The sequence below is a fragment of the Gobio gobio genome (assembly GCF_949357685.1).
Source record: "Gobio gobio genome assembly, chromosome: 7".
Taxonomy (NCBI): domain Eukaryota; kingdom Metazoa; phylum Chordata; class Actinopteri; order Cypriniformes; family Gobionidae; genus Gobio; species Gobio gobio.
The window spans coordinates 30674956-30747044 of NC_137103.1; the positions used below are offsets into that span (position 1 = coordinate 30674956).

Below are 72089 nucleotides of genomic sequence, written 5' to 3' on the forward strand. Positions count from 1 at the left end.
TCTGTTTTATAAGTTCAGCACTGCTTTGTTTACAGAGGTTACCGGGGAAACGGCTCTATTTCTCTTGTTCTATAAGCGCCACCTACTGACAGAGGGTGGATTTATATTTTCATTCAGCCTGTCTTGTTTGTGAAACTCAGATCACATTTTTATTCGCTGTTGTAAATTTTAGCCAGCTAATGCTAATAAGCTAATGTTCAAACCATAGACTGTACCACAACTACACCCTTGAATAATTAGCTTTTATATTGCCACTAATGCCAAAGCAAAGTTTAGAAAATATTATCTGAAAATATATATATTTCATATTCATTTTTTGTGCAGTTTTTGCTGTGGCGGTATGTGATGAAAAGAGTACTTTATTGTGTCGTAACCAATAACCAATTCAGAGAAGAAATGAGGAGGCTGCGCGCTGTGGCGCAAGTAGTCTGTTCATGAATGATTCGTCACTCAGTCTGCATTTGCTCAAATAGTTGTAAAATGCAGGCTATAATGGTTGCTACGCGCTTGATTATAGATAAAATAAGCTCTCTTTATACACGTGTTGTAACTACTGTAGATTAATTTTACTGACTTGACAACTTTTAATTCCATTCAGTCATTTCGTTCATTTACTGGTAGTTAAAATATATTTTTTCAAAGGCTAATTTCTCCGAACACGTCCACATATGTAATATTTGATCATGTTCCGAATTAGGAAGATGCAGCCAAAGATAAATTATGACCAACGCAATGAAAGAACCGTCCATCTGTGACTATGACAGACGTGTTTCACCACAGAAATAGGCATACCCGAGACAACATACAGAAAATAATACAATTTCAGTCTTGTTCACATATAGCGAGAAATAATATTATTTTATCCAATTGTCCAGTGTTGCTTATAGAGTATTATTTGTTTTTATGCCTATGCTAACTTTGCGAAGAGTCTGCTAACAGAGAGCAGGTAGGCTACAAAACATGTAAAATAAATGGTTTAGTTTTACTTTTATAAATTGAGCATGATCATATTACAGATACATTACTTTTCAAATAAATAAATGAACTTGAAATTGTTTTACTTCATGTGTAGAGACCGCAGAAAGATACAGTTGGCTACATGGCCAAATAAAAAAGACTTTCAATAATCCGGAAAATAAATTAAAGGGTTAGTTCCCCCAAAAAGAAAATAAATACACCTAAGGTAACTCACCCTTGTGTTGTTCCAAAAACCTGTATTAGTTAGAATGTCGTTAACCAAACCATTTCAGTGCTTCTTGGAAACCAAACCATTTCAGTGCTTCTTAGTTAGAATGTCCATAAAATTCAAGATATGCGGCAAAAATGCCCCTGTTTGAATTTTAGTCTCAGAGTGTTTTTACACTGGGTTTGTTGTGGTCCGCGTCAGAGCGCGTTCTACGCCGTGAATACACCGCAGGCTCCCTCTCGCTCGTATCCCAACACTATCATCCCTCTATTGAACTAAATACATCGTCGTCTGATAAAATGCAAGCGCAGATTACTTTTCTTGCGCACCCGAGTCCTTGTTGCTTTCACATTCACATGAATCGCGGCACAGCTTGAGCGCAATCTGCGCAACCAAACTCAGACCACCTCCTTCAGGCAGTCTCGAATTCAGTTCCCCTGAGCTCAGCTCACAGGGTCTGCATGACATCTTTCACATTACCAATTATTCGAACTAAACTGCCAGTGTGAAAATGCCCTCACATTTACATCATGATACAGACTACAGTTTAAGCAATATAACATGAGTAACGAGAGCATCACACGAGTTCTGTTTTTCTAGCATGAGTGCAAATGCGATAGCCTACTGATCTTATACAACAGTTTAATAAAATAAATAAGTTAATATTGTGTTCAACAAAGTCATATTTGGAACGATATGGGGGTGAGTAAATGGTGATAGAATTTTAATTTTTAGGTGAACTACCTATTTAACTACTGGTTAAGATAAATGTTAACGTGTGCCCCCTAAAAGCACAAGTGGCCTTTTTTCACAAAAACCGAGCGTATAGTAAAGAAAAGTTATGACTGCTGCGTAGGCTAACACTTGTCTGAACATTGGTCACACCCGCTCTACGCTGTCTTGCGCAGCTTCACCACACATATTTAGCCTACTTCACACAGCTAAATAAATCAGGCTGGGTGCAGATTAATATTTAATATTTCTGATATAACTTTTTCTGTGAAACGCGTCAAGTTGCACAGAAGAAAGCCCATGCCCTGTACAGTTTAAGAAGACTATTATTTTGTTACACAGAACTGGGGAAGGGCTGATGACGTCACATGCTCAGATTTGCTTGACCAATCAGCGTAAAGGGGCGTCTCATGACCGCCCACATGTGGAAATCGAATTTTGAAGTCATTTTTCCATTTTTTACCCGTGAAACAAAAAATGAAAAATCAAGCCGAAATCTCGCTTTTCTCTGGGGTTTTTTTAAACGAAAAAAACGAATAAAGGAGCCGTTTTCTAGTTTCTGCTTATTTCATTTCAAATAGGAAATCAAACTATCAAAACGTACACGGACCACTTTGGATGCAACGCACTTCTAAGATCAGCTGTTAACGAGATGAGTCCAAAGGCTGTTCCTTTTCATCCTGGAGCCTGATGAGGTCCCTCTAAACTCTCCATTCACGCCAAATTGTTTGGCGAGAAGGTGGAGGTACGAATCTGCCAATGCGGACTTTCAGTGTAATGTGTCCAGTATCAGCGGGGATTTCAGGATTTCACCTTTAAAGTCCCAGTGAACCGGAAGTTGCAACCGACTTTATTTCAGTGATTTGACGTATTTCCAAGAGAAACGGAATACTAAATGAGCAGAACAGAGGGCGTGGTTTGTTTTTTCCTCCCTGTGACCTGATTGGATATAGAAACGTAGGCGTTTCATTCAGAAAACGCACCTCCTCACCATCGCTGTTTATTAGCTCGCGGGCAGCAGACTGTCAGTTGGATGGGTGTGTTTAATGATGGCATGTCGGCGTCGAAGCCCAAGCCGTCAAACAGACGTCATCAAAAAAGGCCTACCAATGTAGAGGGGAGGAGCATTTTCAGATTTTGATTAAAGATTACGAAACCAAATAATTTTTTTGATGCGGATTGACTTGCACGGATGGATTGTTCACCACAAAACTAGCAATTTGCGCTAACAAAGTAAATATGGTCAATTTTGATTTCACAAGGACTTTAAAGTTTCTGATAATGTGAATAACACGGACTGCTGACCTGTCACCTTGATATTTTGTTTTGTTTTTCTTTGTTTTGTGTTTTCTTACCTGAAACAAGGATTTCCATGTGAAGTAATGTGGTGAATGTGAGTTATATCAGGAATAAAAATTCCTCTGTGAAAATGAAATGCATGATTTTTCTGTCTTTATGTAAATGGTGGGTTTTAAAATTGCTATCCTGGGTTATTTGAATTTTGGCAGTTTTAGTAAACTGTCTGGCGCCCAAAGTTTTGTTAATTTGTTAGTTGAGTTAAGGGCCTGCTACCACCGTTACAAACACATGTAAAGTGTCGTGTGCCACAGTGCCACATACAGTAGACCAATCTTTGGCCTTTTGATGTTCCACCTTTATGACGTTCTTTATGACCAATGTTCATGTATCTCATGAAATTATTAGTTAGTAATTGGCATTACTCAAGCAAATATTTGTGGCATAATGATTTTCAAGACAATATTTAGTTTTCTTGTGAAATTGTTTTATTTTTCGTTACACTGGAATGCTAGTACCAGGAGTCCATGATACGCCTCATGCTCATGAATCTCATGCCACCCATATTGCTGAAGTTCCTGTACTCTCCAGGCCTGAAGTACGACATCTTGCCTCTGTAGTGGGCCTGCTCATACATAAGCCAGTGGCCATCCATCACATGACAGGACTGGCAGTGAGACATGCGGTAACGGTCCATGGTGCTGTCACAGTCATCCATCATCTCGTACATCTGGCCCATAAAGTTATCTCTCTCGTAAATCCTCATTCTGTAGGATCCTTTGTACTGTAGTGGAAAAGAAGTCCATTATTTACAAGATTATCAGGCAGAATTACCATAAAATGTAAATGTCTATCAAGAATTAGTTCTGTCTCAAATCACCATTTTTTTTCTAACCCCTAAAAAACCAGAATGAATTCTCTGCTTCATGTTTCTATATAAATATAAATTAAATATTTAATTTATTACAAATACTTACCATGGGGATCATACGGCAGGACCTGATGCAGTTGCTCATTCCAAACATAGACATGTAATCAGCGTACTCGCCCCTTTTAAAGAAATACTGATTTCCCATGTAGTTGGGATTATCATACATCATCCAACATCCACTGTGCACTCTGCAAGAGTGACAACGGCTCATGTAGGAGGAGAAGTCACCACAGTCACTCATACACTCATAAGAGCGACCCTGGAAGTTCCTGTCCTCGTAGAAAGTGACCTGAAAACACAATGTTCATCTTTTATGAGTTTTCACTTTATATAACTTTACATCAAAGTAATTTTAGTCAAACTGTATGGAATGGGTGCTGGAATGAAGTTTACCTTGCCCATCATGGTTGCGGTGGCTGATCCTCAGTAGTTCCACAAAGGAGAAGCTGAAGCTGGAGCTGATTCTGCTTGTTGGCTGACTGCTGTCACCTGTGCTTTTATACTAGACCAAGACTAATGACTACACAGCACCTATTGTTAGTCTATTCCTGACTGTGCAAGTTGGCATAGAGGCTGCTAGTAAGCGTTGTATCTAGATCTTAGTTCTTAGTCATGATTTTCTTCTGAAGTTAATATTTGTTCAAATGAAATGAAATGAAGACTTAAGCCTCACGATTGTGGATAAAATAAGAATAAATTAATGTATTAATTAAGTAATAAATATAATAATTAATATAATTAACAAATAATTATTTTTTTTACTAAAATAGAGATATTAAAAGTCTTTAATAAAGAGTTTTCATCTTTCAACCTTTTAGTTTTCCATATTCCTTTCCCACATAGATTTGTTTTGTTTTTGTTTTTTGATGGGTATGCATTTTTGAAGCCTCCTCATTTACATAACTCTTTCTTTTTGTCTCCTTCTCTTGCCCTGTCTTTTCCCCTCCTAAAGCTGAGCTCTGGTTGATAGTGTTTTCATTGTTTGTTTAACATTTGATATATTAAAACAGCTGTCAAATATGAAATGTTTAGTTTGGCTACTTGCATCTCGCACCGTTTACTGAAGCGTGTTACTCGCACAGCAGCTTCTACGTATAAAGCCTGCATACTTTAATTTGATTGGTCATCTCAAATATTTTGATATTGATGAGCGGTGACAGTGAACGACCGCAGGCAGGGCAGCTCAGACAAGAAGATATCCTTGCAGCCTTAAAGTAGTGTTAATACTCTATTAGGCAATTATTTCACAACATTCATTACATTTAACACATATTAACACTTTGTTGCCCTTGACTGTTCTAGTTGCTTCTATTGCTCCCATTTGTAAGTCACTTTGGATAAAAGTGTCTACTAAATGACTAAATATATTATGTACACCTTGTAAAAATACAGAGGTCCAGACCTCATAGCTGGCTACGGCCATCGTGTAGGCAGCCTTGTTTACCTCAACACTTCAGTTTACATGGTCGGAGCTATTCAGTCTTGTTCAGCTAGTTTCTCCACAGAGCCTTTACTGTACACAATATGTTGCGCTTGTATCAAATTCAAATGGATAAAGCTACTGCCTGGTGCTCGTAACTCGTTATCACTTCAATAGAGCGGCAAAATCGCTAAATGAGTTCGTCAGCGCTGTGCGTGAGACGATCCAGCTGCTCTCGCGCTTCGAGTCTGTTGGATGCACTCGCGGTTTAATCAGGTAATGCCGTTTCTTCACCTGGCTTTTGATGCTTGTTCCCAATCCCATGCATTTGCAGCACTCGAGTAACAGCGCCTAATATGTGGGGGCGTGGTGGGGTTTGGCGAGCGGCACTCCAGGAAAAGGTTAGGTTCTCCCGATCGACTGTCAATCATTTCCTCGGCCAATCACGGGCCCCCTCTGTGCCCTTATGTTAATCCAGCCCTGTACATATATACATCCGAGTCCTGGGGCCGGTTGCATAAATCGTTAAGACTAGTCTTACAAGTTAGACATACATTTTTTTCTTTAAGACTGTTCATATTTTTTTTAAATCAGTTACATAAAAACAGACTGGCCTAATTTGATAAGAAAAGTAAGACTGAATGCCACTTGCCTAACTGCTAGTGGCTCATACTAGATCTTAAGACACTGTCTTAACATAATGGCTTAGTTTATGCAACTGGCCCCTGATCGGGAGGTAATGTCCGATTCCGATCGAGTCTCAAACCACGTGATCGGGCCCGATTTCCGATCACATGATCGGATCGGGACATCCCTAGTGAATATATTGTGTACTTTCTGATTTCCCAAGTGTTTTCTATGATTAGAAAAGGTCTAGGTTATGACTGTACCCATGGTTCCCTGAAAAGGAAACGAGATGCTACGTCAGCTGACGCTATGGGGATGCGTCCTGTGGAACCCAATGTCTGAGGCACGTGTACCAACACGCCATTCATGCCAAGCATGCCAACGTGATGTGACGTGACGTGGCGTACATACATTCCACTACATACCTTGCACAACATTGCTCCCAGTAATCTAAGTGATGTGAGGAAAGGCCCTGAAGCTTCGATTACCAATTTGGAGGGCCAACTAGTCCGAGCCTAGTCCTTCACTCATGAAGAGCGGCAGCTGAGAGCGGAGCTTTCTCAGCGAGAAACCATCGCAATGAATGCATCCAGCTACCTCGAGGGCTGAACGTACGTGCTCCACTCCCAGACAGATAAAACGCAGTTCCTGGCCATCTCCAGACGTTATAAAATGAGGGCTTGGAGGGGACACACTGTTGGAACTGTCTGCTTGCCATTATTCTGCTCTTACCTTCTCTTCCTTTAATAATACACATTGCTATCTTTACACAGCACACAGACAAGTGGCTTCCTGATGACAATGTTAATTACAATTTGTGGAACAACATGGACCAGAGCTAAACTATGAAAATGATAATCTCAGGTACTGATTATTTAGTGCTTTATTAGGGGCTTTATTTAGTGTTAAAATAACTCATTATAAGTTTTAATATCATTTTGCATGAATGTTACAGCCAAACTGAGAGTGACAATGTATAATTCACCTCAGATCTTGGAAATTAATTGAAGGAAGAAAGCATGTTCAAACTGTGAACTCAATGTGAATTTTGTGACAAAGATTGTTTCAGTCACTCATTAGGTATTTTAAAAAAAAAAAATTAAAATGGTGTAATGCTTATGAATTTGATTATGTACTTATCCATTTCACTTCAAGAGCAGTGCGCTTGCAGAGAGAGCTCCGCCCACTCCGGACGAGTCTGGTTTTGGCGATTGCCAGGAGAACGCCTTTGCCTGACTGCATTGTGCCAAGTGTAAAGTTTGGTGGAGGGGTGATTATGGTGTGGGGTTGTTTTTCAGCGGTTGGACTTGGCCCTTTAGTTCCAGTGAAAGGAACTCTTAATGCTTCAGTATACCAGTATAAGACATTTTGGACAATTTCATGCTCCCAACTTTGTGGGAACTGTTTGGGGATGGCCCCTTCCTGTTCCAACTTGACTGTGCACCAGTGCACAAAGCAAGATCCATAAAAACATGGATAAGCGAGTTTGGTGTGGAGGAACTTGACTGGCCTGCACAAAAGTCCTGACCTCAACCCGATAGAACACCTTTGGGATAATTAGAGCGGAGACTGCAAGCCAGCCCTTCTCGTCCAACATCAGTGCCTGACCTCACAAATGTGCTTTCAAAAAATTCCCATAAACACACTCCTAAACCTTGTGGAAAGCCTTTCCAGAAGAGTTGAAGCTGTTATAGCTGCAAAGGGTGGGCTAACTCCATATTAAACCCTATGCATTAAGAAAGGTCAGTACAGTTCATGTGCATGGAAAGGCAGACGTCCCAAAACTTTTGGCAATATAGTGTAAACAATGTTGGGGAGTAACTAGTTACATTTAACTAGATTACGTAATCTAATTACAAAATAAAAGTAATTGTAATCAGTTACAGTTACTGTGAAAAAAATGTGTAATTAAATTAGTTACTTATGAAAATGTTAACGATTACAAAGGGGGTTACATCTGAATTTTTTCTGTAAAAAGCTGGGATATGTTGAATTATATTAATTTGCTTTGCCAAGTGAAAAAGACGTACTATTAAATGTATTAAACATGCATTATCATATATTTGTATTATACTAAAAACATCCTCAAATACATTTTTAATGCATTTAATAGTACGTATTTTTCACCTGGGTGTTTTTGATATGCACGATGCCTCCTGCCATTTAAAGGCTGTTTAGTAAACGATGCTATTCTGATGCTTTTGGTTGGTACATCTGCTAATTACATCAATCCACATTGCCTCTGAAAGATTTTGGCTACAACCTGTCAGTGAGTTGCTAACATGACGAGTGATAAAAATGTGTTCCAGTGCTGGAAAATAGAAAAGTAATCAAAAAGAAACCGCATGTAATCAGTTACATTACTTTAATAAAGTAATTGAAATAGTCACACTACTTATTACATTTTAAATAGGGTAACTTGTAATCTGTAACCTATTACATTTCCAAAGTAACGTTCCCAACACTGAGTGTAAATAAAGGTGACTTGACTTGACTACATCTGTTTACTAGTCAAGTATTTGATGCAGTAATCGATTATGTGTACTTTTACTCTTTTTTCCACTACACTGCACATTATTGCACATCTACAGGAGTAAAAGTTAGAGTGAAATGACTTGCAGCTTGGTACAACAGCCAAACTCAGTAGAGCCTGGTTGCACATATGCACTTGTGGTTTACTTGTACTTGTACTTTACTTGTTTTCTGTGATGTAATTTACATTCTGCACAAGAACTGGAAATAAATTTGCCAGATATACATTTAATACTGAATAGTATTCCTAAAGTATATTCCCACCTAGCATAATAGAAAGGTCACATTGTTTGTGCTTAAAAAGAAAAACAGCTTAATGTACACAATCTAATTTCACACCTTTGTTTCTCCTTGCGTGTCACAGAGTGAACATACATCTTTCTCACAACTTATTTCTGGTTTCTCTGCAGAGAGTGCAAATGACATCACTGACCTGAGATAACATACCATAACACAAGTGTAAAACTAGGTGCTGCTAGGAATATGGAGCAAAAAATGGTGGGGATGGAGGGGTGCATTATAGGAAGTCAAGGCAAGCCCCAAAACGGCAAAATCAGCATAGTGCATAAAATCTTAAACAAAACAATGTTTAAAAGATATTATATTATATTTATATAGATATTATATTATATATTATATTTTCTTCTGAGTTGTGCCTGTAAAAAAAATGTATACATGGTAAATGCAGATTTTTCAATCACAGAATCTATGCACGTTTTATGTTTTTCACTATGGTGAACTTATGTAGGCCTACAACCATTCACAAAGACTGTTGCATTATTGTTTACTTTATATTTTGTTCCGTCATATCTATAATTGGGGTAATACATTTTAGATATCATCTGACACAAAGTTGTATAACTCAAGTAGTTTTACTAGAACTTAGAGCTGAATTTGACACTGTAGATCATAAAATTTCTTTGGACAAGCTTGACAATCTTGTGGATGTTTGTGGGTAATATCTGTCGGATTACAACCATATTGTATAAAAATTAGCTATTTGACTTAAAACATGGAAAGTGTGGTGTGCCACAGTGCCACCTACAGCAGATCAATTTGGCCTTTTTGTGTTCCCTGAACATTCTCTTTTTTTAGATGATTATTAGGAAACAATGCATTAGCTTCTTTTGTTGTTGAGGATACACTGCTCTGTATTCCAGACCATTTCAGTTTTTCTCTGGACTACATTCAGTTCTAACAAAGGGCACTACTAGTCATTTGACCAGGAGCTTTAATATGTGTGCTATCCAAGTACAGTATCTGTATGGTTCCACCTTTATGACATGTTCTTCAGAGAAATAACTGAGTAGCTTGTCTTTTGAAGAATATAACCACAGGATGTATTACAAAAATGTCTTAATTTGTTTGGCATGTATCTCATGAGACATTTTTTTTGTGCATTACCGCAAATATTTGTGGCATAATGATTTTCAAGACACAATATTTAGTGTTCTTGTGAAATTGTTTTATTACTCGATACACTAGTACCAGGAGTCCATGATACGCCTCATGCTCATGAATCTCATGCCACCCATATTGCTGAAGCTCCTGTACTCTCCAGGCCTGAAGTACCACATCCTGCCTCTGTAGTTGGGCTGCTCATACATGAGCCAGTGGCCGTCCATCACATGACAGGACTGGCAGTGAGACATGCGATAACGGTCCATGATGTTGTCACAGTCTTCCATCATCTCGTACATCTGACCCATGAAGTTCTCCCTCTCGTAGATCCTCATTCTGTAGGATCCCCTGTGCTGTAGTGGAAGAGAAGTCCATTATTTACATGTTTGTCAGGCAGAATTAACATAAAATGTAAATGTCTGTCAAGAATTAGTTCTGTCTCAAATCACCATTCTGATAGGATCCTCTCTTCTTTTCAAACATTTTTCTCTTACCCCCAAAAACCAGAATGAGTTCTCTGCTTCATGTTTCTAAATAAATATAAATTAAATATTTAATTTATTACAAATACTTACCATGGGGATCATACGGCAGGACCTGATGCAGTTGCTCATGCCAAACATAGACATGTAATCAGCGTACTCGCCCCTTTTAAAGAAATACTGATTTCCCATGTAGTTGGGATTATCATACATCATCCAGCATCCGCTCTCCACTCTGCAAGAGTGACAGCGGCTCATGTAGGAGTGCATGTCAGCACAGTCGCCCATACAGTCGTAAGAGCGACCCTGGAAGTTTCTGTCCTCAAAAAAGGTGACCTGAAAATTCAAAGTTAATAATTTCGTGATTTAAAGTGAAATATACCAAATAAAATGTATAAGTCAAAATATGTGGAAATGGCAGCTGGAACAAGGTTTACCTTCATGATTGCGCTGGCTGATCCCCAGTAGTTCCACAAAGGAGAAGCTGCAGCTGATTCTGCTTGTTGGCTGACTGCTGTCACCTGTGCTTTTATACTAGACCAAGACTAATGACTACACAGCACCTATTGTTAGGCAATTCCTGACTGTGCAAGTTGGAATAGAGGCCATTCTAGCTAAAGCTTGGTATGTAGATCTTAGTGTTCACATTTGTTAGGACAAATGATCATATTTTTCTGACATTTAAGTTAGTCAAAAAGAATGTGAATCTTTAAAACACTTATTCTGGTAATACTTTACAATAATGTTTAGTTTGTTAAGTTATGCTTTAGGTATCATTAACTAGCAGTGAACTATTTTTATGGTATTTAATATAGGTTACTGTTAATTTGCATATATTAATACATATATTTTAACTAAGTTGAATAAATCAAGTTATATAAATGAATGTATTATCAACAAACATTAACAATAGTTCATTGAATGAACAATAGTACTGTATATTCATAAATTAGCATTAATATAGATTAGTGTTGAAAAAATAATATTTTTATTAAAATATATTAAAAAAAAAATTTTGAGGTTTGTGATACCTCATATTTTTCTTAACAAACTGAATCTAATTTTAATGTTACCATAGCTCTTAAAATAAACATGTAAAGTGTTTCTGAAATACTGAGATCCAATGATTGTCACATTCTTTATACTGAAATACGATTGAGTGAGTTGTGATTGGTCTTCTGTTTGTGTAAACAGAAAATGTATGTTTTCAACATTTGATTTAGGGTAAACGTACCTATTAAGCTCACCAAAATCTACATTGAGACATTTTAGTGCACAGGGTATGGGTTATGAAGTTATGTTAAAGTAAAAGATTAATCTCTCACACAATAATATTTTATTTTATTTTAAATGACAAAAGCATTTAAATTAAGATATACATTATTAAATGCAAAAAGTCTGCTGTGCTTAATGGGTACATGTTTGTACCCTTTAAGCACACCACTGTTCCTATTAAGCTCACAACATGTTTTTTTTTTGGGAAAATTCTTGTTTATTTTAAAAAACATTTTTAAAGAATCATTTTATAAAGATTAACTTGAAGTGACAGCCATCAGTTAATATTTAAAGCGGTCATGAATTGAGAAATCAACTTTCCCTTGAGCTTTTGATATATAAAAGGTCATGTTAAGAATATCCTGTAAGTTTCAGAGCTGAAAACTTCCTTGTTAGTCAAAGAAAAGCTTTTATAGACACCAGGCCCAGCAAACGGTCGATTTCAGATTATGCCTCGCCTTGATATCATAGTGTGGTGAAAAACCACCTCAACAGAAGAAGATCAACGCCTACTTCATCACTGCCTGTTTAGCCTCGCCCACCGATTCACGCATGTAACATAGGCCAAGTATTAAACCATCGAGCTACAAAGCAATAAACATGCCGTTGAGGATTACAATTATTGTGCAGTGCCTGGACTCGATAGTAATGCAACATGTAAGTAACTGTGTTAATACTAATGCCTGATCTGAAATGTAATGATTAATGTAGTCAGATGTTCTTTGTGTGTCAGTAAGTGATCTGTGCATCAGACCAGTGACTAAACATCATCTTGCGTTGTTTCTCTTGGTAGGATGAAAATAATCTGTTATTTAATGGTGATTAAATTCTTTAAAGAAAGCGATCAAAGAAAGCTCCCTTTGCAATCGTTGGAGCAGCGCGCGCTGCAGCTGTCAATCAAAAATCGAGAGTTTATCAGTGACGTGTTTATCAGTGACTCCCGTTTCATTCAATGAATCTCTTAACTATATCACGTTTGCACTGTACAGAAACTGAGTTGCAATGACGAGATTGCTGCTTTCATGTGCTCAGCATGTGTGTGATTGGCTACAATGATCCTCTGCAACCTTTCATGCCACAATCTAAATATGATGCCATAGATCTAAAGGCAAGGCAAGTTTATATTTCTTTTATTTGTAATGCCATAGATCTAAATGTAATGCAACACTTTCACGATTAGTTAATCATGAGAACTGTAATTGTAAAAATGAGCTAAAAGATGGAGTTGTGGAGTGGGATAAGTGAGGAGACAGGTGCGTTGAGTCAGCTTTACTCTCCACTTCAATATAACACAACTGTACAGGGTGCGATGTCAACAACAGTTCACAACATAAACCTGGAAACTCTTTCCCTTAAAGGTACAGTCCCTAGGTGAATGTCTCTTTCAGTTTTTACTTGTGGGTCACCACACAGGCCCCCCCAGAATTCACCCAATATAACAAGCCCAGGCCAAACAAGGACACTATACACTAGTGCAAAACAGAACAGTCCCTAAGAGTCACCGTACAGGCTGTACTTAACAGGAGAGGGGCAAAGGGCAAGGCAGGGACAGTGTCAGGAGCAGGGGCCGGGGCTACCACAGGGGGGCGCCCTCTCCGTGGGGGCTGGGCCAGCTGAAATGGTTCACCAATATTCAGCGGGGATATGGCTGCAGCGGGGTACGATGGCCATCGTGGCGGATGAACACATACTTGGCTGATGGTAAATCCTTGGGCATGTAGGACCGGGGGAGGCCATGGTGAGACGTTGGAATGGGAACAAAAGCATCAGCAATGTTCTGGGACACAGCATGATGGAAGGCAACCGACCATGGGGTTGTGGCATCTGGCAGAAACTCCCCCGGGACGCGCAGAGGCTGGCCGTACACCAGCTCGGCCCATGAGGCTTGAAGATCTTCTTTAGCCGCCAAGCATAACCCACGGGAGGCGGTCAGCCCAGTTGTTCCCCGTAAGGCTGGCTCTGAGCGCAGCCTTCATGTCCAGATGGAACCGCTCGCAAAGTGCGTTGCTATGTGGGTTGTAGGCTGTGGTACGGTGGACCTTCACCCCCAGGTCCTCAGCGACTTCCATCCAAAGCTCTGATGTGAACTGCGGACCTCTGTCCGAGGAGAGGTCGGATGGTGTGTCGAAATGGGCCACCCAAGCCATAATGAATGCCCGGGCCACTTAAGCTGATGTATTGGAGGACAGGGGAACCACTTCTGGCCACCTGGTGGTCCTGTCCACCATGGTGAGGAGGTAAGTAAAACCACGGGAGGGGGGAAGTGGGCCCACCAGGTCCACATTCACATGATCAAAACGTCTCTCTGGCACTTTGAAGGGTGCCAAAGGGGCCTTGGTATGGCGAGTCACCTTTGCGCGCTGGCACGCCACACAGGCAGCAGCCCAGGCCCTAACGTCCCTCCGCAGGCCTGGCCTGACGAACTTAGCCCCCACCAGCTTGGTAGAGGCCTTCACCCCCAGGTGGGAAAGGCCAAGGATGGCGTCAAAAACCCTTTGGCTCCAGCCAGCAGGTACCATAGGGCGCGGTTGGCCAGTGGAGACATCGCAGAGGAGTGTAGCATTGGCCGTGTCAAACACCACATCTTCCATGAGCAGCGCCATGGGGGCCGTCCTGTAGTCTTGTACCTCAGAGTCTGCGGTCTGATCCTCAGCCATGGCTGCGTAGTCGAGGCCCAAGTGGACGGACCCAGTGACCGCCCGGTAGAGGCAGTCAGCGACGAAATTATCTTTGCCGGCCACGTGCTGTATGTCAGTGGTGTACTCTGAGATGGCAGAAAGCTGGCGCTGTTGTCGACCAGACCATGGCTCTGAAAACTTGGCCATGGCAAACGTCAGCGGTTTGTGGTCAACGAAGGCCGTGAACCACCGGCCCTCCAACAGAAAACAGAAATGATGGGTAGCGATGAAAGACCCAGGAGCTCCCTGTCAAAGGTGTTGTATTTCCTCTCGTTGTCACGGAGTTTCCTGCTAAAAAAGGCCAGCGGCTGCCAGGCTCCGCCCATCCACTATACGCACACAGCCCTTACGGCATAATCAGAGGCGTCCGTGGTAAGAGCAACTGGGGCGGTCGGAGATGGGTTTACCAGCAGAGCAGCGTTGGCCAGCGCGGTTTTGGCAGCATCAAAGGCATCAGTCATCCCTGGGGACCAATCCAACACGTCCGTCGGTTTTCCACCCCGCAAGGCGTCGTACAAGGGTCGCATGAGTTGGGCCGCATGGGGGAGGAAACGGTTGTAGAAGTTCACCATGCCCAGAAACTCCTGCAGGGACTTCACAGGGCGTGGGAAATTGGCTACGGCGTCCACCTTGGCAGGGAGGGGGACGGCCCCCTGCGGGGTGACGTGATGGCCAAGGAAAGTGATGGACGAACGGCCAAACTCGCACTTGGCCGGGTTGATGATTAGACCGTCCTCACTGAGCCGGCCAAACAACTGCTGGAGATGCATCAGGTGGTCGTCTGTGGACGCGTTGGCCACGAGAATATCGTCCAAATAAACAAACAGGAAAGGCATGTCCCGCAGCACAGTCCATGAGTCCATGAGGCGCTGAAATGTCTGTGCTGCCCCCTTGAGGCCGAAAGGCATCCTTAAGAGCTCGAAAAGGCCAAAGGGTGTGATGACTGCTGTCTTGGGGACATCCTGCGGGTGGACAGGCACCTGGTGGTAACCGCACACCAGAAAAAATTCAATTCAATTCAAATTTATTTGTATAGCGCTTTTCACAATACACATTGTTTCAAAGCAGCTTCACAGAAAGTGCATTTCATAAATTTACATTGAAAAATGTTAGAAAGAGAATGTTAAAGAAAAATGTTAGGATAAGTTAATCAATCATGTATTATTTTAGGCCATAACAACGCTGGCGTTGAGTCGTCTCTTCACAGGCGTCGAGTCGTCTCATCACAAGTGTTGGGGCATCTGAAGTCTCCATCTGAGGCTGATACAAACTGGAGCTGACAAACTAGTTACCTCAGGACTAGTGTCCCGAGATAACAACAGAAAAGCAGATGGGAAATAATTAGCATAGCTGCTGTTCAGAATATTAATGCTGTTGGTGCGATTTAACTGTAGTATAAAACGTATTTATAATGTGAATGCTTGGCTAAAGAGATGCGTCTTTAATCTAGTTTTAAACTGGGACAGCGAGTCTGAACCTCGAACAATATCAGGAAGACTATTCCAGAGTTTAGGAGCTAAATGTGAAAATGCCCTCCCTCCTTTAGTGGACTTAGATATCCTAGGAATGACCAGAAGCCTCGAGTTTAGTGATCTTAAAGAGCGCGATGGATTTTAGGGCGATAAAAGATCCGTTAAATACACTGGAGCTAAACCATTTAGGGCTTTATAGGTCAGTAGCAATACTTTGTAATTGATACGGAACTTAATAGGTAACCAGTGTAGAGATGATAAAATTGGTGTTATATGATCATATTTTCTTGACCTAGTAAGAACTCTAGCAGCTGCGTTTTGGACTAACTGTAGCTTGTTTATTGATGATGCAGGACAACCAGCTAATAAAGCATTACAGTAATCTAGTCTCGAGGTCATGAATGCATGAACTAACTTTTCTGCATCAGAGATAGATACCATGTTACGTAGCTTAGCAATGTTTCTAAGGTGGAAAAATGCCGTTCTTGTAACATATGAAATATGATTTTCGAAAGACAAGTTGCGGTCTAATATAACACCCAGGTCTTTTACTGTAGTGGATAAAGTTACAGGATATCCTTCCAAGTTAAAGTTGTGTTGTGAGAGGTTTTGTGGGCAGTTTTTTGGACCAATAAGTAATACCTCCGTTTTATCTGAATTCAATAGCAGAAAATTACACGTCATCCAGTGTTTAATATCATCAACACACGCTGTCAGTTTAGATAATTTTGCGTTTTCATCTGGTCGTGATGAAATATATAATTGAGTGTCATCAGCATAACAGTGGAAATTAATTCCATGTTTTCTTATAATATTACCAAGTGGCAGCATATATATTGAGAATAGCAGAGGGCCTAGCACGGATCCTTGCGGCACCCCATAGTCTACTGATGTTATCTTTGATTTTTCCCCATTTAGACAGACAAAATGGTAGCGGTCTGATAAATACGATCTAAACCAGTTTAATGCCTGTCCCTGAACACCAGTGTAATTTTGAAGTCGATCTAATAGTATTTTATGATCTATAGTATCGAACGCAGCACTAAGATCGAGTAGAACTAGTATTGAGATACAGCCTTGGTCAGAAGCTAGAAGTAAATCATTTGTGATTTTAACGAGCGCGGTTTCTGTGCTGTGATGCGGCCTGAATCCTGATTGAAATTTTTCATAGATATCATTTTCTTGCAAGAAAGAGCACAATTGAGTGGACACAACTTTTTCTAGTATTTTAGACATGAATGGAAGATTTGAAATTGGTCTGTAATTTGCTAGGTTATTATGATCTAATTGTGGCTTCTTAATGAGAGGTTTTATGACTGCCAACTTGAATATTCTTGGAACATGACCTAAAGATAAAGACGAGTTAATAATATTGAGAAGAGGCTCTTCCACTACAGGTAACAACTCTTTCAGTAGTTTAGTGGGTATTGGATCTAATAAACATGTTGTTGGTTTAGATGCAATGATAAGTTTATTTAGCTCTTCCTGTCCTATAGTTGTAAAGCGGTGTAGTAGTTCTTGAGGGGCGATAATTGCGGTTGAATCATAAGACATCATTAATGATTGTACATTTACAATTTTGTTTCTGATGCTTTCTATTTTGTCAGCGAAGAAGTTCATAAAATCATTACTACTAAACTGTAACGGAATATTTTGTTCAGGCGATGCTTGTTTATTTGTTAGTCTAGCCACAGTGTTAAATAAAAACCTTAGATTATTTTGGTTATTTTCTATTAGTTTGCGGAGATGCTCAGCCCTGGCTGCTTTTAGGGCCTTTTTATAACGTGATAAAAGTGGCGCCGGCTAGATAGGCAGAGAAGTCCTGTATGTGTGGCACTGGGTACCGATCGGGGGTGGTGCTGTTGTTCAGGCGACGGAAGTCAACACAGGGATGCCAACCGCCATCAGCTTTGGTCACCATGTGCAGGGGGGAAGCCCACGGGCTGTTGGAGCGTCGCACAATGCCGAGGTGCTCCATGGTGGCGAACTCCTCCTTGGCGATCGCGGCTTGGCAGAGTCAAGGCGCCGGGCCCGCGCATAGACTGGGGGGCCCACTGTAGTGATGTAGTGCTCCACGCCATGCTTAGCCACCGCAGATGAGAATGTGGGCATGGTGATGTCAGGGAACCCAGCCAGCAGGCGTTGATATAGGTCTCTGGTGGCAAGCGTGTTCGCCAGACAAAGCGCCCCCGCCCCTCCTAGCATGCAGGGGTACGAAGCAAAAGAGATGGCGTCGATCAGGTGGCAGTTCGTAACATCCACCAGCAGTCTGTAAGCGCAGAGGAAATCCGCCCCCATGGGAGACGTAGACACGGCGGCCATGACGAAATCCCAGCCAAAACGCCGCCCACCAAAACACACTTCCACATACCTTGTGCCATAAGTACGAATGGGTGTGCCGTTAGCGGCATCCATCGGGTGGCCATGCCCACCAGCCGTGGTGTCCACAAGCTTCGCCAGCAGGATGCTGCGCTGAGCCCCAGAATCGACCAGCAGCCGCCGGCCGGACAAGGTATCAGTGATGAATAACAGCTTGCAGTCCCGAATAACACCACCCGTCCTCACGCTGTAGACGGGCTGTCACAGCAGCTGCAGTGCCCGGGTCGTCCACCGGGGGTGGAAGCGGGGCAGTCGTGTGCTGGGGGGTAACAGCGCATGGACAAACTGCTGCCGGTTAGCAAGGAAAATCCTGTCTGCCTCCACAGCCAGTGCCTGGTAGACTCTGGAGGAAGGGAGGGGGGAACTAACCAGTGCGGTGCGCACGGGTGCTGGAAGCTGCCGCAGGAAAATGTGGGCGAAGAGGAATAAGGGATCTGCCGCGCCCAGCACAGCCAGTATCCTCTCCATTAACTCGGATGGCTTGCTATCGCCAAGGCCATTCAGAGACATTAGGTGATCTGCTTTCTCCAGCTCCGACAGTTCAAAGAGGTTCAACAGGAATGTTTTGAGTGCATTGTACTTGCCGTCAGCCGGAGGACCCTCTAATAGCGCTATAGCCCTGGCTGTCGTCGAGGCATCTAAGGCCGCTACCACATGGAAATACTTTGTAACGTCCTGTGTTATTCCTCTCAGCTGGAACTGTGCCTCGATGTGTTGAAACCACAGCCGTGGATTGTGCTGCCAAAAGTCCGGTACCTTGATGGTGGCAGCACTGATCGCGCCAACATTAGCTGCGGCCGCATCATTTTCACCACCATCGTTGTGTGACATAATTCAGCCTTATCCAACTTGCGTCGGGGTCACCAATGTGGAGTGCGATAAGTGAGGAGACAGAGTCAGAGGTGCGTCGAGTCAGCTTTACTCTCCACTTCAATATAACACAACTGTACAGCGTGCGATGTCAACAACAGTTCACAACATAAACCCGGAACCGCTAAACCGGAAACTCTTTCCCTTAAAGGTACAGTCCCTAGGTGAATGTCTCTTTCAGTTTTTACTTGTGGGTCACCACAGAGCAATACTATTTCAAATGCAAAGACGTTAGCCAATCACAGCAGTGGGTGTTTACATTGAACTCTCACAGCAGACATGCCCCTTAAAACGGAGCGTTCAGGGTAGGAAAAAGGCCTTTTATTTATAAATTATGACAATTTGATGTAAAAAGCATTCTAACATAAGTGCACCCCTGGAAACATAAAACAATTTAAAAACGCAGTTCATGACCCCTTTAAAGTCTGTTTATGAAGTATTTACATAGACGTTCAATGTGGATGAGCTTAAAGGGAGCACACTGAGCTTTATTGGAACAGCAACCCTTTTTTTATTAATAAATATTATTCAATTAAATTTAAAAGGACAATTTTGCTAAATAAATAATCTAGGTCATGTATTAAATTCATACATATTTTAATATAAACAGCTATTACTGAAAATATCTATGAAATTATACTTTCTCTTATTGATATCACACTGAAGCTGTGTGATTTTCATAGTAGTGCACCCTTTAAAGGGATAGTTCACCCAAAAATGAAAATTTGACATTTATCTGCTTACCCCCAGGCCATCCAAGGTGTAGGTGTCTTTGTTTCTTCAGTAGAACACAAATGGAGATTTTTAACTTCAACCATTGCTGTGTGTCAGTCATAGAATGCATGTCAATGGGGTCTAATTCTATTAGGGTAAAAAAAAACATGCACAGACAACTTCAAATTAATCCATGCGGCTTGTGACGACACATTAATGTCTTAAGACACGAAACGATCGGTTTGTGCGATAAACTGAACAGTATTTATATCATTTTTTACCTCAAATACAACACCATGTCCAACAGCTCTGAAAGCGCAGCACTTCCGGAAAGGAAAGTCAATGTACACGATCTAGTGTAGAGACATCACTTCCTTGGATGGCCTGGGGGTAAGCAGATAAATGTAAAATTTTCCTTATTGGGTGAACTATCCCTTTAAACTCACCTTACAATAATATGAATCTTTAAAAAATACAGCAGTGTAAAACAACAGAACATCAATAAACTGTAAATTTATAATATAATGGATTTAAAAATACGAGCCAGTAATGCCTGTGAAGTAATATATTAGTGTAGCAAACAATCTTATACAGCTAGTAAGCTAACAATGTTCTGTAGCACCTGCGCCATGTTGCTAAAACTATCTTTTGTATCAAACTGTAATTATTTCCCACATCCAGGTTCCAGTTTATAATATGCAAAAGTTTAAATATTTATCTATTAATTTTGCAGTAAGAAGTTATATAAAAAATAAGGGCTTAAGCATCTAAAAAATGCACATTTAAGGGGCTACACTTTTGGTGAAAGTTTTCAGACAGCTTTCAAAATGGCCAACAAACAGTGTGAACACATGGATACCCATATCTCAGTGTGCAATGGTCTGATTAGCTTGGAATTACAGGAGGTATATAGTAACAAACACATCAATTGGTTAAGACATCAAGTAGGATGATAAATAATTTTTTCTTTTATTAATCTGAGCTCAAAGATAGTAGTGTGCTTAATGGGTACATGAGCTTAATAGGTACGTTTACCCTAAATTCTAGCAAGAAATAAGTATTGAAGAAATTAAATATTCAAGTTATCTCCAAAGCTCTCTCTGTTGTAGATTATTATTAGACCATTATGCTGCCTGTATGAAATCAGCTTTAGCTGTGTGTGCAAACGCAGCCTGCAAAGTTATTACCTGATAGGGCTACTAGGCAGTAGGGATGAGAATCACCAGAGGCCTCACAATACGATATTATCACGATTCTTAAGCCACAATAATATATTATTCAAATGTTTTAATATTTTGCGATATGCTGAGTATTGCAATATAGCATAGTGGTAAAAGACTTTAAGGAACACGCCAACTTTTTGGGACTTTAGCTTATTCACCGAATCCCCCAGAGTTAGATAAGTCCATACATACTATTCTCATCTCCGTGCGCGCCATAACTCTGTCTGACGCATCCACCGCTAGCCTAGCTTAGCACAAAGACTGGAGGCAAATGGCTCCAGCTAGCCTACTGCTCATTAAGTAACAAAATAACGCCATCATTTTCCTATTTACATGTTGTGATGTGTATAGTTACATTGTGTACTAAGACAGACGGAAAATGAACAGTTGCGATTTTCTAGGCCGATATGGATAGGAACTATACTCTCATTCCTTCGTAATAATCAAGGAACTTTTGTGCTGTACCATGGGTGCAGCGGTGCAATGATATTACACTATATCAGCTGAATGACTGTGAGAGAACTAGAACAAAGAATGTGAAGAGATTAAAATAATGGCTTTTTGAATTATTTGCATTTATTTACAACACAACATAACAAAGGACAAAAAGTGGGAAAAAAATAATGGATAATCGTGGTTATTTATAAGGGACACTCAAAGTGTTTGTACTGTGGCTACCACACTGTGTATGTAATTTCAATGTCTGCAGTTAAGTGTGTGTATAAAAGGTTCTCAGATATAAACGCATTTGTTTTACTCAACCTATTAATGCACAATTTAATCCTAAAAATAATTTTAACATCATAGAAATGAATGTCAATTGTTACACTCAAACCAACTAAAGCTTTTGTAGCATTATACACTACCGTTCAAAAGTTTGGGGTCAGTAAGAATTTGTTTTAAATTAATAGTATTATTAATAATTAATATTTTTTAAGAAATCGTTTTATTCAGCAAGAATGCATTACATGTGTCAAAAGTTACAAAAAGTCACAAAAGTTTTTTATTTCAGATAATAATTTTTTTAAACTTTCTATTCATCAAAGAATTCTGAAAAAAATTTACATAACTGTTTTCAACATGGATTTCTCATTACAGTGTCACAGTGAATATCAATGATTTGTTTGCAATGTAATCTACAAATGCATACACAAACAGATGTTCCTGCCACGTCTGACGTTGCTAAGCTTTTTGATCTCGCTGGGCATAGACACGATTCGGAAAACGAGCGTGCCGCACCGCATGAGCATGACGACGGCGTTGCTCTCTATTTGAGCGCGCTTGTCGCGAGTCTACATTTAAAATAGCAAACTTGAGCGTGCAAAAGACGCAACATATGTGAATGGCTAAGTCAGTGGTTACATCAGCATAGCAGTCAATAAACGGGACAGTCATGTACGGGACATTTAGGCCCAATAAACGGGACGTCCCAGCTAATAAGGGACAGTTGGCAACCCTACTTTTATATCATGCTGTGTTTAATATTATAGAACATAAAAATATTCCCATGTTGTACGTGTATCTATTTCATATTTAAACATGCTTCCGTTGATTTCACACATTTTAGTCTGGCAATAGTTCAACTTGTAACCTACAATGTGAAGTTTATGCATCAATAACGCTAATATAAGTGAGAAGAAATGTTTACCTTGTTTACCGTTTATTTAGCGAAAAGCATAACATTTAGTTTTTATTTTGAGTGTACACAAATACAAGTAGACACTTTAAGCTTTGTAAAGACATATCATTCATGTCTGTGAGGCCAAAAATGACGGAGTATTTTAAGTTGTTTTACACTGTCATGAGGAAAAATCAAGTAAAACACGCGGGCGCGTTTCTCGGGTCCAGAGGGTTAAAGACGTCTAATATAAAGTGCGACCTAATTGTCAAATACAATTTTTGCACATTTCAATGTTTGACACTCAATTCAATGCATTTCCACCAGAAAGACTCGGGAGGCCAGATGAAGTACAATGAAGTAACACATTTATTAACAGACCAGCAAGTATTATATTTAGAGTTTCTTTGGCGTAGGCCCCTTCCGTAGCTCCCGTCTCGGGGGTAACGGACTCTGCATTTCTTGCCTGGAGATGAAGGCAGGGGCTCAGCCGACCCCCTGGGAGGTATAGGCAGGGACCATCCTGGTGGTGGTGGGGAGGATGGAGGTAAATGTTGGCGTCAGCATCTGCAAACTCAGACGTGTAAGTACCGATCTTTTATACTCCAAGTATTAGGACATGATTGATTAGGTCTGATTGTAATAAGTGACGTAACATTGAATCTTCCTGGCAGAACTTACGCTAGAGCTTCATTTCTTTTTACAATATGTATTGTTTTTAAGCAGTTTTACAAAGAACAATCTTACTAGTACCCTAATGAACAAGTTAAAGGTTACACTATACTTTATGCTTTTCAGTTATGAAATATAATTATGTGCTGAATTATATTTTATTCATTGTTTTAGGAGGATACACACATTTTCCATTAACATATACTTAAAGGATTCAACTTTGATGCTAAATGGTTATTTTTGATGTGATAGCCTCAATGTTATTATAGTTTTGCATTTTTAAATTAGTTTTTATTTTATTATCGTTTTCAATTTTGCTTAAAATTTCAGTTTAGTTTTAGTTAGTTTTATAAATTGTTTTGCTAGTTTTAGTTTAGTTTTTATTTTGTGATTACATTTCTATTTAGTTTTTAAATATTTCGTTTCAGTTTTAGTTTTAGTAATTATAGTTTAGCAGTTACCAGAACGAAGTGTAGAGACCAAATCAAGATTTTTAATTTCAGCAAAGTTTAATGTTTGCACAGATTAGAGTTTACTCTTGTGCAGACATCTTAATCTGTATTCCATTATTTTATTGTTATTATTGTTTTGTTTAATGCCATGTCAGCATCTAAGGCTATATTCATGGCAAAAATTTTATTACAAAAATGCAAATATCATATAAATACAATAAAACCAAGCAAACAAACACAACAAGTCATATTATACAAGATTTTTTAAAATCAATTTATGATTAAAAAAAAATCCACAACCTTTTCATGCATAATCTTACTAAATTATTCCTTACGTGATATAACATGCTAAAAGAGCATTCTTGTTTTAACCCAGGACAGTCCAACAAAACATGTTTAACGGAGAGGGGAATCTTACAAAACATGCATATGGTTGGGTCTTCACCTTTAAAGTCCCAGTGAACCGGAGGTTGCAACTGATTTTATTTCAGTGCTGTGACGTATTTCCAAGCGAAACGGAATATTGAATAGAGGGCAGGGTTTCACTTCAGCGCTCCTCCTCTCCATCTCACGCTCATAGCAGACTAACGGTTGGAGGGGAGAGGTTAAAGATATTCAAACCCAAGCCGGCGCATAGTCGTCATCGGAAAGGGAACGCCATTCAAGACCGGAAGTTACTTTTCAGATTTTGATTAAAGATTACCACGGCAAACAATTTTTTTATGTGTATTAACTTGCACGGATTAATTGTTCACCCTAAGACCTGTAATGTGGGCTAACAAAGTAAATAAGACTTTAATTTTGATTTCATGAGGACTTTAAGCAAAAAAGCTTGAGTCAAATATGACCTATACGACAAACAATGGTATGAGATTGAATAAAGAACCAAATAAATGCAATGTAAAAATATAAAAGTAAAAATGATAAATTACAGACAAACTCATTCATATTAAAGATGAAATATTGTTAAACAATTAAAGCTTATTTTAATTTCTTCAGTAGTACAATGTAGGCTAGCAGTGTGACCACAGCTAAAGTCATCTGACTACAGCCAACTGTTCTGAAGACAGATTAAATAATGAAGTGTATGCTGTGTGTGTGTGTGTGTGTGTGTGTGTGTGTGTGTGTGTGTGTGTGTGTGTGTGTGTGTGTGTGTGTGTGTGTGTGTGTGTGTGTGTGTGTGTGTGTGTGTGTGTGTGTGTGTGTGTGTGTGTGTGTGTGTGTGTGTGTGTGTGTGTGGGCATGTTTTTGTGAAATATCAGGACACAAATGTGTATAATGACATGGGTATGACATAGGTATTACAAAAAGAGGGTGAAATATGAGGACGTTCCCCATGTCCTCACTTTTCAAAATGCTTATAAATCATACAGAACAAGTTTTTTTTTCACAGAAAGTGAACTGCACAGTCTCCTGTGAGGGTTAGGTTTAGGGACAGGGGCAGTGTAAGGGGATAGAAAATACGGTTTGTACAGTATAAAAACCATTACGCCTATGGAATGTCCTCACATTTCACAAAAACAAACATGTGTGTGTGTGTGTGTGTGTGTGTGTGTGTGTGTGTGTGTGTGTGTGTGTGTGTGTGTGTGTGTGTGTGTCAAGTCAAGTCAAGTCAACTTTATTTATATAGCGCTTTTAACAATGTAGATTGTTTCAAAGCAGCTTTACAGTGTTAAACAGGAAAATAATGCAGCATAATTTTATTCAGCTGTATAGCCATTCTGGAAAAATTTCAAGTATCATACAGTGACAGTGTGGGCTTTAGATCAATAATTTGATCAGTAATTTAGTTTAAATGGTTAATTTAGTTTATTATTTAGATGTATTTCGATGTTTAGTTGAAAAATTTAGTGTCCCCAACTGAGCACGCCAAGCCAGAGGCAACAGTGGCAAGGAAACCAAAACCCCATTAGGTGACCTAATGGAGAAAAATAAACCTTGGGAGAAACCAGGCTCAGTCGGGGTGCCAGTTCTCCTCTGGCCAATTAACAAACAGCGTATTATTATTATTATTCTGGCAGTTTTACAGCTCGGAGGTCATAATAGATCAGAATATTCGAGGGACCGGGGGCAACATGCTGGAGACGGGTTTATTGAGGATGATGTTGATTAAATAATTATTAAAGTGCAATATTCGAATGATCGGAGGCATCACGCTGGAGACGGGTTTATTGAGATGCCGTGTCGATGAGGCAGTTTCAGGGGGAGTCTAATCACGGTCTCCCAGACACTTCGGGGTCCTGTGTTGGTCTTCTCTGGGCGCAGGTCCACCATCTGATCTGGATACGGCCCGGATCCAGCTGACTGCAGTAAACCTCGGGATAAAACAGAGAGACTAACATTAGCGTAGATGCCATTCTTCTGATGATGTAACGAGTACATCAGGTGTTATGGGAAGTGTTCCCGGTTCCGGCTGACCTAGTTAATGCAGCCTAACAATCATTTCATTGAAAAAGTGTTTTATGTGTATGCCACAGTAAAGAGATGTGTTTTTAGTCTAGATTTAAACTGACAGAGTGTGTCTGCTTCCCGAACAATGTTAGGAAGACTGTTCCAGAGTTTAGGTGCTAAATAGGAAAACGATCGACCGCCTGCAGTTGATTTGGATATTCTCGGTATGATCAACTGGCCAGAATTTTGAGACCGCAGTAGACGTGATGGAGTATAATATGTTAAGAGCTCGCTCAAGTATTGGGGAGCTAAACCATTTAGTGCTTTGTAAGTAATAAGTAAGATTTTAAAATTTATGCGATGTTTAATAGGCAGCCAGTGCAGTGTTGACAGAACTGGGCTAATATGGTCATACTTCCTGGTTCTAGTAAGAACTCGAGCTGCTGCGTTTTGGACCAGCTGGAGTTTATTTATTAAGCGAGCAGGGCAACCACCCAGTAGAGCATTACAATAATCTAACCTTGAGGTCATGAACGCATGAACTAACTGTTCAGCATTTTGCATTGAGAGCATGTGCCGTAATTTAGATATATTTTTAAGATGGTAGAAAGCAGTTTTACAGATGCTAGAAACTTTCAAACGAAAGTGGCTTTCAAACGAAAGATTGGTATCAAAGAGCACACCCAGGTTCCTCACTGACGACGAGGACTTGACAGAACAGCCATCAAGTGTTAGACAGTATTCTAGGTTACTACTTGTGGAGCTTTTTTGTCCAATAATTAAAAATTCAGTTTTTTCTGAATTGAGTTGCAGGAAATTACCAGTCATCCAATGTTTTATATCAGCTATGCATTCCGTTAATCTTGTGAATTGGTAAGTTTCTTTAGGGCGTGAAGAAATATAGAGCTGAGTATCGTCAGCATAACAATGAAAACTAACGCCATGCTTCCTAATGATATCTCCCAGTGGTAGCATGTACAGGGTGAAGAGTAGCGGTCCTAGCACTGAGCCTTGTGGTAGAAAATTAGTTGTGTGTGTGTGTGTGTGTGTGTGTGTGTGTGTGTGTGTGTGTGTGTGTGTGTGTGTGTGTGTGTGTGTGTGTGTGTGTGTGTGTGTGTGTGTGTATGTCCTGGTATTCCCTACTTTGTGGGGAAATTAGCGATGTGTGTCGCGTCACAGGACAGCGGTTAATCTCCTCAGCTCAATTCACGCGCAGTAGCGCCATATACAGACACTCCCTCAACCGCCACAGGTAAGATTTTCCACCACAGTAAAGAAAGCTTATTAATTACGAAAACGAATATTTATTTTTGCTAATTATTATTTTATTTCAGTTAGTTTTTCAGCAAGAGTTGTTAGTTTAGTTTAGTTTTAGTTTTTCATTTATTATGATTTTTTTATTTTATTTCAGTTTACGAAAATGTTTTTTGACCAATAGTTTTAGTCTTAGTTTCAGTTTTCGTTTACGAAAATAACCTTGGATAGCCTACACAATAACGCAAATTTAATTTCAAAAGAGTATAAATCAAGCATCCAGCGTTAGTTCTGGCAGGCCACGTAGTCAAGCTCCGCTATCAGCTGATTGGGAAATTCTAACTCAGCCCCATTCAGCTGATCTGATTCAGCTGATCCTATGCACTCAATTGGCTTCTCTCAAACAGGGCGGCTTACTTAAGCATAGCTTCACTTCAATCTGCCTGCTTGGACGCTTCTGCTGCACGCTGCTTTGCAATCAGGATAAGAATTTATGGTTTTCCTATGCTTTATCATCTATGCATTTTGTGCAGTCTGCTTTAACAAATCATCGAACCATACACAAGGCTCTTTAAAGTGCAATTGCCTTTCACTTTGTATTCATATATCAAACGGAGCTACAGCAATTATGTTTGTTTTGAGTGAGATAAGTAGGCTATGTGTTGGCTAATGATTCAATCACGCAATGAGAGCATTATTTTTGCAAATATGTATTCAATGTTTACATACTTACGTAGGATGAACGCGAGGAGCTGCATTTTCAGCAGAATTATACCAGGACATATACTATTTCATGGGAGCAGCAACAATTATGACCATGTGTTGGATACTTTCGTCAGCTTATTACTAGAGCCTGTTATTTTATCATTTGGCAAACGTTTCACTGGGTTCTGTGTCTTGGGCTCTGGGATACGTCGGGTGTTCCATTGCACCGTGTTTAGCAGCGATGGGCGGCGGCCGATCATCACGAACGTGATCCTGAGAGGTGGCCGTCAGAGAGGTATTTATTAGTTAAAATCACTCACTGCTCAAATGCATGTTTTGCTTTAATACAAGATTTGTCAGGAGCTAATTAAATGAGGAATTCGCCAGGCAAAACAGAATCATATCACAAGGAATTGTGCAAGTGCGAAATATAGCCAGAGCAATTCGCCCCCACACGGTTCACCTCACATTCATTCAGGTTGTAAACTTGAACTCGCGTTTTCGTCGCATGGTTCATAAACTGTCTAATTTGGAGTTTGCATCGCTGCATTATTTTCATGGACTCTCTGAAGTTATACTAATAACGTTATGTGACTGACTCAGGAACAATTTCAGAGAAATCTGCACTCCACAAATTAAGTATATCAAGCCTATGTCTCAGCTGGCAATTTCACATTCATTCATCTCTGTCTTCACGAAGCTACGTTTATTTTTAAAACTGTTTAAAACTATCAGGTCATTGGCAATGTAATTGACAATGGTATCTGCATTGCTTAAACTTAGTCGTTTTCAGTAAAATGCTAGGCTTATGGGAATTGTTCTTGTCTCTATAGTTGGTATTTGTAAATTTGTAACTCGTTTTAAGCTAAAGTTGCTATTGGAAATATTGTCTTAAAGCTATAATTATATTGGAAATGCTTGTTATTAAATCTATAATTAATATTGGAAGCGCTTGTTCTTAAAGCTATAGCTAATATTGGAATGCTTGTTATTAAAGCTATAATTAATATCGGAAGTGTTTGTTCTTAAAGCTATAGCTAATATCGGAAGTGCTTGTTCTTAAAGCTATAGCTAATATTGGAAGCGCTTGTCTTAAAGCTACAATATTGGAAGTGCTCATTCTTAAAGCTAAAGTTGTTATTGGAAATATTGTCTTAAGCTATAGTTGAGATTGAGAACGCACTTGTTCTTAAAGCTATAATATTGGAAGTGCTCATTCTTAAAGCTATAGTTAAAATTGGAAATGCTTGTTCTTAAAGCTATAATTAATGTCGGAAGTGCTTGTTATTAAAGCTATAGTGAATATAAATAATATCGGAAGTGCTTGTTCTTAAGCTATATTAATATTGGAAGTGCTCATTCTTAAAGCTATAATTAATATAATTAATATTGGAAGTGCTCATTCGTAAAGCTATAATTCATATCGGAAGTGCTTGCTCTTAAAGCTATAATTAATATTGGAAGTGCTTGTTATTAAGGCTATAATTAATATTGGAAGTGCTTGTTCTTAAAGCAATAATTCATATAATTAATATTGGAAGTGCTCATTCGTAAAGCTATAATTCATATCGGAAGTGCTGGTATTAAAGCTATAATTAATATTGGAAGTGCTCGTTATTAAAGCTGTAAATAATATTGGAAGTGCTTGTTCTTAAAGCTATAGTTAATATTTGGAAATATCCGTGTTCTTAAAGCTATAATTCATATCGGAAGTGCTTGTTCTTAAAGCTATAATTAATATTGGAAGTGCTTGTTCTTAAAGCTATAGTTAACATTTGGAAATATGCGTGTTCTTAAAGCTATAATTCATATCGGAAGTGCTTGTTCTTAAAGCTATAATTAATATTGGAAGTGCTTGTTATTAAGGCTATAATTAATATTGGAAGTGCTTGTTCTTAAAGCTATAGTTAATATCGGAAGTGCTTGTTCTTAAAGCTATAATTAATATAATTAATATTGGAAGTGCTGTTATTAAAGCTATAATTAATATTGGAAATGCTTGTTCTTAAAGTTATAATTAATATTGGAAGTGCTCGTTATTAAAGCTGTAAATAATATTGGAAGTGCTTGTTCTTAAAGCTATAGTTAATATTGGAAATATGCGTGTTCTTAAAGCTGTAATTAATATTGGAAGTGCTTGATGTTATAGCTATAGTTGATATTGGGAACATGCTTGTTAAAGCTTTAAGTATATTGGAAATCGCTTGTTGTTAAAGCTATAGTGTTGGAAACATGCTTGTCTTAAAGCGATATAACTACTGGAAAACTACTTTTTCTTAAGCTATAGATGTTGGAAATGGGCTTGTCTTAAAGTGATATTGTAAGCTATAGTACAGTTTGGAAACGTCCTTGTTTTAAAGCTGTAGGTCCTATTGGAAACATACTTGTTCTACTTTGGAGGTACTTTTCAGATTTGATTAAAGATTACCACAACACTATTTTTCCGGTGTGTATCAACTTGCACAGATTACTCATTCACCCGTACATTCAGGAAATACATTAAATTAAATAAATAAAATTGGAAATGCTTTCTTCAAGCTATAGTAGCTATTGGAAATTCTGAAATATGCTTTTTCTTAAAGCTATAGGCACTATTGGGAATATGCTATTCTTAAAGCTATAGGCACTATGGGAATTTGATGATATTAAAGCGGTAGTTTAAACCTGATAGAGGTATTTTGTTTTTGTGTTTTTTTGGGCTTATCCTGATATATTGCTAATATGTTTTACTAGCAGTCACATGACCTCACATTTCTTATGTATCAATTTATTGCTAGCACTTCAGCATAATCCTAAGCACACTAAACTGATAGGAAAAGGGGATGAACAACGTTTTATCTCTGAATCTGACTCTGCTTTATGTCATCTATGTTAGTCTACCTGAGGAGCCATCCACAAGCTGTTCAGCAGGATCCATTAATTGCCTTGGAGTAGGGAAAGCTTGTGTCCAGAGCCTGCTTTGCCTCCTGTCTCCGCCTGCTATGCATACTGAAAGCTTCCCTCAGAGCGTTATACAGCTCATTCTCTGTGCATAGAGGCTGCTACAACTGCAACTTCCTCCACTCTTGTCTCTACATTGAAGGCCATGAGGCGATTTGTCTTCAGCCGCTTATGATCGTTATATCTGGCTCAAGCCGTCCATTAGAAACCTAATGGAGTGCTGCTCCATATATATAAATATAAATTACTTCTATTATTAGCTGGTTAAATTCATCATGCTAGCTTCTTCGATTAGAAGGAAGAGCCAGGGAAGATTGCCCGGTATGGTCTGTTGGGGGGATTTGCGCTACTCTCCAGTCTATTAAATAGGAGGATTGCCCCTAGAAGCTGCTGCTGTTCCCTGTTTTGGATTTCATGGAGCTCACCAACGAAGGGGAATTTAGAACAGAGTCATATCGCCTATTTACTATTTATTTACTCGTATCATTACATTCCTCGTGCTAGCTTCACATAGATGAAATTGCTTTTGTATCCTCTGCTGTCTCTTCAATCAGCTGGAAGAGCCAGGGAGGATTTCCTGGTATGGTCTGTTGGGGGATTTGCTCTGCCCTCCCAGTTTAAAATGGGAGGTTGTCCCCAGAATCTGCTGCTGTTGCCTGTCTTGGCTTTTCATGGAGCTCATGAAAAGGATGGGGAATTTAGAACAGAGCCAAACCTGCCAAATGTAAATCTTTACAAAATATGCAATAAAAAGTTGACTAAATGTTTGTCTATGGTGTCTTTGACTTAAGTGGACCTGACTGAAATCAAGCATCCAGCGTTAGTTCTGGCAAGCTCCGCTATCAGCTGATTGGGAAATTCTAACTCCGCCCCATTCAGCTGATCCTATGCACTCAATTGGCTTCTCCCAAACAGGGCGGCTTACTTAAGCATAGCTTCACTTCAATCTGCCTGCTTGGACGCTTCTGCTGCACGCTTCTTTGCAACCCACCTCCTCCCCAGCTCCTCCTTAAACTGCTTAACTTAATCATGTCATTCTGTTGTCATTAATGCATACTCTGTTCTTAATGGGGGATTTGCTCTGCCCTCCCAGTTTAAAATGGGAGGTTGTCCCCAGAATCTGCTGCTGTTCCCTGTCTTGGCTTTTCATGGAGCTCATGAAAAGAATGGGGAATTTAGAACAGAGCCATACCGCCAAATGTAAATCTTTGCAAAATATGCAATAAAAAGTTGACTAAATGTTTGTCTATAGTGTCTTTGACTTAAGTGGACCTGACTGAACTGGTATAACCAACAGTATGTAATCGTAATGAATCAGGTAATGATGATGCAGGCTGCTTTAAGTATCCTTCTTCATCCTCTCATAGTATAAGACACATTTTACTGCTGCTGCCTTTCTTGTCAATATTGTTGTATTATGAACGAGCATACTATCAGTTTTGAACGAAAGATTTGTTGAATTGCTTCCTTTACACACAGCTCGCTGCGCGTGTCCAAGAGAGAAAGAGAAATTCAATGGCACCGATTTACTCATGATGATTGTGATTTCTTTTCACAAACAGCTTTGCAAAACATCTTGTTTTTTCACAAACATATATTATATAATATTTTTATCATAAGTTCTGAGTTTACAGTAAAATGATGCACAACACTCGCAAAAACAAGCCGGAATTCAGGCCCTAAAAGGTTTGGTGCCTGATACGATGTGCCTATGCAAAATATTGATCTCTGCCATACCTTTTGGATGCAGTTGTATTTTTATCATGTGTGTGTTGTTTCATATTCAAAACTCTTGGCTAAATGGATTTGGTTTGTTTTGGTTTTTTTATGGGCATGCATTTTAGGATCGTGCTTATACTGTAGATTCTGAACTTGTGTCCTTAGCTCTTCTCCATCCACAGAAGGGCCCTTGATTTGTGATAAGAGTAAATGGGCAAAACAAAGTGTGCAGTCAATTTATAACCCTAGTCCTGTTTCTCCCCACCCCATGTTTTTCTGTGATCTTTCTAAACCCCTGCAGACAGTTTAATTGCTCTGCAACAACTCTCTCCACATGGTCACAGCATGTTACAAAATAAATGTAACTGTAATAAAAAAAATTGTCATTAAATTACAGTGACTTATGAAAATGTTACCGATTACAAAGGGGGTTACATCTGAAAATTTTCTGTAAAAAGCTAGGATATGTTGAATAATATTAATTTGTTGCTTTGCCCGTTTTTGATGTGCACGATGCCTCCTGCCATTTAAAGGCTGTTTAGTAAAGTTATGCTATTCTGATGCTTTTGATTGGTTCTCGTTTGAATTTGCAGAGCACCACGTCTGCTAATTACATCAATCCACATTGCCACTGAAAGATTTAGGCTACAACCTGTCTGAGAGTTGCCACCATGGCATGTGATAAAAGGTGTTTCAATGCTGGAAATTAGAAAAGTAATCAAAAAATAATCAAATGTAATCAGTTACATTACTTTAATAAAGTAATTTAAATAGTTACACTACTTATTACATTTTAAATAGGGTAACTTGTAATCTGTAACCTTCTACATTTCCAAAGTAACCTTCCTAACACTGGTCACAGCAAGCTTGTCCTGTACATCATACATTTGTAACACAGTAATTGATGATAGAGATAGTCCGTCAATGTGTTCTAATAAGAAAGTAAAAACAATATAATGGCATTAATACTACATTTAGATTTGTATTAGCTCAAGACATCTGTTGCGTGACATCTCAATGTGTGATGTGCTGATGTGATAGATAATATTAATGTGAAAGCTTGTTAGTCACATTCTTAAAAAGCTGAATGTAGCATCTTCAAACACAGGATTCATGAGTAACCGATGACTTTGTTCGTTGTAAAGAAGTCACAGCGTGAACCAGAGAAGATTTTAGCGATGTTGGTCTATTTGCAAAAATTAGAAGTTTAAAGGCATGTGTCATCTTTAAACTGGTTGGACCTTGTATGCATTAGCATGCAGTATGAACTTTCATGTAAAAGGGAGAACGGGTTAACTCTTCTAGTCCCCAAAATGTCTTTAGCAAGAGGCTTTTTTTTTGAGGGGGCAAGCGTGCCAGACTTGGCTCTGTCATTTCTCGTTCATTTTAAACTTGTTACAAAATTACAAATTATTCACATTTCTCCTAAAGTTGTGGTGTTTTTTGTGGACTATTCATGTAATAGTGGCATTAATTATTTTCAGAACACAATGTTTAGTGTTGTATAGAAATTATTTTATTGAAACATCAAATCTCTAGTACCAAGAGTCCACGATACGCCTCATGCTCATGAATCTCATGCCACCCATATTGCTGAAGTTCCTGTACTCTCCAGGCCTGGCGTACCACATCCTGCCTCTGTAGTTGGGCTGCTCATACATGAGCCAGTGGCCGTCCATCACATGACAGGACTGGCAGTGAGACATGCGGTAACGGTCCATGGTGCTGTCACAGTCATCCATCATCTCGTACATCTGACCCATAAAGTTATCTCTCTCGTAGATCCTCATTCTGTAGGATCCCCTGTGCTATAGTGGAAGAGAAGTCAGTTTAATTTAAGTTTATCAGCCAGAGAAAAATGTTAAAATAAAGACATAGATATATAAGCTTGAATTGAACTCACCATGGGGATCATACGGCAGGACCTGATGCAGTTGCTCATTCCAAACATTGACATGTAATCAGCGTACTCGCCCCTTCTGAAGAAATACTGATTTCCCATGTAGTTGGGATTATCATACATCATCCAGCATCCGCTCTCCACTCTGCAAGAGTGACAGCGGCTCATGTAGGAGTGCATGTCAGCACAGTCGCCCATACAGTCGTAAGAGCGACCCTGGAAGTTCCTGTCCTCAAAAAAGGTGACCTGCAAATTCAAAGTTAATATTTTAGTGATTTTAGTGAAAAAAATAAACCAAATAATTTTGGAGTTAAATGTATGGAATGGGAGCTGGAATGAGGTTTACCTTCATGGTTGCGGTGGCTGATCCTCAGTAGTTCCACAAAGGAGAAGCTGAAGCTGATTCTGCTTGTTGGCTGTCACCCGTACCTTTATACTAGACCAAGACTAAAGACTACACAGCACCTATTGTTAGTCTATTCCTGACTTTGCAAGTTGGAATAGAGGCCATTCTAGCTAAAGCTTGGTATGTAGTTCTTAGTACTCAGATTTATTAGTACCATAACACTTCTGGAGTTTTTTTTTAAACATTTTTAGTACTTTGTATTAGAATCATAATTACTGGTGCAAATGAGGTATTATTTCTCAGCTAGATATTTCCCACTGTGTTTTACTCAGGGGTAATAATTTAGCTAGGCTAGGCCTTTATTACACAACTTAAATGTCGACTAGCCAAATATAGTGACCTATTGTGTAGTTCCCTTTCAGTCTGTCGCCTGACGTACGTCTCCATTCCCTCCTTCAGGGAACAAGGGTTACATACGTAACCAAGATGTTTAATACACATATACACATTATTTTAAAATACAATACATGCATTTATTGTCCTATTGAATGTTATACCATACCATACCATACCATACTTTCAACTTAAAATATATGGTAATTTGTACTTTTTCACTTCCAAAAATCATACATTTTACAGTGGTTTATAGTAATGTTACGTGTCCTGGAAAATCTATTATTATTATTTGTTTTATTGTATTTGCCTTTGCTAATTTCTGACTTTAAGATGTTACTGAACAAGTCACTGTAGTTTTTATTCACATTACTAAACATGAGGTGCAATGTTAATAATTCCAGCCAACATAAGAAAATTTGAGGGCCTACACAGAATTATGTAACTCATATTTTTATTTGTCTTTGCTGGCTATCAATATTATGCTTTGTTAACATTTTTGATTGCCAACAGGGAAATGCCTTTGAACTACATATAATGTAGGAGTAGTAATAATAGTAATATATTGTGTGTGTGTGTGTGTGTGTGTGTGTGTGTGTGTGTGTGTGTGTGTGTGTGTGTGTGTGTGTGTGTGTGTGTGTGTGTGTGTGTGTGTGTGTGTGTGTGTGTGTGTGTGTGTGTGTGTGTGTGTGTGTGTGTGTGTGTGTGTGTGTGTGTGTGTGTGTGTGTGTGTGTGTGTGTGTACTGGTTTTACCACATTTACATTATGAGGACTAAAGTGTTACCATACCAAGTGTTACCCAAAGTTTTACCATTTTCTGTGACGGGTAGGTTTAGGGTTAGGGAATAGAACATTTGATTAGCTCACTATAAAAACCATTACACCTATAGAGAGTCCTTGTAAACCGCTTATGCAAGTTTGTGCAGTGTGGGGTCCAGGTATTCCCTACGTTATTGGGACAAGATTTCGCTACAAAGAATGCAATATCCTTGTCCTTGTGGGGACATTGTTTGGTCCCCATGAGGAAAACAGCTTATAAATCATACTAAGTAATGTTTTATAAAAATGTAGCAATGGAGAAAGCTTTCTGTGATGGGTAGGTTTAGGGTTAGGATATAGAATAAAGGGTAAATGTACCTATTAAGCCCGACAGAATAATTTTATAAAGATTAACTTGAAGTGACAACCATGAGTTAGTATTTAAAGTCTGTTTATGAAGTATATACATAGACGTTTAATGTGGTTGAGCTTAAAGTGAGCACACTGAGCTTAATTGGAACAGCAAACCTTTTTTGGTAACACTTTATAATAACTACACGCTGTGAAGCATTAGTTAAGCATTAGTAAATAGTTAATTCATCATTTATAAAGCATTAATAGACATTACTAAGCAGTTTATATATACAGCTATAAATGATTTATTCTTGATTTATAAGCATATCTATAATGTGTTTAATAATTGTATTTTCATACTTTATAAATTATCAATTTCTAATTTCTAAATTAAGTATTACATTATTTACAAACCAGTTATTTAGGAGTTGTCAGTGGTTCATCAGATCATTTAGAAAGTGTAAGTAAAGGATTAATAAACTATTTAAATATACATTTATACATCTTATTATTTAGACATATAGTAATAGTTACTCAGTGTGTTAATAAATGCTTTATTAACATGTATTTCTACTGTAATTCATGATTAATTCAGGTAGTTCTAAAACAGTTACTATTTGTCAGTAAACTATTTCTGTGAGCTCATCTAAAGTGAGGACTATTTATGCCTCGTAAAGCTTTTACAGAGGAGATGTAAAGGCTCAGTTCTCTCCTGCACTGCTGTTCTCTAATGTTTTAAAGTTGGTACTGTTTTGACACTGCAAAATATTTTATTATATTATTATTGTTTTATCTAGATTTTATTTGTTGTATTTTGGCACTCCTGTAATCCACTGGTACATTTTTATTCAGCAATGTTTACACTTTACAGAAAAGTATTTTTATATCAGATTGCAGAGGCTTAGTTTCATTTTACTGCAGTTATGTTTTCTGGCGGTCTACAGGAATATTATTTTCTATGACATTGAAGAAGTTTAATTTTAATTTTATAATAATTTACCAGTTGTACAGTCTCCATTTTTATATTTTGAAATAAATATGTGATGTATTCCTCCTGTGTTCTGTTCAGAAGAGAATTGAGCAGAACAAAAGCTTTACAAGGCATAAATAGTCCTCACTTTAGATGAGCTCACAGAAATAGTTAACTGACAACTACTAAATGTTTTATAACTACCTGAATTAATCTTGAATTATATTAGGAATGTGTTAATAAAGCATTTATTAACACAGTGAGTAACTAGCCTATTACTATATGTCTAAATAATATGTATAAATGTACATTTAAATAGTTTATTAATCCTTTACTTACACTTTCTAAATGATCTGATGAACCACTGACAACTCCTAAATAACTGGTTAGTAAATAATGTAATACTTAATTTAGAAATAATAAATTGATCACTTATAAAGCATGAAAATACAATTATTAAACGCATTATAGATATGCTTATAAATCAAGCATAAAGCATTTATAGCTGTATTTATAATGGATTTTTTAATGGATAAATATTATTAAATTAATTTAAAAGGACAATTTTGCTAAATAAATAATCTAGGTTATGTATTAAATTCATACATATTTTAATATGAACAGCTATTATTGAAAATATCTATGAAATTATACTTTCTCTTATTGATATCACACTGAAGCTGTATGATTTTTATAGTAGTGCACCCTTTAAACTCACCTTACAATAATATGAAGTCTTTAAAAAATACAGCAGTTTAAAACCACAGAACATCAATAAACTGTAAATTTATAATACAATGAATTTAAATGTACAATTCAGTAATGCCTGTGAAGTACTATATTAGTGTAGCATACAATCTTATACAGCTAGTAAGCTAACAATGTTCTGTAGCACCTGCGCTATGTTGCTAAAACTATCTTTTGGATCTAACTGTAATTATTTCCCACATCCAGGTTCCAGGTATAGGAAAATAAAATAAATACGAAATATACGAAAATAAAGGCTTAAACATCTAAAAAAAAATGCACATTTAAGGGGCTACACCTTGGGTGAAAGTTTTCAGACAGCTTTCAAAATGGCCACCAAACAGTGTGAACACATGGATACCCATATCTCAGTGTGCAATGGTCTGATTAGCTTGAAATTACAGGAGGTATATAGTAACAAACACATCAATAGGTTAAGACATCAAGTAGGATGATAAATATTTTTTTCTTTTAATAATCTGAGCTCAAAGATAGTGGTGTGCTTAATGGGTACATGAGCTTAATAGGTATGTTTACCCTACAGTTTGTACAGTATGAAAATCATTGTCTATGGAATGTCCCTATAAAACATGAAAACTTAACGTGTGTGTGTGTGTGTGTGTGTGTGTGTGTGTGTGTGTGTGTGTGTGTGTGTGTGTGTGTGTGTGTGTGTGTGTGTGTGTGTGTGTGTGTGTGTGTGTGTGTGTGTGTGTGTGTGTGTGGGCATGTTTTTGTGAAATATCAGGACATAAATGTGTATAATGACATGGGTATGACACAGGTATTACAAAAAGAGGGTGAAATATGAGGACGTTCCCCATGTCCTCACTTTTCAAAATGCTTATAAATCATACAGAACAAGTTTTTTTTCACAGAAAGTGAACTGCACAGTCTCCTGTGAGGGTTAGGTTTAGGGGCAGGGGCAGTGTAAGGGGATAGAAAATACTGTTTGTACGGTATAAAAACCATTACGCCTATGGAATGTCCTCACATTTCACAAAAACAAACATGTGTGTGTGTGTGTGTGTGTGTGTGTGTGTGTGTGTGTGTGTGTGTGTGTGTGTGTGTGTGTGTGTGTGTGTGTGTGTGTGTGTGTGTGTGTGTGTGTGTGTGTGTGTGTGTGTGTGTGTGTGTGTGTGTGTGTGTGTGTGTGTGTGTGTGTGTGTGTGTGCGCGTGTGTACGTGTGTGTGTGTGTGTGTGTGTGAGAGAGAGAGAGAGAGAGAGAGAGAGAGCGAGAGAGTGTGTGTGTGTGTTGTGAGTAAATTTATATAGGATCAGCAAAAGTTAGTAATCAAGCACTATTTATCAGCAATTAAGAATTTGTAGTATATTAAGTAAACAAGAAAAGTGTTTTAATTCAAATAATTGTATTTGTTTTTGATTTATAGTTTTTTTAAATTTGCTTACACACAATTTCTCAAACTATGGCTTTTTTCTCTAAACTCTACACACAAAGCCTCAAAACACGCACACGACATGCAAAACATCACACATCTCTTGCAAAAGCAAGCACTTCATTCAAAACTATTTCAAACTCTTTTAAAAATTGTGCTTTTGCATTGTAACTCTACACACAAACCATACACAGATGTGAAAAATGTAAAATACTACTATCTGCTTATTCAGTGTGCAGTGGAGTGCACAGGTTTTTGTCACATGTACATGTATGTGGACAAATAGACTGTATACACAGTATGAATGCACAGTGGTTGTACAATTGATGAACTACAGTTATTGAACTAAACTGAATATTGACACCATTGGCTTGAGAGAGCTGCTTTACAGTTACATTTGAATTTGTTACTATTGTGAAGCTGCTTTAAAACTATCAGTATTGTATAAAGAGCTATATAAATAAAGGTGACTATATTTAAAGGTAAACTTTTATGTCAAGTCAAGTCAACTTTATTTATATAGCGCTTTTAACAATGTAGATTGTTTCAAAGCAGCTTTACAGTGTTAAACAGGAAAATAATGCAGCATAATTTTATTCAGCTGTATAGCCATTCTGGAAAAATTTCAAGTATCATACAGTGACAGTGTGGGCTTTAGATCAATAATTTGATCAGTAATTTAGTTTAAATGGTTAATTTAGTTTATTATTTAGATGTATTTCGATGTTTAGTTGAAAAATTTTGTGTCCCCAACTGAGCACGCCAAGCCAGAGGCAACAGTGGCAAGGAAACCAAAATGTATATTTAGTATTTATTTACAAAATAAACAAACAAAAAACAGACAATTTTATTTATTTCTCAAAACATTGAGTTTTGATTTCAATGTAAGTGATCAATGTATGTATACATTAAGTGTTTTCACACATGATCATGGAGTGTAGGTAATCAGGAAATGATTGTGGCATTGAAATTGCAGTTTTCTAGATGAAACTCAAGAGCTGTTAGTTTTGAGTGATGTGTCTAGAAAAACATGTAGAATGTTGAAAAAAGTATGTGTTACAATTGCAAACTGAGTGTAAAGTATATAATGTGCTTGCCGTTTTGCAGACTTGGTCTGAGGATTAGATATATGAGTGAATGGTTTGTGAGTGGGCCTCAAGTACCACTTTTAGTGTGTAAGCAATTAAAATAATCAGCTGTATGCAGGTTTTTTAAAGGTAAGGGTCTGTGATGGCCTCATTCTCATAGATCTCATGTCAGTCATTCCTGAAACTCTTGTACTCTCTAGACTTGAAGTATACTGCCCTTGTGAGACCTAATAATTATCACAAAAAAGTATCCTTGAAAAGTGTAGTAGCATTCAGCATGTAAATAGAAAAGTGTTTTTGTCTTCTTTTTTTTTAAATTTTGTGAAATACTCGTGACACAATGTTTACTTCTGTATAGAAATTTTTTTATTGAAACATCAAGTCTCTAGTACCAAGAGTCCATGATACGCCTCATGCTCATGAATCTCATGCCACCCATATTGCTGAAGTTCCTGTACTCTCCAGGCCTGGCGTACCACATCCTGCCTCTGTAGTTGGGCTGCTCATACATGAGCCAGTGGCCGTCCATCACATGACAGGACTGGCAGTGAGACATGCGGTAACGGTCCATGGTGTTGTCACAGTCATCCATCATCTCGTACATCTGACCCATGAAGTTCTCCCTCTCGTAGATCCTCATTTTGTAGGATCCCCTGTGCTGTAGTGGAAGAGAAGTCATTTTTATTAAATTTTTTGTTGGCCCCAACTTGACATCAAATGTTACTAAATACATGACAAGATTAAAAATAAATCAAAACCAACACCATGGTTCTGAATAATTCAATCATTAACGCTAAATTGAATATTCCTTTAAGACAATTGTCCAGAGTGAATTGATTTAATCCAAACACATCAAAATTTTCATGGAGCTTACCATGGGGATCATACGGCAGGACCTGATGCAGTTGCTCATTCCAAACATAGACATGTAATCAGCGTACTCGCCCCTTCTGAAGAAATACTGATTTCCCATGTAGTTGGGATTATCATACATCATCCAGCATCCGCTCTCCACTCTGCAAGAGTGACAGCGGCTCATATAGGAGTGCATGTCAGCACAGTCACTCATGCACTCATAAGAGCGACCCTGGAAGTTCCTGTCCTCGTAGAAGATGACCTGAAAATTTCAAGTTATTCTTTTAGTGGTTTATAGTTGTATCTATGAAATTAAAGTAATGTGAATTACATTGAATGTAAAATGTAGCTGGAATTAACTTAAATTACCTTGCCCATGATGATTGCACTGGCTGATCCTCAGTAGTTCCACAAAGGAGAAGCTGAAGCTGATTCTGGTTGTTGGCTGACTGCTGTCACCTGTGCTTTTATACAAGACCAAGGCTAAAGAGTACACCCTGTCTATTGTCTGTAAATCCCTGACTGTGCAAGTTCAAATAGACTCTATTATGTTGATCTTAAAACTCACATTTGTCAGGATTCTAGCATTTCTCATTTTTTTATTATAAAATGAAAGGATTTGAAACTCGTATTAGGCCGTTTCCCTGTTCTACTGCAAAATCAAAAGTCGTATTAAATATTAGTAAAACAAATGACCAAAGAGAACATTTAATTTAGCCAAAAATTTTTTTTTTTTACCAAATATTAGAATTGTATTCTTCTGTATGGTTTTGCGTTCAGTGAAGTCAAGCTCTTCCATTTTGTTTACAGTTTATTGTGAGCACATTCAAAGCCCATTTAAAAACATTTTTAATTACTGCAACTTCCCTCAGGTCACAAGGTTAACTACTTTGTTATTTACTTTGTTTTATACAGCAAATAATTTGCTATTAGTGTCTTGTGTCTTTTATGTATTGCCGATTTGAAATTATTTTGTTGATTAATTGATAGTTGATAGCTTTGTCTCAATGGGAGAAAATATTATTTTTTGGAACAACATGAGCTTGAGGAAATAATGATGTAATTATATATAATTTTATCTGTATAGGTTGCACAATTTGCTCAAACATCTTACATACTGTACATCATACATTTGAACTGTGATTTGATAGCAAGGAGAGAGTCAAGAGAGCATAAGCGGGAAGTTTTGGACCTACAACTTATTGACATTCAATAAGTGTAAATGGAATGAAGGATATTTTTAATGAAAAAATGAGATATTTGGTGTTACATATAGTGATTGTGGGCGCAGACATATAGATGAATGAATCTTCCAAATGATTCGATCAAATGAACATCCCTTTTACAAAGCCAATTCAGCTCCAGACCCCAGGAAATCGACCATTTATCACCAGAGAGACGGAGGCTCGATTCTGCCCGGAGCTACTATTCGTTGATAATAATTACTCGACTTCCTATGGACTTTTGACCAAAACTTAGTCAAAGAGGACAAAAGACTCGTTGTGATCACAAGACAAAGAAACAAACCAGATCTCTGTCTTTTCAATGACCGGTAAATGAACTCCACGTGACACAGCTAAAACTCCAAGCAAACTCACAGAAACTGTTACATATGGAGTACATCAAATTACTGATTATTGGACTTTCATTCAAATAGCCTTCGACATAGCTTGTTAGTGTGTTTACAACTGATACACGTGACTATTATGCATGTATATCACTCCCAATTCATGCAATTATGTAACTATTGAATGAGTGGATGAAAAGGCACTGTGTTTGATACCTTTGTGTTCGTATGGGTATAATCCAACAGATGAGCTGAATGAAATCTTTATAGAATTGATCATGTCCTTATAGTAAGAAATTAGGTCTAAATTTACTCTCTGCTTAAGAGCAGGAAACTAAATTACTATAGATAACCCATTTGTATGGGAGGGGTGGAGACACAGTCACCCCTGAACCCTAATTGGCCAGAACCCATCCAGGGGATGGGCAAATATTTGAGTTTAATCTCAGAACACGAACAAAGAATTCTGTTCACAGCGGTTCACGTCTGTTCACAGCTAGTTCAGAGCCTGTTCAGAGCCAGCAGTTTGAGCCGGTTCAAGGCCAGTTCGCAGTTCAAACATCTTATACGCCACGTGATTGGCTTCCCTAGACGTCGATCAAAGACACGACCAGACCTTCAGCGAATCAAAGACCCGGGAAAACCCCTCTCCAGCGGGGAAAGAGAATCCCCTGTCTGAGACGACACACAAACGCAAGTAATACCTCTAGATTCCGAGCTGAACTGGTGCATTAGATCAAATGTAATAACCCTGCCTAAGAAACGATAGGAAGTTAAATTACTGATCAATGGTTTCTTCAGGTCATGTGTCATAAATGCATTGCTTGGTATTTCATATTTTCTCTCTCTTAAAACGTATCCTTTGCCTCACCTTCTTCCTTTCTGCAACGTGTGTGAATGTGCGAGTGCGTGTGTTTATGTTAGATATTATTTTGATGTGTAAGAGTAATCAATAAAGTTCCGTTTGTATTCAAAGATAACTGTTCTTGTGTTATGTGCTTATGGATTTAATGTCTTGAACTGCCAATCTAAGTTACCTGGCTGTTAAATAGTGTTTCACTATTGTTCGGATATTAATATCCGCTGCAGAGTTGATATTTACGGCCCGTTCAAATGAACACTGGAAGATTAATTTGCCTGGCTGTAAATTAAACTCTCAAAATTCCCTATGAATTAATTAATGAATTCATTTGAGCTAAATAGACCTGTTTCCCTTTAACATAGTCCCCTTTAAGTTCTTACATATCGGTGGACGAATAAGTTAAGGTGTAAACATTAATTCTGATTTATTTTTAAATTATAGTGTCATTCGGGTCTCTTTCATTTTATTTCAAATTCCCCGTTGAGTTATTATTTTATCGGACTCATAGTCGCTACAGAGCAAATGACCATAAATCAACTAAGCCAACTGACTACATTATTAAACAATCAAGTTGTGACATGATTCACAGATAAAATTAGCACTACAATCTCTCTGCTCTTTTCTGTCATGTGAGGTAATAAATGCCTTGTGCAAGGTTGCAATGCCCTGTTAGTTTTAAAAGATTTTTCATGATCACTGGCTGTGGATTTAACGTTGCACAGCCAATATAGTGATTTTAAAAGTGGCTGATATTAAAAATTTTAATATTTGAGAATCTTTGAAAAATTTAGTTGAAATTGAAATTGAAAAATTGAACATGAAATGTTGCTGGCTATCTAGTGGTCGACCGTTATATCGCCACGGCCAATATATCAGCCGATATTTAGAGATTTTTAATTATCGCATTGGTCGATACGTTTTTCTGTTTGGTCGATTTATCAGAAGCAGGATTTTATTTTAAAAGCAGTAAAAATGCAAATGCTTTGGTGAATCCATCTATTAGCCTGCATATTCAGTGCACACTGGTCAGTCTGTACAAATTGGATGCACAGGAAAGAGTTGTCACTGAAAATGCACAATCAACTATTTTAATCCTTGATTTCCAACTTTGCTGCACTACATCTGGCTGGCCGCTATGTTGTTGTCACGCTGCATAGTTCAGACACTCGCTGGAAACAGGAATGGAGTTTTATTTAAATTCACAAACAGAAGACTTAGGAAATCACAGGAGAAATTACACAACTAAACAGCTTTACAAAGACTATACAGATTTTAACATAGACTAATTACCGGACCAGGAGCTAACTGAAACTGCATTATTATGCACAGCGAAACAAGGAGCAAATTAACAAGACACTGGAGTGTGTTCAGGGGCTGGAGTGGATGTGGATTCACTGGAACGGACTTGGGAATTACTCTTATTGGAAAGGACTCGGAGATTCCACTCACAGGAACGGACTCAGGAATTTAACTCACTGGAGCGGACACAGGAATTTCACTCACTGGAACGGACTCAGGAATTCCACTCACTGGAACGGACTCTGGAATTTCACTCACTGGAACGGACTCAGGAATTCCACTCACAGGAACGGACTCAGGAATTTAACTCACTGGAGCGGACACAGGAATTTCACTCACTGAAACGGACTCAGGAATTCCACTCACTGGAACGGACTCTGGAATTTCACTCACTGGAACGGACTCAGGAATTCCACTCACTGGAACGGACTCAGGAATTTCACTCACTGGAACAGACTCTGGAATTTCAACTTGAAGTATCGCATCAGAAACGAGTGATGGAAACACCAAATTTCTGGAAAAAAAAAAGATTTTACACTCGCTTGAGGTGATTTTTAACTTGTGCGAAAAATAGTTAATGTGAATAATGGGAGATGGAAATGCATTTGCAGAATAAATTCTGACATAGCGAACATTAAATCATGTGACCAATCCGCTGTTTCTGCTGATGGTGTTGTATTTACTGTTGGTTACTAGGTTACCAATAATAATATATAGTGCACGATCTGTCATTTATATATACTTTTTCCCATGCTATAATATATTTCTATAATAAAAAAACATGATACATCTTACCTTTCAAGCAATGTGGAAGCAAAAGGACAAAACAAAAAATAAACTTTTATCAAGATAAGCAAGCAAAGATAACATTTAGTTTAGTCAGTCTTTTTATTATATAATTAGCATCTAACAAACAATATAGTTCTTATTCAAAGTGATGAAATTATTATTCAAAAGAATGAACATTATTTAACAAAAATATTGAAAAATGATTGCATAACTACAAAATATGCACTAAGTAGAAGAAAGTAGTAGTATGGTGTGCTTTTTCTTAGCATCCGTTTCTATGGTGACTAGTCGATTCGTCGTTCTGTTGAGAATGTCTTGTGTCTTAACCGTGAACATACTCTGGGTTGGCTAAAATTATTTCTAGATGCATTTTTGGAACCAACATACCTCGAGAGTTTAGGGAATATTTGACGGTAAGATAACCTTGCTTTCTGGAATACCCCCCAGAAAAATAGGATGAAAGCAAACTATAAACATGTACAAATAAACTCAAAACGTGAAAGTCGTAAGCTATTTATGTCATAATTGTGTCCTATTCCCAGTGCACATAGACCAGATTACCAGATTACTGACTGCACTGTTGGTTATAGTTTAAAAATGTACTAATTAATCGCAATTTTTCTGTAATTAATCATGATTAATCGCACATAACATTAAAGTTTTTTATATAATCTTATTGTAGTACTTTCACATTGAATCTCCAAAATAATGTAGAGACAACATATGGAAACCAATGGAACATATTTGAAAATATTTGTTTAATGGCATCTTTATAGTAAGCATGCATGAAGGCCTGTATCACTGATACCAAGGGCCAAATTTACTAAGAGCTTGCACCAGCGCAAACCCTATTTTGGCGTTAAAAACTACTGTCAGGATCTACTAAAGACGCGCAGTGATAAATTAGCGCTGAAAAGGCGTGGACACAGTTATTTTTGTTTTTCAATTCCAGATATTAATTACAGCCATTCAACATTACAATATAATTAAAAACATGAATACAATCATAAATAATTTTTAATGTTTTATAACAGCTTTTAATTTAAGGGGACTTAAAACAATCTTCACTTAAACCCATTATAATAAATATCACATTTAGCTGTTCCTTTAATATATCAGGGCTCAACACTAACGGCGGTTTCACACTGCACGCGCAAGCCTCTGCGTGCGGTGTGAATGCTCTAATCTGTTAACATGGGCACAGAGAAAAATAAGCGCTGCTTACGCTTTGCTAATGCGTGCAGTGTGAAACCGGCCTAAGGTTTTTTCTACTGGCCCAGTTGGGCCGTTTTAGATTTGTACCTGCACTTCTAAAATGCACAAAAAAAGTTAATAAAAAGTAAATAATAAAGTAATGAAGTAAATAACTTTTAAAACAAAGTTTTCATTGTTTTTGTTTATTTCATTTTCAGGTAGATCTAACGCGGGTAAATAAACGTAAAAAAATATGTCTGTATCAGTGCAGGTAATGAACACTGCACAGTCTTCATTGCATCTAAATTAAATATAGGTTCATCCTTATTAAAGCTACAAAAGTTATTCAGCAAAGAGCAGTGAGTGATTTTAGCTTCGTCATTTGTTCTTTGATTAACATTAATGACAGACAGAAGCAGGTTTATTAGGCTGCTATCACTTTAAGACCTGACGCACATGGATCTGAAACATTCTATTTTCTCACAATTCTTTACATTTAACATTAATTTAACACTTTTAAACTAATTTAACACTGTGCTTATGAGGATATTCGACAAAAAGTGGAATTTGGGCATCATTTTGTGTCTTTTTGTCTGAAAGAGAACTCAATCCGGCACTGGCACACTGTTCTGAGTGCGCATTTCAGGTGTTTGTGCTTCACAGGCAGCAGTACAGATTTGAGTTCTGTTTTTTTTTTTTTGTGCTTGAAGGGTTTAAAAATGTATGAATGAATGACAGTGTGATCATACACTGTAGCCGAAGGATGACAGAAAAAATGATACGTTAATTGCATTAAATATTTTTAACACAGTACATTTTTTACAATTTCTTTATTTGTGAAAAATACTATAATATGATTACAGAATCAAGACGTTGCCATCTAAAGTATAAATCTGTTTATTTTGCAGATTTTATATGAAGTTAAAATTATTCATTTAAAACAATTATTTATATTTTATTAAATATTATTTAAAAAAAATATAAATTAAATGTCAGCAATTGTTATTCCTGTTTTTACTCTCTTTCAATAATGTGATATACACTATATTGCAAAAGGTTTTGGGATGTCTGCCTTTACGCACATGAACTTTAAAGACATCCAATTCTTAAAGGAGCACGCCGACTTTTTGGGACTTTAGCTTATGCACCATATCCCCCAGAGTTAGACAAGTCCATACATACAATTCTCATCTCCGTGCGTGCCATAACTCTGTCTGACGCACCCACCGCTAGCCTAGCTTAGCACAAAGACAGGCTCCATATAGCCTACTGGTCAATAAGTGACAAAATAACGCCAACATTTTCCTATTTACATGTTGCGATGTGTATAGTCACATCAGGTACTAAGACCGACAGAAAATGAAAAGTTGCGCAATGATATTACGCAACGCCTGAAAATAGGCTAACTTCCGTCAACATAACCAATGTGACAACCTGCTTGCACAGAGAGCGTGCTGGGGACTATTTTCATGCGCTGCGTAATATAATTGCGCCTTCTGCACCCATGGTACGGCAGCAAAGTTCCTTGATTATTATGCAGGAATGAGAGTATAGTTCCTAGCCATATCGGCCTAGAAAATCTCAACTTTTCATTTTCCATCGGACTTAGTACACGATGACTATACACATTAAACATGTAAATAGGAAAATGTTGGTGTTATTTTGTTACTTACTGAGCAGTAGGCTAGCTGGAGCCGTTTAACTCCAGTCTTTGTGCTAACCTAGGCTAGTGGTGGGTGCGTCAGTCAGCGTGGTCCTTTAATCCGTAGAGTTTTATATGGAGTTGGCCCACCCTTTGCAGCTATAACAGCTTCAATTTTTTTTGGGAAGGCTTTCCACAAGGATTAAGAGTGTGTTTATGGGAATTTTTGAACATTCTTCTAGAAGCGCATTTGTGAGGTCAGGCACTGATGCTGGCTCGCAGTCTCCGCTCTAATTCATCCCAAAGGTCTTCTATCAGGTTGAGGTCAGGACTCTGTGCAGGTCAGTCAAGTTTCTCTACACCAAACTTGCTCTTCCATGTCTTTATGGACCTTGATTTGTGCACTGTTGCGCAATCATGTTTGGAACAGGAAGGGGCCATCCCCAAACTGTTCCCACAAAGTTAAGAGCATGAAATTGTCCAAAATGTCTTTTCACTAGAACTAAGGGGCCAAGCCCAATCTCTGAAAAACAACCCCACACCATAATCCCCCTTCCACCAAAATGTACACTTGGCACATTGCAGTCAGGCAAATACCGTTCTCCTGGCAACTGCCAAACCCAGACTCGTCCATCAGATTACCAGAGAAGTGTGATTCGTCACTCCAGAGAACATGTCTCCACTGCTCTAGAGTCCAGTGGCAGTGTGCTTTACACCACTACATCTGACATTTTTCCATTGCACCATTGACTCTGCAGAAAGTTGGTGACTTCTTCGCACTGTGCGCCTCAGCATGTGCTGACCCCGCTCTGTGATTTTAAGCCGCCTACCACTTCATGGCTGAGTTGCTGTTGTTCCCAATTCCTTCCACTTTGTTATAATACCACTAACAGTTGACCGTAGAATATTTAGTAGTAAGGAAATAGTGCAATTATGTGGTTTTGTTTCATTAACACAGTGTATACTTTTTCTTGATTTACCCTGAAAGAATGGAAGTGAAATGTGACAACATGCCCCATATGTGGGATACATAACATGTGAGGGGCACGTTGTAACATGACCAAATGACAGCTTAAAATGTAAACCTATCTAATAAAAAAAATATCCAAGACAAACTAAAATATTTTGTAAATATTTAATAAAATACAATTATTAACTTTTTAAAATAAAATGATGCCATTTTTTAAAATTAAAAATATACACATTTTTGAGTTGTGTATATTGTGTATACAACAAACACATCACTAAATACAGCTATATAGCTAAAGCATATTCATAATTGATCATTTCTGAACATTGATTCTCAGTCATTATTCACCTTTTTCTCATGGTTTCTCAAAAGAATTCATAAAAAGTAAAAATATAATAGTGTAGTTCTAATAGGGGCACATTGTAACACAGTGTTACAACATGACCCACATGTGCAACTGGGATTTAAACCCGGCTCGTGTCTTCTGCTGGTTAGATCAGCATTAAAGAACTAACACAACTATTAAATAACAGATATAAGATTAAAATAATATCAGATTTGTCTTTTTTTAAATAAACACAAAAAACAGAGATGAAAAATAAACTTAAGTAAGAAATTAATTTTTGTTATGGTTAAAAAAATGTTAAGTGATATCGCCCAAAGTTTTTTTTTATTTTGTCACAATTTTTTCTCTAAATAATGTTGATAATGGATGATTTCGTCATCCTGGCATGTGTGGAAAGTTTTAAACCATGTGTGTTACAACTAAACCCGCTCTCCCCTATATATCAGCTTTATATCTGCCATCAGCCACCCTGATCTCTAAGATATCAGCATCGACCATCAAAAAAAAACATTATTGGTTGACCACTATGGCTATCATAGGTGTATGACCACTATGGCTATCATAGGCTATCATACAGGTCTTTAATAATCAATTATATGTTTCATACTTTTACTGTGCATTTGTAAGTGTGATTAGCTCAGGTGTATTTTGTGTATTATTCTAGCAAATATAAGTGGAATTAATTTTCAAAGCGCAATGTTTATTGACAAATTATGTTTATTGAAACATTAGAACACTAGTACCAAGAGTCCATGATACGCCTCATGCTCATGAATCTCATTCCACCCATATTGCTGAAGCTCCTGTACTCTCCAGGCCTGAAGTACGACATCCTGCCTCTGTAGTTGGGCTGCTCATACATGAGCCAGTGGCCGTCCATCACATGACAGGACTGGCAGTGAGACATGCGGTAACGGTCCATGATGTTGTCACAGTCATCCATCATCTCGTACATCTGACCCATGAAGTTCTCCCTCTCGTAGATCCTCATTCTGTAGGATCCCCTGTACTGTTGTGGAAGAGAAGTCAGTTTAGTTTAAGTTTATTATTTAAGTAAAAACATAGATACTGTATTTAAGTTTTAATTGAGCTCACCATGGGAATCATACGGCAGGACCTGATGCAGTTGCTCATTCCAAACATAGACATGTAATCAGAGTACTCGCCCCTTTTAAAGAAATACTGATTTCCCATGTAGTTGGGATTATCATACATCATCCAGCATCCGCTCTCCACTCTGCAAGAGTGACAGCGGCTCATGTAGGAGGAGAAGTCACCACAGTCACCCATACACTCATAAGAGCGACCCTGGAAGTTCCTGTCCTCGTAGAAAGTGACCTGAAAATTCAGTGTCATTGTTTTAGTGGTTTAAAGTGAAATATACCAAATCAAATAATTATAATTGTGTAGCAATCTTTGCAGGAATGAAATTTACCTTGCCCATCATGGTTGCGGTGGCTGATCCTCAGTAGTTCCACAAAGGAGAAGCTGAAGCTGAAGCTGATTCTGCTTGTTGGTTGACTGCTATCACCCCTACCTTTATACTAGACCAAGACTAAAGACTACACAGCACCTATTGTTAGTCTATTCCTGACAGTGCAAGTTGGCATAGAGGCCATAACATACATGCTTTTGTAATGTTCCTGTCAATTGTTCTTCAGAATACCTGTACCTCTGTGGGAATAATTTGCTAGAATTTGTTTGTATGTCAAAAGTGTGTTGAGTTTTTAACATATTTTTTGCAGTAAGATTTTTTACTTATTAGAACATATGCATGTAGGCTATGTAGGATTCTCTGGTGAAATAAACCCCTTGAGGCAAAATCACATAACTTTTATCTTCTTCCACTCTGCGTTCCTCTTGTGCTCTGATTTGGAGCACATGACAGACAAGCAGAGTGATACAAATGCTTAAACTTTCTGGACTGAAACTGATGTATAAAAATATGTTTAAGAGCTGCAAGTTTGAGTTAAACATATGTAATGTTTTATTACAACAGAGGTTGTATAAACTAATTTGTACCAACTCTACTATTCTAGTACTAGTACTATTCTGTACTTATAGCCAAATATATAGTGAGACAAAGCCAAATATGGCCTGTACTTATTTCTTATTTCATCATCATCATCAGATCCTGTGCTGGGCGCATTTGGTGTTCTCCAACTTGTTTTATCCATGGCCAAATTCTCTACATTTTCTCATGGAACTCTGACGTTCTTCAGATCTTCTTGGAACGTCTGCCTCTATGTCTTCCTTGATCTTCCCTGCCTCCTGAAATCTACAGTGTACTCTTTTATATCAATTCCCTATGAATGGAGTCAAAGGTTTCATTAAAATCGATTAAGTTAATTATTATTGGCTTCTGAAATTCAACACTCCGCTCAATGATGTTCCATAACGTGAAACTCTTTTCACTGAATGGGCACACTTATTGGAATCCTGGCCACTCTACAAGTAGCTGCTGGTTCTCTTCCTTTTGCAACCACCACAGAAGAACAATACATGGAACCTAACCAGGGACTTTGAGGGGGGGGGGGGGGGGGGGGGGGGATGCGGATGCCTCTTCAGTTGTTTCAGTCAAATACATTGGTTTTGCATCAATGAAGATTTTCAGTTGTTGCAAAATCTTCAGTTGAAGATCTCCTTGTTGAAGATTTTAACAAGGCACTGCCAATTGTTGTTCTTCAGCGAGCAAATGGGCTTCTCAACTTTGGCTGTTATAATTTGGCCTAGATCCTTTACTACGTTTACATGGACAGCAGTAATCTAATTATTGACCTTATTGTGAATAAGACAATATTCTGATTAAGGTGTTTACATGAGTTGCTTTTAGAATATTCCGTTCATGTTCCCATATTACATGTTACAGAACATAGCTCGATTAATGGCACGTCATTACGTCCCCATGCCATGTTATGCCATAAATTCAATGGGCTCAGGCAACCCGCTGTAACCAACTCGCTGTTGGACAGTGTTACTTTATAAAAACGAGTGATTTTTATACTTTTTAATGTAATTTATATATTATATATTATATTTACGTTGTTTTTTTTTTAAAAATATTATATATTGTCTCTTTCAGTTTTTTTGAAGAGACACTGCCCCTATTGCCTCCTTCCTGACAGCCTACATTTTGAATAATAGGTTTGATTAATGATGAAAAAGGTTTCAAAATCGTGATTGTTTGTATTGTTTTTTCCTGCCATCGAGCCACAGGTGTTCACTGAATGACCCATATGGCTCGCGAGCCTAGAGGTTCCCGACGGCTGTTGTAAGCCGACAGTTTGGTCACAATTATGAATATGGGATTACAGTTACAAATTTATTGTATTTTACTTTTACATTGAGCAGAATAATTACAACAAAAAGAAAAAAATATATAGAGGAGGCAGTGTCAGAGTGAGCAGTCAAGCAAGACACACCATAGCAACACGACATTTCAGACCGACACTTACAACGGAAACTTCGGTGTTACTGGCTGGTTAAAGCAAGCACATGGGAAGAAACTGGCTCTACACGGAGGCTATAGAATCTAGCGAACGATTGGTGTAGTGCAGTGATGTGTCTACCACTGTTTGTGGCAGTTCACCTAGAACCTACACGTCCCGTCCAGGGACCAGACATGGAGTTTCCAGAGGTCTGGACACGGGTGCCATAGGGTGCCCCGTCTCTGAGAAAGCATTTCCTTCCTCAGAGGAATGGGCCAAGGAGGTGCTGTCGCAAGGAGCACCAGTTCCGGGAACCAGGTCCGGTTGGGCCAATACGGAACAACTAACAAGACCTCCTCCTTGTCCTCCATGACTTTGCACAGTGTCTGTGCTAGAATGCTCACTGGGGGAAAGTATACTTGCGTAGGCCCCGGGGCCAGCTGTGTACCAGCACATCTGTGCCGTGGGTCCCCTCGGTCAGGGAGTAAAACAACTGGCAGTACGACGTGTCCGGGTCAGCAAACAGGTCTACCTGTGCGGTCCCGAAGCGTCTCCAAATCAGCTGGACCACCTGGGGAGGAAGTCTCCACTCTCCCGGAAGCACTTGCTGTCGGAGAGCTTATCGGCTGCACGATTGAACAGGCCTGGAATGTGAGTGGCGCGAAGTGACCTCAGATGCCATCTGGAGATGGCGGGCAAGTTGTGACAGGCGACAGGAGAATAGACCACCCTGTTTGTTGATGTACGCAGTGGTCATTGTGCTGTCCATACTGACCAGTACGTGCTTGCCTCGTATCAACGTTTTGAGGCGGCCCAGTGCAAGATGTACTGCTAACAACTCGAGGCAGTTGATGTGCCATTGCAGTTGAGGCCCCGTCCACAGACTCGAGAGTGCATGCCCATTGTACGTGGCCCCCTAGCCGATGGTAGAGGCATCCTTGGAGACCACAGCATGCCTGGACACTTGTTATAAGGGAACACCCGTCCGTAGAAATGAAGGGTCCGACCACGGGCTGAAAGTTTGGTCGGCAATTCTGTGTGATTGTCACATGGAATGAACCGCTCTGCCACGTCCATCTCGGGACATGGATGTGGAGCCAGTGTTGAAGCAGCCTCATATGAAGCAATCCGAGCGGCGTTACTGTGGCAGCGGATGCCATATGCCCCAGGAGCCTCTGAAAATGTTTCAGTGGGACCGCTGTTCTGCGTCTGAACAAATTCAAGCAGTTCAACACCAACTGGACGCGCTCCTCTATGAGGCGCAGAGTCCAACTCCATACCGAGAAAAGAGATCCTCAGCATGGGGGAGAGTTTGTCTGGAGCAAACCCATGGCATGCAGGGCAGATTCAGCCTGTCCACAGACTCTGTAAGCTTTGCTCGTTAGGGTTGACGTAAACTTACAGGCCTTGAATGGGAGACGCGCATTACCGCACCAGGAGGAAGCGGATGCCGGACACAGTTGCATCTCGACGGCCTGTTCCACTGGCGGGATCTCCACGTACCCCTTGGATGGCCCGCCATCGAGGGTAGTGAGGAGGGAGAAGCTACTAGCCCGGTTTCTGGCAGGTCTCTGCCGTCCACGACCTAGTAAGCTCCTCATGCAGTTCCCTTCCGGAAAGAAGGGCACTGGGGCGGTGTGCTGAGTACCAGTGCGAGCCGCCCTGAGATACCAATCGTCCAACCTAGAAGTTTTGGGACATGGTGGAGGGTTCCACACGAGCCCAACCTTTTCGGCGGCCCAGGAAAGCATAGCCGTCAACTCTGGGTCCGTCTCGCGATCAGCATCCTATCATCAGCTGGAGCCCCAAAAGACACCACTGGACACCCATGGGAGGGGCCAGTGGGTTCTCTCAGTAACTCCCCCGGCTGCGGCACTACAGAGGGATTAGGGGCCCATGGAGATTGCCCCTAATCCTCAGGTCACCCTGGCTATTTACTAGAATGTCTATTATCTAGGAATAGCACTAGATCGGGGCATAGGACTCCGTCTTCCTGAAGGTAGGTGAGTCTCGGCCTCAGCGCAGAAATAGTCAGTGGGTACATGAACTATCCACAAACGCTGCCTCAGCGTGCTGAATGCCCAGACACGTAAGACAGCAATCGTGACCGTCAGCTGATGATAGGGAATGAAGGCATCCAGAATGTGGAATGACATCTTGAAAAAGACGCAGTGTCACACCCGTGTACTCTTTTAGGGAAAAAAGCTCTTTTAAGTGTGCTGAAGCAACAAAACACAGGGAGATAGTTTAGCACTGTGTATGCACTCACTGTACAGGAACGCCCTCACCGAACCAACAGAGATTGCTGTGAAAACAGCAGTTTGTATCTCTCAGTGAGGTCGCAGTGTTTGCTGATCGTGCCTTCTCTTCCCAGCACTCGAACCTCTTACTCCTTCTCTAGTTCTTTATTTATTTAACACCCTTCAGCAGCACAAACATACGGCTCCAAAGTGAATGACAAATGTGCGCTCCATCCACTTCCGTTTTTAAACCCGCGGGGCGGAGAACGAGATGCAAATCTTGCATGCCAATGTGCATTGGCTCGTTCTATATACACTCAAAGCTGATAGGGCTCCCAGAAGTGATCCCAATACGTCGGTGACATCAACATAATGTTGAATATGACCGACTGAAAGGGAACTTTATAAAACTATATTATAGGATATTATAAAACTATAAAACTAATATTTCATAATTTCACCTTTTTTTGGTGTGGTTGTCAGAGTTATGTTTCATTTTATTGTGTTTTGGTTTCTTGTATATCCTTTCAGTGTAGCATTCTCATCACCCTTGTTCGTATCAGTTATTACATTCATCTGTCATCTAATTAGTTCCCTTGTTATTTATGTGTATAAGTTCCTCCAGTTTTGCTCTGTTCTTTGTCTGTTTTGTTAACATAAATATGTACTGTAAAAGCCAAAAATCGAATAAGTAAACGCAGACCCAGTAGCTTGGGCGGTACCCTTAAGGCCCGTTCACACCAAGAACAATAACTATAAAGATAACTATAAACAATATATATATATATATATATATATATATATATATATATATATATATATATATATGCATTCACACCAGCGAGCAATAGTGTTCTGTTTATTAAGCATTCACTGCAGTTTTGTTGCCTGCCGCTTTAAATGCTCAAGCTCTTTCAAGTGGAATGAACTCTGATTGGATGTCAATGTTTTTATTGTTCATCAGCAGGAAAAAAAAAAATTCTGAATGTGATTCCAACGATAGTATTTCTCTGTGCTAGTATGCCATTATCGTTATACTGTAGTTGTGATATGGACTCTGCTATTTTATATTTAGAATGATTTTTAGAACTATATCTTTATATCTTTACCTCAAACTACTGAGACTTTTAAAAAAGGACTAAAAACATTTCTTTTTAGAACTTATGACTTTTAACCATTCAATCTATTAGTATTTTATCCTTCTTAAATGATCTTAACTGTAGCACTTTGAGATTTGTTCCAAATGTAAAGTGCAGTACAAATAAAATTTATTATTATTATTATTATTATTATTATTATTATTATTATTATTATTATTATTATTATCTTTATCATTATCATTATAGTTATCGTTCTTGGTGTGAACGGACCTTTAGAAAGGAAACTAGGAAGGTATAGACTAGAGGATTACAATTGTCAGAATAATATCTTATCAATATATCTGAACAGAGAAACGAGTTCTCTCATGTCACATGTTCAAGAGAGGCCATTGAGGAAATTCCTGAGTCAAAATACACATCCTGATGTCATTTATGTTACATAATTTTTTCAAGCAGTAATAGAGTGGTGCAGGTATGGCATCAATTTGTAGGCCAAAACGTGGAAGTGTTTAGCACTTCCTGTTCCCTCGTCCCAGTCAATGTTTTTTTTTTTATTGATTTTGGTTAAATGGCTGAAATAAGGTCTGTGATGAACACAAGCTCACGTTTTATTGACATAAAACACGTAAGTGTTACCCCACTTGTGATTATTTGAAGCTGTTAAGTTTCTTGAAAAAGCCAGTTGCTAACAAGTGGCTAAATGGGACTACAGAGGCTGTAGAGGAGATTAAACGTGAACAGGCCTTTTACAGCCACTTTTACAGCCTCATTATGCTCATAATTGTGCTTTTATAAACTATTCTAACTCAAACATTCTGGGAAAATGTTTTGAGATAAAAACTGTTAAAAACTGAGTTGTCGGAAGATTAGTGATGCTGACATTGAAATTGTGGGACTGTGGTGTAGTCCGTTTATAGCCTACCTTTAGCTTTTTACTTCTGGTGACTGCATTTAGGCTTCAAAATTAATAAAAGTTGTGTTCATCTGTGATAATTATCTTGATGGACAAAACGTGTAAGTATCATAAACTTGTGTTGATCACAGAGCTTGTTTTTTGTGATTAATCAAAATGCCTATGGGAAAATCCTATTGGGTTCTCTTTCAAACAATTGCTCGGTATCTCACATATGGGAACGCCCCCAGGCGTGATAGACTATGGAAGCACCAATTACGCCACGTCTGTCCAAAGGACGGACCAATCACAGCTCATACAAGGAGCCCACCCCCTCCCTATATATATGGCTGTGTATCCACGAAAACTGCATTCTTGTTCTCTTCCCCGTGAAGACTTTCATGTCCTGCACATGTTTAGCACATGTCCTGCTTCAGATCACAAACGTACCGTCAAGGTTGACATTGCTGAACGCAGTACAGTTTTTAAATCTGTTGTGGATTTCTCTGCTCGTTACTGAGTTTGTTCTAGCTAACGCGTTAAGGCGAGCTAAGATACAGGATTCTTACTCACCATGTCGGTGTCCAAGGCCGCAGTGGAAAAGGGTAAAGATGCTTGTGTCCGGCTGCTTGTGGATTTATGATTTCGGGCAGGGATTCACATCCGATGTGTATCGCGTGCATGGGTGTCAAGCTCGCTCAGGCCACACTAGCGAATGCGGAGAGTTGCGCGCACTGTCGTGTAATGCCGGCCAGGATCTTAGAAAGAAGGCTTCGGGTGGCTGCATCTTCCAAAGAGGATCCGATTCTCTCTTCCGTCCCTCCTTCGTCTAGCGTGTGGCTCAAGCCCGACCCTCTTCCCCACGGAATTTTTCTTTGTGGGGTGAGATTATGGATGCAGAGTCACCTGAGTTTACGCCACTTTTCGACCAGCAACTACTTGCGGAAGGCGACGAGGTGGAGGGAGACGAGGAGGAGGATGAGGAGATGTTAGCTCGTCTCCTCCGAGATGAGCCGGATGATGAGGAGGATGACGCTATCGTGTCTGCTGCACAGGCGTCCAGGCCAGTGAGCGCGCTAAGCGGCGAAGTAGTAGCCAGTGACCTGGTGGAAGTGTGTAAGCGTGTGGCAGCCAAGCTTGGCATCGCTTGGCCCGTAACTCCTGGGGATCCAGGAGTTAAACGTGACATCTACGACGGGAAAAGGCTCCCTCCTTGCCTTCCACCGGCGAAACAACTGCTTCCCGCTTTGCCGGCGTGTGTAGCAGAGATGAAACGATCGTCGGACAAGCCCTTTTCTCACCGTGTGCCTGTAAAGGGTTACTCGTCGCTCGATGTGAGTGAAATGGAAGGGCTCGGGCTCTCTAACCCTCCCACGGTCGAGCAGTCAGTGGCTCACCACCTGCATCCGAACAGGCGGACCACTCTCTCATCTGCCAGTCCCACCCTCCCGGGAAAAATGGAACACTTCACAGCTTCCATGTACCAAAAAATATATAAATCCTCCGGACTAGCGGTGCGGGCACTTAACGTCACTTCATTGTTGGCAGCCTATCAAGCCGAGTTGTTGGAGGAGCTGGGTACTCAGCTGGATGCCGCCAATCCAAACCCGGGCGTCTGGGAGGAGATCTGCAACATAACCGATCTCAACTTACGCACCTCACGCGGTGCGGTGCAAAGCTGCGGCCGTACCATGGCTCTTGCCGCTGCGGGCGAGAGGTTGCTGTGGCTAAATCTCTCGAGCATCGGAGACAAGGAGAAATTTGATTTTCTCGACGCTCCTGTGGATGCTAGCGGACTGTTTGGTCCAGCCGTTGCGGCGATGAGACAGTGGTGCGACCTCCAGAAGAAGGAAGGAGAGGCGTTTGACATATGTCTGCCACGAAAAAGAGCACCGCGTTTTTGAGGTTTTGAGGTTTTTGAATGCGCCCAGGACGGCGAAACCGCAGAGTACGGAGCAGGCGGCTCGCCCCCCCGCTGCTTCAAGCGCTAACCGTGGGGAAAGCAGTCATTCGCGGCGGCGGCTGCGAAATCCAGGTCAGCCAACCCTTCCAACAAAAAAAGGAGGGATACCTAGGACGCAATATCTGCATGGGAGGGATGGACAGCACCTAGGGTTCTCTGTGATGTCCTCTCCCGAGCCCGCCATATCTGTTCCCCCACCCGCGAAGAAGCGAAAGATGTGGAATTTGGGCGGCAAAATGGTTCTAAATTGTGTTCAGGCCAGTTCAGCTTCCCCTCAACACACTATGTTCCGTCAAGTTCGAGTGCAGAATGCTCAGACACCAGAATGTGGTCTGTTGGGTACAAGCACAAGTTCCCAAGTGTATTGTCACAAAGCACTTCAGCCCCTGAGTTCAAAGCAAATAAAAAATTATCTGGCGCATCCAGGCTCATTACCGAGGGCGCAGGGAGACAAAAACAAAATAACAGCAACGAACCAAGAAATAAAACGGTCTCTGAGTCACTCTTAGAGAAAAGAGCTATAAGACAAGTTCCAGAGGGAGAAACTCAGAAAGGCTATTACTCCCGTTATTTTCTAATTCCAAAGAAAGATGGGGGTTTGCGCCCGATAATGAACCTGCGTGCTCTAAACAAGCAATTGAGGAAGTACAAATTCAGGATGCTCACAGTCGCAGCTCTCACGCGCGCTATCCGGCGGGACGATTGGTTCACTGCGGTAGATCTCAAGGATGCTTACTTTCAAATAAGTATCTATCAGAAATTATCTCAGGTTCTCCTTTCGGAGCGAAGCGTACCAATTTGTTACTCTTCCTTTTGGGCTCAGCCTTGCTCCTCGCATCTTCAGCAGGTGCATAGAGACAGCGTTATCTCCACTGAGACACAAGGGGCTCAGAATATCAGCCTATCTGGACGACTATCTGATTCCGCGGAGCAGGACACAGAAATGCTCATGTCTCATCTAACGAATCTGGGGTTCAACGAGACCAAAAGCCAGTTGATTCCATCTCAGACAATAGAGTATCTGGGCTTGCGAATAGACTCTGTGGCATTCCGCGCCATGCTCTCGGAATGGAGTATAATGGCATTTTATCAGTACCTTGCCCAGTTTCGCAAGGGAAACTTGGTATCATTCAGAACTTGTCTCCGCCTTTTGGGCATGATGGCTTCGTCGCTGTCCGTGGTCGCTTGCTAAAAATGAGAGACTTCCAGCGATGGGTAGCAGCGAGGCGACTGTGTCCTCAGCAGCACCTGGCGCGCAGAGTGAGAATACTCGTGGATTGCGTGACGGCTCTTCGTCAGTGGAGAGATCCCTGTTTATTCTGGGAAGGTGTTCCCTTGGGGAGCGTGTCGCTGAGAAAAGTAGTGACAACAGATGCATCCCTGTCAGCTTCGCGAACTTCACATAAATATGTTGGAGTTGATGGCAATCTTTCTGGCCCTGAAACATTTTCTCCCATTCTTGGAGGGGTTTCATGTTCTGGTCAGGACAGACAACACGACGGTGGTGGCATATATCAATCGCCAAGGGGGAACGCGATCATTGCAATTGCAATTGTCTTGCTCGCAAACTGATTGTCTGGGGCGCTGCGCACTTCAGCTCGCTGCAAGCGACGCACGTACCAGGGGTCCTGAATGTGGGGGTGGATCTGCTTTCAAGGGGCAACCCGTTGTACGGAGAATGGGTGCTCCACCCGCAGGTGGTGGATCAGATTTGGGGGATGTACAGCAAGGTACAACAGTTTTATGAAGGGAGTGAAGCGTCTGAGACCAGTGTCTAAGCGCCTGGTCCCGTCATGGGATTTATCCTTGGTTCTGAATGCTTTAACTCGGGCTCTATTTGAACCTCTGGAGAGTGTTGAAATTAAGCTCCTATCTCTGAAAACGATCTTGCTACTTGCTTTAGTCTCAGCTAAGCGAGTGGCTGAGTTACATCCCTTGTCAGTTCATCAGACATGTCTGAATTTTAGCGCGGGTGACGGCAAGGTTACGTTGTTGCCTAACCCGGCCTTTGTTCCCAAAGTCAGTGATTCAGCTTATAACTGCTCTGCTTTGGAGTTGTGTGCCTTTTACCCCCCTCCTTTTTCTTCGGAGGAGGAGCGGAAATTGCACACTTTGTGTCCTGTACGAGCGTTACGCTATTACATAAACAGGACACGATCATTCAGGAAGAATGATCAGTTATTCGTTTCTTGGGCCACTCAATGCCTATACGTCTATGGCCCTTAATTCCCCAGCGGGTTTAAAGGCTCATTCTACAAGTGGTATAGCTACATCTTGGGCGTTGTTTAAGGGGATTTCGGTAAGAGATATTTGTGCAGCTGCAAGCTGGGCTTCCCCTCATACATTTATCAGATTTTACCGTCTGGATGTCACTGCGCCTTCTATGGCTCATGCAGTTCTCAATGTTGGCTCTTTGGAGAATTGAAAGGTCAACTTTTGTTCTTGCCGGGTCTGTTCGGCAGCTTCGGAAAGCATGCGTTTTGGGAGTGGGCTATATCATTCCCATATGTGAGATACCGAGCGATTGTTTGAAAGAGAATGTTAGGTTACTTGCGTAACCCTGGTTCTCTGAGAACAGAGCGAGGTATCTCACCAAGCTTCCCTACTCGCATAACACAGGGGAAGATTTTTTCGGTGATCACAGCCATATACAGTGAGGAAAATAAGTATTTGAACACCCTGCTATTTTGCAAGTTCTCCCACTTAGTCATCATGGAGGGGTCTGAAATTGTCATCGTAGGTGCATGTCCACTGTGAGAGACATAATCTAAAAAAAAAAAAAAATCCAGACATCACAATATATGATTTTTTAACTATTTATTTGTATGATACAGCTGCAAATAACTATTTGAACACCTGAGAAAATCAATGTTAATATTTGGTACAGTAGCCTTTGTTTGCAATTACAGAGGTCAAACGTTTCCTGTAGTTTTTCACCAGGTTTGCACACACTGCAGGAGGGATTTTGGCCCACTCCTCCACACAGATCTTCTCTAGATCAGTCAGGTTTCTGGCCTGTCGCTGAGAAACACAGAGTTTGAGCTCCCTCCAAAGATTCTCTATTGGGTTTAGGTCTGGAGACTGGCTAGGCCACGCCAGAACCTTTATATGCTTCTTACAGAGCCACTCCTTGGTTATCCTGGCTGTGTGCTTCGGGTCATTGTCATGTTGGAAGACCCAGGCTCGACCCATCTTCAGTGCTCTAACTGAGGAAAGGAGGTTGTTTCCCAAAATCTCGCAATACATGGCCCCGGTCATCCTCTCCTTAATACAGTGCAGTTGCCCTGTCCCATGTGCAGAAAAACACCCCCAAAGCATGATGCTACCACCCCCATGCTTCACAGTAGGGATGGTGTTCTTGGGATGGTACTCATCATTCTTCTTCCTCCAAACACGTTTAGTGGAATTATGACCAAAAAGTTCTATTTTGGTCTCATCTGACCTCATGACACTGCATGAAAAGTGGGATTTTCGTCAGTATGTGGCACTGTAGATTGCCGTGAAACTTCAGGTTTACGACTGTGCACGGCAATTTGCAGGCAACACCGAAAACTGCCGTAAATTGACGGAAATTGACGTGGGCCTTGCTTGGGAGTTGTCCCCCCATGACCCCCCCTCACCTTAATTCTAGGGGAGGCTTTATCATGTAAATGAACATGCTGTGAGCTACACAAATGCAAATCAGAGTAGCAGCAGGGGGAGTTTTATCTAGGTTCTGAATTTTTTAAAACTAAAACATTTTTCAGTTAAATGTACTCGTTTTAGTTCACATTACTAAAACATTTTTTTTTAGGGCAACCAGTTTGCTCCAATTTTTTAAGTAGATTCAACTTGTCCGGGCAAACAGAGTAGATTAATTGCTCTGTATGTCATTAGCAATAACCATGTAAAAAAAAAAAAATACACACAAAATAAAAAGTTACGGTGTTATGCCTATATGTTATTGAAGCACTTTTGCCACATCCATTAACTTAAATAAAGTGAAAATAAATATAATAGGTTTTTCTGGAGCTCCTTGGTGGTCTGAAACCTCAATGAGGTTGAAGAATATAGGGATAAATTAAGCCCCTCTGTGGACTGATTTCCTGACTCTTGATCTCTCTCTCTCTCTCTCTCTCTCTCTCTCACACACACACACACACACATCTGTGCAGGCAGACGCAGACACACACACACACACACACACACACAAACATCTGTGCAGGCAGACGCAGACACACACACACACACACACACACACACAGGTCATGGCCATGACGCGTACAAAACTTGAAGACGAGCTTTAAACAGACGTGTTTTGGGCCATGTCCACACGATGCCAGAACTTTCCCTATCCAATCTTTTTTTTTTCCTCGTTTCAAGATATATCAGCGTACACACGAGAGCATGAAAACGGCTCAAAACGATTTAGTATACATGCCAGGCCAGTATGTGGCACTGTAATTCTGCCACAGAAATACACTAAAAACGGAGAAGAAGAGTTGTGGCTAGAAGGGGTATGGCAACAGTCGGAGGTGAGGTAAAATCTCACAATAAAATAACAATAAATAAATTTGCTACTTACCAGATGTGTTTTATTAACACATACACCTATCCCAACCCTAAACATACCCTTATAATAATGCAAATACAGTAATTAAACAACGCAGTATTGATGTCCGCATGCCCAGTGCCCGTAGTTTTATCCCATTTAAGTCTTCCCTGCGCAGGACGTGGTGTGATGACATCATCGTTTCACAAAATAGACGGATTGGCCGTATACACGAAACCGCAAGGGTGTCGTTTTCAGATGTATCCACTTTAGGACCCAGTTTAAAAAAATAGCGGTTTCAGTCTCCCAAAACGCCGGATCCGTGTGGACGAAATGCCAATACGATAAAAAAAATTATACGTATACAGTGATACGCGTCTCCGTGTGGACGGGCCCTTGGACTCTTTTTGCTTTGTGTTTTTGCTGCTTTGCTTTTTCGTGATCAACAACGACAGGACGCCATTGCGCCTTCAGCTCCCCTTCAACTCCTCTGCATGGACGCGGCTAACTTTTTCGACTAATTTTCAGCTGTCTTCGTCTTCACAACTCTGAGGCAAACTGCAGGCGCTATGAACCAGAGCATGGGTAATGTAACGTTACGATTTAAAGAATATGCTTTTATTCAGCTGTATAAGGAAATGGATGCGTTAATAGATCCGAGCTTAAAACTGCACATTTTGTTTTCACAGACTATCCTCGCCTCATAACGAAGCCGTGACCTCTTATCTGCTTGGAGCGATTTCCGCGAGTCCAGATTTAACTGCTGATCACGACGAAATTGTGTGTAAGTAACTTCTAATGTGTTTCTCATTCCTTGTTTAATTTTACTGTGACTGTTTTTATTAATACCAGTCTCATGTAATTGTTTTCCAGCTGCCTGTAAGACGTATTATGAATCGGCACGCCGGAGCTTCAGATACAAACAACCTGAACTTACATCGCAGGCGGAAACTGCGAAGTTTAGCTCGGAGTCGATCAAGAAGAAAAAGGGTAAGATTTATTATATTAGATCAATTTTTTGTCAATGTGAGTATTTTTTTGGTTGCTTATTGTCTTTATGGATTTTATTACAGTTGCTGGAAGCGAGAGTGTGCTGGATGAGGTGGACATTTGGAAGTCCGCGACCATTGAACTCATGTCTGACGAGGAAGACGGCTTTGTTGACGGGGTGTCTGGATGGATTGTGCGGCCACCGCCCTCTCGCAGCCTGGAGCACGCCGAACTTTACATTACATTACGAGACATTACTGCTGCACTGTACATAGTTGTGTGTTTAACAATAAAGCTCTTTCTTTGAATAAACAGCTGTGTTTTATAAATGAAGCCCTTTCTTTGAATGAACAGCTGTATGCTTATAAATGAAGCTCTTTCTTTGAATAAACGGCACAGTCCGTATAATTTTCCCATATATTCCTTGATGGTATGAATACTTCATAGCACAATAACATTAATATAAAACAAATTATTACAACATAAATTATATATTTATTATTATTATTGGGGTTTACATTTATAATGAGCCAGGGGGACCAATAATGATTGGTTTGCAGTGATCTGCCAACCAATCAGGAGGGATTTTTCTTGTTTAAATGTAGTGGCTTCAGCCAATACTGAGTGAGTAAATTCAAGTCTGGCCGTTGACTCTCTGGTTTCGCTGCTATTCATATGCTAATTAGAGGTGTCGCACCTCCGCGCGGTCTCTCAGCAGGGGGCTCTCCACCTACGTCATGGTTCGTTTACGACAATTTGTGGCACAGACGAACGCGACGTTCGCTGCCTCTAAATTGTCGAAAACTGCCGAAAATTAGGGAGATTTCCGGGAGTATACAAGCGTTTACGGGGTCGAAAATCCCACTTTTCATGCAGTGTGACTTTCTCCCATGACTCCTTTGGATCATCCAAATGGTCATTGGCAAACTTAAGACGGGCCTGGACATGTGCTGGTTTAAGCAGGGGAACCTTCCGTGCCATGCATGATTTCAAACCCTGACGTCTTATACCCCTTTTCCACCAAGGCAGTGCTAGAGCTAGTTCAGAGCCAGAGCTAGTCCCAGTTCATAGTTGGTTCGACTGAGGAGCCTTCTAAGAACCATTTGCTTTTCCACATGCTGAGAGCCACAACAGAGCCATGTCTTACGTCACTGTATACGTCTCATCTTTCTCAGCAACGCTAGCGAGGCAGCGGCAGTCTTGCCAAGTCCGCGGTTTTGCCGTGGGCTGTTTTTTCATGTCCTCGGGTTGAAGCGACCCCAATTATGTGATATTTAGCCCCGGGAATGCGAATTTTAGTAGCCAACAAAACACATATTTTACCCCCAAATGTGATTTTTACCGGGGAAGCCCCTGTGGAACGCGATTGGGCTTGTTTTGAGTAGCAATTGGGCGGGTTTTGTTGTGAAAACCTGGCAACCCTGGGCAGCGGGAAACACAAACACACCAGGCTTGTTCGAGTGTAGCTCCTCCTGTGTAGTTCTGGGCTGATTTCTCACCTTTCTTAGGATCATTGAGACCCCACAAGGTGATATCCTGCATGGAGCCCAAGTCCGAGGGAGATTGACAGTCATGTTTAGATTCTTCCATTTTCTAATGATTGCTCCAACAGTGGACCTTTTTTCACCAAGCTGCTTGGCAATTTCCCCGTAGCCCTTTCCAGCCTTGTGGAAGTGTACAATTTTGTCTCTAGTGTCTTTGGACAGCTCTTTGGTCTTGGCCATGTTAGTAGTTGGATTCTTACTGATTGTATGGGGTGGACAGGTGTCTTTATGCAGCTAACGACCTCAAACAGGTGCATCTAATTTAGGATAATAAATGGAGTGGAGGTGGAAATTTTAAAGGCAGACTAACAGGTCTTTGAGGGTCAGAATTCTAGCTGATAGACAGGTGTTCAAATACTTATTTGCAGCTGTATCATACAAATAAATAGTTAAAAAATCATACATTGTTATTTCTGGATTTTTTTTTTTTTTAGATTATGTCTCTCACAGTGAACATGCACCTACGATGACAATTTCAGACCCCTCCATGATTTCTAAGTGGGAGAACTTACAAAATAGCAGGGTGTTCAAATACTTATTTTCCTCACTGTATATAGGGAGGGGGTGGGCTCCTTGTATGAGCTGTGATTGGTCCGTCCTTTGGACAGACGTGGTTTAATTGGTGCTTCCATAGTCTATCACGCCTGGGGGCGTTCCCATATGTGAGATACCTCGCTCTGTTCTCAGAGAACCGGGGTTACGCAAGTAACCTAACGTTTTTCTCAAGGGAACCTGCCTGATGCTAACTGCCGGTTGGCCTACAAAGTGACGTCATACCTGCACCACTCTATGGGGCCAAGCAAGTCAGAAACAAAGTGACAAGCTAAGCAAACATGGCAGGGAGCAGGGCCGTGCACAAGACATTTTGAGGGGCAGTGGCCCAAACCAAAAAAAGGGGCACTGGGGTGGGGTGACATTGGGGGCGAGGATTGGATGCTTGTCCATACAAATTATCCATCTTACTCTTACTAGTCAGTCAAAACAGTTTTGATCTAATTTTGTGTCTATCGAAAATAGTGATGTATGACATTGTATTATGTTGAATATCAAAGTTTTTGTGTCTATTTGTAAATTAAGGATCTGTGGACACAATGTTTTTGGCTTTGTGGAGTAAATGTTATAGCTTTTATTTTGAAGAAAAAAGATAAAATTAGACTCTTGGGGTAAGATGACCCAGCCATATTTGGCACAGAAGGCCCCAAGTTGCATGTTGTTACGGGTGTTATTGTTTTTAAATGTGATACTTATTTTAATTAACGGGGCAGAATTAGATGTACATTTCAGGCATCTTCACTTTCATTAAAACCTATAGGTTAATTGAGTGATTTCTATTATGACAAAATCTATTAGGCCTATGTTTATTATGACATATCTTCAATTAAATAAGTAAATATTGATATGCTTGTACATAAGTCATAAAAAAAATACCTTTCAGATGATTATCTTTTACTGGGATTCAGATTTTTCTGTTATCTGTTCTTCAATTATTCTACTAAATTGTCACAATAAAATTAAGTAGAATATTTTTTGTATTTTACATTATGACACGGAAGATATAGCCTAAATCAGTGTTTCCCAACCTTTTTTCAGTCATGGCACCCTTTGAAAATGTTCTCCATTTTGTGGCACCCCCTCGCTTACGTTACGCTAGAGGTGTAACGGTACAGATTGCTCACGGTTTTAGGTTCACGGTTTCGGTACGGTTCAGTATCTGCTATGTTCAGTGAAAAAATTACTACTTTCAAATAAAAATAAAGAAAATAATAAGAACAAAACATTTAAATATAAGCAGCAGCACAAATAAATACTATTGAGCAAAGATAGGCCTACTTATAAAATAAATTATGCTTTTCAGGTTTTTCAGGTACGTCTAACATTAGTTTTCAGGTACAGAAATTGATCAAATGTAAAATAATTAATAATTTTTAAACTTACAAAAGCTATTCAATCAAGAGCAGCGAGTGGTGTCCTTGACTTTTGTTGTTTGACATTAAACAGCAGTAAAGGCTACTGCCCCTTTAAGACCTAATGCTCGGATATGCGTCGCCTTTCTCGACTGTATAAAGTTTACTTAAGGCATTGTGCCGGGGGAGGCGTGGTTTAGCGAGGTCTGTGATGGGAGAGAGAGTCGGGAAACAGGTGCGCCGTAAGTGGGTCAAGTGCAAAGCATAAACTCCTGTGTCTTGTTTCAGTAATGGGCGTGGAGAGACCGGATATAAGCCATCCGGAAGAGGGCTTCAAGGAGAGAGAGACTGTCTGGAGGCTCAGGAGACACACGCACAGAGAGACGGGAGAACACAGAGAAACATTGAGATTGCCCGTACCAGTTTGAGTTTATTGTGAAACGCCAGTGGGCGTGATTTATGTTGTATAACGAAAAGAGAGAAAATAAAGCACCCCTAGTCTCCAACACGCCGACCCTGCCTTCTTCCTTCCGTGCAACAAACAAACTTTCTTACAGGCATATACAGACTATGTCTGCTAGAATACTCATCAAGATGGACATGTTGAACGGACAAACTCACACAAAAAGTAAGACTTGAAAGAGAACTCAATATTTGCGCGCTGTGAGACTTGTGCGTGCTTTCGGATGAGTTCACAGAGACAAATTTTCTCACAGCGCGCGCTACTTCTCATTCGCGTCTTCTGGCACTACTCCCGGGTGATGACGGTGAAAATGACTGGTCATATTCGAACATACGACAGCACTCGCATGCATTGAACAAAGTTTACAAAGAGAGAATTATTAGAAAAATGTGAAAAAATATATATATATATTTGAAGGACTTTTACACGGCACCCCCTGCTCTCGTCAGACGGCACCCCGGTTGGGAAACACTGGCCTAAATAGTAATAAGAATTATATCAAAAGTAATTTATACATTCTGTAACAGTTTATGGGTTATTATATGAAATTAGGCCTGTAGGGAGGCCAACCAGTTGGAGTGGAAAAGGAAATGACGTGCTGTACAAAAAGTTAATGCGAAATCCAAAAAAAAGGTGTTTTATTGGAAGGAGGAAAAATATTTACAGTGCAGGAGAAAACAAGAATAAATAAAAACTGTACAAAAAGGAAACAAAACAGCAACAATGTGCTAATTTGGCTAAACCAAAGGGCCCAAGTTTGCAACACTGCTCAGTATGTGCTTCCACTGAGTCCATAATCAGAACTGAAATCCTGTAGGCCAGCAAGCCTATTTATAGGCTGAAGCCCCACCTACGGGGCATACCAAGTAATAGAAACAAATTTAAATGTTTGTAACAATACAATTAAATACTATATCAACCCATTTTAACAAGACAAACTTCCAAACAGCTAATACAGCAACCATTAAGGAGTTTAACATACAATTAAATGGCAAAACATCTGTTCCTAAATTCTACCCCTCTGACATCACACCAAAATGGTAGCTTCCACAGGAAGTGATGTGGCTGCTGCTTTAAAAGACAGTTTGACCTAAACGAAGGTTTTGGTTGTACAGAGTGGGTTGGTGAACCGGGAAGTTTAACTGCAAGAAGGTTTGTGAAAATATTATGGGGAAAATAAGAGGTAATTATAACATGAGCTATTGTGTTCTGGCATTTTGTTATGTAGAAACAATGAAAAACTTAAGAAAACTAGAACAAGACACAGCAGAAACCAATTTTGGACTGAACAAAACAAAAACTCCATAACACCATCCTAATGTGTACACAGATGTTAATATTGCCGGCAATGCATAGTACAAGTGAAATGGGTTAATGTTTGCAAGTCCAAATTTAGATAGTCAACAGGTTAACCTGTGACAAGGCCTATCTATATATTCAACAAAGTGTGCCATCAACAGCAAAGTTGGTGTTGTTTATATTAGATCAGTTCGGGTACAAAAACTTGATTAGACAAGAATTATAATTCTCTTCCAAGAACGTGTATTTTGTACAAGTTGTTAGCACTATTAGAAGATCAAGGAGCACAATAATACCAACAGAAATACAAAAACAAACTACAAAATTACTAATTTTGCGGATTGTAATGCATACTGTTAATGCGACGACATTCTGGAACTGTCGTCTCCGCTTTCCAGATTTCAGCGCACAGACTCTAAGTGACGCTGGGGAGCAAGCGGGAAAACACAGGAGCGGATTCGCAGAATCGTTGGATCTTTAGCGGAGGGAAAACTGAACACTTTTAGCGGGGATGGGTAGTGACCATAGACTGCGAGAGGGGCATCTCAGCTGATGAGGGCAGAGGGGCAGTGGCTCTAGCCACCGGGCCACCCCCCTGTGCACGGCCCTGGCAGGGAGCATCAGAACAGTAGATAAAATGCATATTATTTTTCAACATCTGCTTCTGCCGTCATTTGTTCAGGAATATTATTAAACCTAAAAACATTGCTATTATGGGAATAATGACAATATTCTCTCCCTTTTTGGCAAAACGTCATTCAGGGTGTACTCACACTAGGCACGATTGCCTTGTACCGTGCTCGAGCGCGATTGTCCCCCCTCCCCACTCCCCCGCTGGCCTGCACTCACATTGCACTTAACGTACCGGGCCGGAGCACGCTTAAGTCATTCACGATGCAACTTTTTGTTTTGAAGAAGACAGGAAGAAAAGCGCTTTCGCTAATAGACTGCCTAATACATTTATAATTTATGCCGCGCAGCGATTTTCACTTGATTGCACTGCACATATCAGAAGATTATTACGGAGGCAGCTGACTTTGACGGAGGAATTTGCAGCTTTACCCGCAAACTTCAATTCATGTTCATCAATAAGGTGAAAACCAGAACCATTATAAACCTAAATATTATTGAATTAATTGAAAAGTGTATCCAAGTAGTAATAGTTTGGTGTTTGCTGTTGTAATGTTGATAGTAGCGCGCAGCTGTTCCGTGCTCCAGCACGGTTAGCGCTCACACTGCATGCGAACCGCGCCCGAGTCCAACTGAACCGTGCTCTGGCCCACCTCTTC

General features: G+C 39.8%; 5 protein-coding genes across 5 annotated transcripts; all 5 read right to left on the reverse strand.

The window, feature by feature from the left end:
- Positions 1 to 3725: 3725 nt before the first annotated feature.
- Positions 3726 to 4434, reverse strand: LOC307129734 (gamma-crystallin M2-like; the record flags this gene model as incomplete). Its single annotated transcript, XM_079822405.1, has 2 exons — positions 4192 to 4434; positions 3726 to 3998 (listed from the first exon to the last, which is right to left on the reverse strand). Exons 1-2 carry the CDS (start codon positions 4384 to 4386, stop codon positions 3726 to 3728), a joined length of 468 nt encoding a protein of 155 aa, XP_079678531.1. The 5' UTR covers positions 4387 to 4434.
- A 5771-nt stretch (positions 4435 to 10205) lies between these two features.
- LOC307129731 (gamma-crystallin M2-like) lies at positions 10206 to 10943 on the reverse strand (the record flags this gene model as incomplete). Its single annotated transcript, XM_079822402.1, has 2 exons — positions 10701 to 10943; positions 10206 to 10478 (listed from the first exon to the last, which is right to left on the reverse strand). The coding sequence occupies exons 1-2, from the start codon at positions 10893 to 10895 to the stop codon at positions 10206 to 10208; spliced, it is 468 nt and encodes a 155-aa protein (XP_079678528.1). The 5' UTR covers positions 10896 to 10943.
- A 23561-nt stretch (positions 10944 to 34504) lies between these two features.
- On the reverse strand, positions 34505 to 35112 carry LOC307129737 (gamma-crystallin M2-like; the record flags this gene model as incomplete). The annotated part of the gene is made up of 2 exons (XM_079822408.1): positions 34873 to 35112; positions 34505 to 34777 (listed from the first exon to the last, which is right to left on the reverse strand). Exons 1-2 carry the CDS (start codon positions 35065 to 35067, stop codon positions 34505 to 34507), a joined length of 468 nt encoding a protein of 155 aa, XP_079678534.1. The 5' UTR covers positions 35068 to 35112.
- A 6195-nt stretch (positions 35113 to 41307) lies between these two features.
- Positions 41308 to 42039, reverse strand: LOC307129733 (gamma-crystallin M2-like; the record flags this gene model as incomplete). Its single annotated transcript, XM_079822404.1, has 2 exons — positions 41797 to 42039; positions 41308 to 41580 (listed from the first exon to the last, which is right to left on the reverse strand). The coding sequence occupies exons 1-2, from the start codon at positions 41989 to 41991 to the stop codon at positions 41308 to 41310; spliced, it is 468 nt and encodes a 155-aa protein (XP_079678530.1). The 5' UTR covers positions 41992 to 42039.
- Positions 42040 to 51182: 9143 nt separating this feature from the next.
- LOC307129726 (gamma-crystallin M2-like) lies at positions 51183 to 51802 on the reverse strand (the record flags this gene model as incomplete). Its single annotated transcript, XM_079822397.1, has 2 exons — positions 51183 to 51455; positions 51542 to 51802. 2 exons carry the CDS (start codon positions 51800 to 51802, stop codon positions 51183 to 51185), a joined length of 534 nt encoding a protein of 177 aa, XP_079678523.1.
- Positions 51803 to 72089: the final 20287 nt, after the last annotated feature.